At 47.7% G+C, this 72089-nt stretch overlaps 1 long non-coding RNA gene across 4 annotated transcripts; it reads right to left on the bottom strand.

The window, feature by feature from the left end:
* Window positions 1–16062: 16062 nt before the first annotated feature.
* LOC125947436 (uncharacterized) lies at window positions 16063–64565 on the bottom strand. 4 transcript variants are annotated; one of them, XR_007468298.1, is made up of 5 exons: window positions 62615–63798; window positions 41775–47781; window positions 26081–28488; window positions 20890–21653; window positions 16063–16503 (listed from the first exon to the last, which is right to left on the bottom strand). It is a non-coding gene; the product is annotated as an uncharacterized LOC125947436 (long non-coding RNA). The 4 variants fall into 4 exon arrangements; XR_007468299.1 differs by lacking the exon at window positions 16063–16503 and adding an exon at window positions 64415–64565 and having other exon boundaries at window positions 20066–21653; window positions 62615–62705; XR_007468296.1 differs by lacking the exon at window positions 16063–16503 and having other exon boundaries at window positions 20066–21653.
* Between the last annotated feature and the right edge of the window lie 7524 nt (window positions 64566–72089).

The following is a 72089-nucleotide window of genomic DNA, read 5'->3' as shown; positions in this document are numbered from 1 at the left end:
GTACCCGGCGGCAGCACTTTCCTCCCACAGCCGCGGCGGATGCTCTTCAACAAGGCCGTCTGTGGTTGGACAAGAGGCGCCCACAGACAACTCCCGAAATCTCTATCTCGAGAGCCGAGCACCAGGTCAGGGAACATCTCTACCCATTAGAACAAACCGGTGGGTTTCCGGCGGCACCGGGATTTGAACTCGGTACTTCTCACATACGAGGCGGATGCCTAGCGGTTTTTTGTGCTCACGAGGATTTCGACAGGAATTCAGAGCGCAGGCTCCTTTCCCAAGCGTATCACCCCTGAAGGAGGCCGAACGCCCATTTGAAGCAGTGGGTGCCCGGCGGCGGTGGGAATCGAACCCACAACCTCCCGCAGCCGAGGCGGGCGCTCTACCACTAGAGCATCGGCCACGTATGAGGGAGGTACCGAGTTCAAAACCCGCTGCTGCCGGGAACCCACCGGCTTTTTCTAATCGGTAGAGATATTCCCTGGCCTGGTGCTCGGCTCTCGAGAGGATTCACATTTCGAAAGAGGGCCCAATAGAGATTTCAGGAGTTGTCTCTGGGCGCCTGTTGTCCAACCACAGACGGCCTTGTTGAGCATCCGCCGCGGCTGTGGGAGGTAAGTGCTGCCGCCTGGTATACCTACCGGTAAAATAGGTACAAGCGCGCCCCCGGCCTGGTTCGGCCATTATGGGACCTCAACGCTTAGAAAGGTGTGTTTGTCCTCAACCGGAAGGCGTCCCCACCTCAATAGGTGCTTGGGGCGCCACATGGGAAACGGCCGCCATGGGAGCGGCCCAAACATCATTTTTTTTTTGTGCTCGTGATGGTTTCGACGGGAATTCATGGCACAGGCTCCTTTCCCAAGCTCATCACCCCTGAAGGAAACCGAACGCCAAGCCGGGGTACGCTTGTGCCCATTTGAACCAGTGGGTGCCCGGAGGCGGTAGGAATTGAACCCACAACCTCCCGCAGCCGAGGCGGGCGCTCTACCACTTGGCCATGGCTTGTTTCGTCATTGCAATCTATAATCTAACATTTTGGGAGCGAGAGGACGCGCAATTTGTGTCTTCTGATGTTTGCTGTATGATTTTGCGACATGGCTTCTGCGACTGCTCTCTCTCTCTCTCTTTCTTTCACTCCTTCTTTCTCTCTCCCTATCGCTCTGATTTTCTTTTTCTCTCGCCCATAGCAAGTTGTGTTGCCATCGTCGGTAGAAACATAGACTTGAAAGGGTCATAGCTTACGGTAGCCGGTCACTGTCGAAAGCGGAATCGAATTATTCAACGACGGAAATGGAATGTCTTGCCATAATATGGGCTACGACGAAATTTCGCCCTCACCTATATGGCAGGTCGTTTAAAGTCGTAAGCGACCATCACGCACTGTGTTCGCTGGCCAATTTAAAGGGCCCTTCAAGATGCCTAGCACGGTGGAGCCTCTGACTGCAAGAATTCCACATCACCGTGAGATACAAGTCCGGAATGCCGGCAGCCTCTCCCGCATTCCTGTTGACCCGCCGCCGACCAGGGCGACGACTCTATCCTAGGGACAATAGGTGTCGACAACTTCGCCGAACAGCCGCGAGCAGACCCGCAGCTAAGAAGCCTTGTAGAGTTCTTGGAAGGGAAGTTCGACTTTGTCCCAAGGATATTTGGGCGCGGATTTTATTCGTTTTCATTGCAAAACGACGTCCTCGTAAAGGAAAACTTCTCGCCAGTCCGCACTGCAGCCAGAGGTTCCGCACGCCCTACATTATGATCGACCTATTGTCAGGGCATTCAGGGTTTTCGCGTAAAGTCGCGAGGATTCAGGAGAAGTGTTACTGGCCACGCTTGAACGCCGACGTCGCCCATTATATCAAGACGTGCCGAGACCGCCAGCGACGCAAGACACCACCGACAAGGCCAGCGGGATTGCTACAGCCGATCGAGCCTCCTTGCCGATCGTTTCAGTAGATCGGGATGGACTTGTGGGGGCCCTTTCCAACATCAACATCAGGAAAGAAGTGGGTCGTCGTGGCCACCGACTACCTCTCGAGCCCCCTCCGGCGATCCGTAGCCCCCCCCCCCCCCCCCCACCCCCGCCCCTAAAGTGGCATTACCGGAGTTCTGTTACCCACATAATAGAGAGTTTTAGTATAGCGGAAAACGCTTACGTTCGCGTTAGCGTGCGACGCAACGCTAACGCAAGGAAAGGTTGCACTGCGCGGTACAAGGTAGTGTTTTAGAATAGCGGAACGGAGCAAAACGCTAACGCTAACGCAAATAAAGTCCCTATATATAAAAAGTAGCGACACTCTCCTCCTCCGCCTTCCCTCCTCCTCGTTTCTCCTCGCTTTCGCGCTCCTTTTTAGACCGTTGCGCCGCCTACACCGCTTGAAACACGTGCACTTGTTTATCTTTCACCGCTGATCAGATTCGACGATCGCCGACTGTGTTCGTCGCTATCGTCGTGCTCCTCGCCAGTCGGTAGACGCTTCTCGGGCGAAAATGGCGATGGAGCGTGATCGTAAACAAACGCAGCCAGCGCCCGGGGGCTCGACGGTCCACGTGATGCCATTAGGCCAATACCGACGCGGCGTCGGCATTCTTCAAAGCGTGACGCTAACTTTTTATATATAGGGACTTTAAACGCAAATAGGGTGCCTCGATGTCCTCCTCGCCCGAGCGGCGGGCGAGGAGGACATCGAGGCACCCTAAACGCAAATACACTTGGGCGCCATCTCGAGGCGGATACAGCAAACATGAGCAAACCCTCTCGTTAAGCCTACTCCGCCGCTAATCGAGAACGTATATCGAAAACAACGCCCATTTGTCACCTGTACGCCGCTGTCGAAGCACCATCACACAAATCTAAAGCAAACACGACCATTAGTGAGGAATGAATGAGCCGAACAGTGCAGGCCGACGAGTCGATAGATCCGAAGTGGACGGCTCTCGCTTCAACAGACATCGCCATCTTGCCCTACGTACGGAATCCCTTGCGTGCGTTAGCGTTGAACGCTATATTCCGGAAATAGCGTACGTACGTAAGAGTTCTGGCTACGTTTACGTTCTGCGCAGGCGCAGTTTGCAGCACGCAACGCTAACGCTAAATCCTTGCGTTTGCTGTTTTCCGCTATACTAAAGCTCCCTAATTTGAGGATTCTTTTCCGTTGCCTCTACCCTTTCACTTTTGTTGTGGCTAAAAGCTTACAGCATCATTGTTGGCGCGGACGTGCACGGCTTTTCATTTATACTGTAAAGCCATTTATTGCACGCAAGCGTTAGGGCTGACCGTCCGATCAGTTCAGGGAACCGCGAGCTCGAGCGGCGTAGTCCGAGCGATGTGCTGGAGAGACTGGCCCACTAGACAGCGCTGGTAAGGATGCCCCACTGCATCGTCCCTCTTCTTCACTACAATTACCCCGGGGACAAAAAAGGGAGCCGTCCGGCGACCTAACAGTTCGTCACTCTTAGGGGATCATAATACGGCTTGAGGCGCTCGACGTTGACAATGTCGCGTCCGCGACGGCGCATGTCCGAAGATGGTTCAACGGGCTCAATCACATAGTTGACGGGTGATGCACGCTCGACGATGCGTAGGGACCTTCATACTTGGGCATTAACTTGGAAGACAGACCAGGTGCAGCGGAAGGAACTGAGAGCCACACAAGCGCTCCAGGAAGAAAGGTGGGCGCAGAGGTGGTGTCACTGCGAGTGTTCTTCTGGCGCTCTTGGTCATTGGAGGTAAAGGCCCGGGCGAGGTCGCGGCACTCGTCGGCATGTCTCACCGTATCAGAAATGGGCGCACATTCAGATGCGTCGGGCCGGTATGGTAGCATTGTGTCGATGGTGTGCGATGGGTGCCGGCCGTACAATAAGAAATATGGCGAAAAACCAGTAGTGCTCTGCGTAGCGGTGTTGTACGCGTAGGTGACGAAGGGTAGAATGGCATCCCAGTTCGTGTGGTCGGAGACGTACATTGAGAGCATGTCGCCGAGCGTACGGTTGAATCGTTCCGCGAGTCCATTGGTTTGAGGATGGCACGCCGTTGTTGTGCGATGAACGTGGCACTCTGAGAACAGCTTCAAGTATTTCCGAGAGGAAGACACGTCCGCGGTCACTGAGCAGCTCCTGGGGTGGCCCATGACGTAGAATGAACCGATGAAGCAGGAAGGAGGCAACGTCGCGCGCAGTCGCTGCCGGAAGCGCCGCAGTTTCAGCGTATCACGTAAGGTGGTCAACTGCCACAATAGCCCAGCGGTTTCCAGCCGATGTCATGGGAAGGGGCCCGTACAAATCTATACCGACGCGCCCAAAGGGCCGGGTGGGGGGCAAGGTAAAGGTTGCAGCCCAGCTGGCGAGAGGCGGGGTGAAGATTTCGGGCGCTGGCAATCGGGACAAGAGCGTACGAACTTTTGAACATAGCTGTACATCCCTCGCCAGTAGTACCGCTGTTGAAGGCGCTGGTAAGTCTTGAAAACGCCAGAGTGGGCACACTGGGGATCGGCGTGGAAAGCTGCGCAAATATCGGAACGCAGGCTGCGAGGCACTACTAAGTACCACCGGCGGCCGTCGGAGCTGTAATTGCGCCGGTGAAGCAGGTCGTCGCGAATGGCGAAATGGTGAGCTTGACGGCGCAACGCGCGCGTTGACCTGGTCGATGGATCAGAGAGCCAGCCTATAAGCGACGCAATCCAGGGGAGGGGTCCTTGCGCTGCTCAGAAGCGATGGTGCGAAATTCGATGGAAGACACAGTCAACCGAGATATATTGTCAGCCAAGGAAAAACGCGAGAGGGCATCGGCGTCCGAGTGGTGTCGTCCGCTGCGGGGGAGTACGCGGATGTCGTAGTCTTGCAGACAAAGTGCCCAACGTGCAAGACGGCCTGACGTATCTTTCAATGACGCCAGCCAACATAGTATGTGGTGGTCCGTGATGACATCAAATGGGCGGCCATACAAATATGGCCGGAACTTAGTAAGAGCCCAGATGATCACGAGACATTCTTTTTCTGTCGCGGTGTAATTATGCTCGGCTTTCGCAAGCGTTCGGCTGGCATAAGCGACGACATACTCACGGAACCCTTGCTTGCGTTGCGCGAGGACAGCGCCAAGGCCAACACCGCTGGCATCTGTGTGTACCTATGTAGGGGCCGTCGGATCGTAGTGGCGCAAAATTTGGGGGGGGGGGGGGGGGGTCAGCAAACGACGAAGACTCGTGAAAGCCTCGTCACACTCTGATGACCACGAGGTGAGGAGCCCGTTGCCCCCTGGGAGCTTCGTCAGGGGCGATACGATGGCGGCGAAATTCCGCACGAAGCGTCTGAATTACGAGCATAGACCGATGAAACTGCGCAATTCTTTGATGGACGTTGGCTTGGGGAATTCGGCAACGGCGCGAAGTTTGTCGGGGTCGGGGAGAATTCCGTCCTTGGAAACGACATAGCCAAGAATCGTGAGTTGCCGTGCAGCAAATCGGCACTTCTTTAAGTTTAATTGTAGGCCGGCGTTCGATAAACACGTCAAAACACGCCGGAGGCGTTCGAGGTGCGTGCGGAAGTCGGGCGCGAAAACTACGATGTCAAGATAGCACAAACATGTGTGCCACTTTAAGCCTCGCAGAACTGTGTCCATCATGCGCTAGAATGTCGCGGGCGCATTACAGAGTCCAAAAGGCATGACGTTAAACTTGTACAAGCCGTCGGGCGTGATAAAGGCTGTTTTCGGCCGATTGACTTCTTCCATAGGCACTTCCAATACCCGGAGCGCAAATCCAGAGATGAAAAGAATTCGGCTCCTTGCAGGCAGCCAATTGCGTCGTCTATGCGTGGCAGGGGATAGACGTCCTTGGGAGTGATCTTGTTGAGCCAGCGATAATCGATGCAAAACCTTACGGAGCCGTCCTTCTTTGTAACAAGGACGACAGGATAAGCCCATGGACTTTTCGAGGGTCCAATTACTTCGCGCTGAAGCATGTCGTCGACTTGCTCGTTAATCACACGACGTTCGCTGGCAGAAACGCGATACGGGCGTTGTCGCAATGGTGGGTGAGAGCCAGTGTCGATATGATGCGTTACAGTGGAAGTCCGACCCAGGGAAGCTTGCCCCACGTCGAAAGACGAACGAAATTCTTCCAAGAGGGACAGCAGCTGGGAACGCTGGTGCGCTGTAAGGGTTCCAGCGATGGAGGAACCAAATACATCTCTGGGCAATGCGTCAGATGTAGATACAGCACTGAGCGTACAGTAGGTGGTGCAATTTGGGTAGTCAGGCACGTCGATAACTTGCACGTCGTCGATGGCTTCCACGGTACCAACACATTCTCCTCGGAGCAGCATGACAGGGTATGGGCACAGGTTGCAAACGAAAATTGTGCTAGTGCCCTTGACGATGTGTACGGTCACAAAAGGTAGCAACAGGCCCTTCCTTGCGAGGAAACGGCCAGACGGGGAAAGTAATGCAATGGCGTCCGAGATGCCGCTGCAGTGCATGGACAAGATCATTGAGGCATTGGGAGCAACCTGAGTGTCGGCATCGACGATCAGTTTCCTGGAAAGCGACGGAGCGTCAGTGGACGTCAAATCGAGCAGCGGCAATAGTTCTATTTCAGCTCGTGCGCAATCGATAACGGCATTGTGGCGCGTGAGAAAATCCCAGCCGAGGATGACATCGTGAGAGCAGGAGGAAAGGACGAAGAATTCTATGGCGTAGACAACGTCCTGAATTTCTACACGAGCAGTGCAAGACGCCAAGGGTCGAATATGCTGAGCACTGGCTGTGCGAAGGGATAGTCCGGACAGGGGCGTCGTGACTTTCCGAAGTAGGCGGCAAAGTGTAGCGTCCATAACACATACGGCTGCGCCTGTGTCCACGAGTGCAGACGCGCGGACACCGTCGACAAACACGTCTATCACATTGGAAGGGCTGCAATGAGGACTTGTGCACTTCGACGTTGTCGCAGCCCTTGCCTCTTGGATTGCGACTGTTAGTTTTCCTCATCCCGAGGGGCGGCACGAGGCCGCATCGGCGATAACGCGCGCCGGCATGGAGATGGGGAACGGCGGGTGTTCGGCAGCGGGCGTTATATTGGTGACACACCGAGAGGTGAGTCGTAAGATGGACGGGGCGAACGGTTTGGCATGGATGATGCGACGCTGGGCGGCTGCACACGATTACAGAAACGGGCCACGTGACCGGCGTAGCCGCAGGCAAAGCATATCGGCCGGTTGTCAGACGTAGGCTGTGGCTGGTCCCGCCCACGTCGGAGCACGCCCGGAATGGAGCGGCTGGTGATAGGACTGTATAGCGGGCTGCACTGGTGGCCTAGCCACGACGTCGGCAAAAGTGAGGGGCACATGCGCAGAGAGTGGATGGGGCCTCGCGACGACTTCAGCGTAGCTGAGCGGTGCTGGTGCCGGGGCCTGTTGGGGTGGAGCCACGACCTCAATGTAGCTCAGTGGCATAGACGCAGGAACATGGTGACGTTGGTCGGGCAATACCTCAGCGATTTCTTGCTCGATGGCACGGCGGAGCGGAGGCACGATAGTCGAAGCAGGCTGTGGCACATGCGGCGGCTGAGCAAATGGTACCAAGGTGAGTTGGCGGGCTACTTCCTCCCGAACGAATGCCTTCATTTCCACAAGCAGTGCGGTCTGGTCGAAGGTGGTAGCCAGACCAGCGATGTGTTCGTCGCGTGATGAAGACCGACGAGTCAACGAGCGCTGCCTGCGTAGCTTCTCGTAACTGTGGCATAACGTAACGATCTCAGTGACGGATTGTGGATTCTTAGCGAGCAGCATTTTGAAAGCGGCGTCCTCGATTCCTTTCATAACGTTTCGGATTCTGTCTGATTCCGACATCGTCGCGTCCACGCGCGTACACAAGTCCAGAATATCTTCGATGTAGATAGTGAAAGACTCTCCCGGCTGTTGGGCTCGTTCTCGCAAGCGGGATTCCGCTCGCACTTTGCGCGCAGCAGGACGACCAAACACAGCTACTAGTGAGGTTCTGAACGCGGACCATGTCGGAATTTCCGTCTCGTGGTTGTTGTACCAGAGGCTTGCCACGCCAGCGAGGTAAAAGAGCACGTTGCTTAGTTTCGCGGCATCGTCCCATTTATTGATGACGCTTACTCGCTCGTACGTGGACAGCCAGTCCTCCACGTCGTTGTCGTCTGTGCCGCTGAAAACAGGAGGATCCTTGTGGCGAGGTAGACCAGAGCACACGACGGAGGGTGCAGGAGGCGTTTGCTGGGTCGTCAGCTGAGATGCGTCCTGAGACATGGTTGAAGAGAGGGTACTGGATCGAAGCTCCAGGATGTGTTCGAGCGTAGCACTCTCCACCACTTGTAAAGGGCTGACCGTCCGATCAGTTCAGGGAACCGCGAGCGCGAGCGGCGTAGTCCGAGCGATGCGCTGGAGAGACAGCCCCACTAGAAAGCGCTGGTAAGGATGCCCCACTGCATCATCCCTCTTCTTCACTACAATACTTTCGCTTTATTTCGGCAAATCCTGACAATAGGAGAACAAGCGCCTTAGAAGTGCCAGCGGCGGCTACCTCATCCGTGTTTTACTCACTTCAACATTTTTTTGTTAAATTTCCGCTGAGAACACCATGCACAAACACAATATATTTAAATATATACACATGACAAAATTTATTATATTTTTTAAAGAGGAGGTAGCCAACTAAATGGATAGCCTATGCCTAGAGAATGAATATGTTGATGTATGTTCACCTCACTTCAAATTACTTTGCGTGCTTTTTTGACCCATGAAAAAAACCTGCAGACTTCAGTGACCCCTTCGGCAGAGTCTTCTGTCAACAGCGTGTGAAAAGCACGTGAGTGATACGTGTCTCAATATTGATTCTCTTTCCAGTAAGCAATGCTAACGACTGGCGACAAAAAAAAAAAAGCTCTTCTAATTATTTACAACATTTACGCATTAGGGATGTAAACATCGCCTCTTGCATGCAGAGGCCATAAATAAGGGTGTTTCAGCAAACACTTTCAAAAAATTTTTAAAGGTTGCGTGTGGCAGATGGCACAATTCTAGTTCATGAGCTGGTCTACTCGAAGAGGCGGAGATTACTTGCATAAGAAATGAAAATGCATAGTTGACTAATTAACAAAAATCCATTAATTAGTTTTTTTGCTAATTACCTGATGGCCCATATTGCAATTTACAAATTGTAGCCATGGAGTTGGCAAGGCAGATCCACTTGGAACGAATTCTCGGGATGACACCAGTTTCGAGATTTTAATTCCCGAACTTCACAGAGAAATGCATTGGCGTTCCAGTTACTTGCTTAACAAAACGTCGCTTTATGCATTGAAGCCCAAAAGTAAATTACTCACAAAAGCAAATTTACTCTTGCTGCGTCGTCTCGCTGCAAGAGTAAATTTTCTGGTATTGTACAAGAGGAGTTTACTAAAGCAGCTCAAATAGTTTTTCTCTTCAACGTTCCTTTAAGCTCTCAATATAAACTTCGTGAATTATTTATTCCTCCCAGTACATGCATTTCATGTTTTCGAGCACTTCCAGTCATACTGACAGCTTCGCTGCATTAGCTTGAAGAGCAATTGTAGAAGTATTAATTTTATATAGCTAGAAACTGTCCATGCTATTAGAAATGAAGCTTAATTTGCAAAGTTTCTCTTTAACATACTTTTGCTTCCACTATCAGCATTCGCAGAAATTAAGTGAAAATAAGAATGAATAAAAAGCGGAGCACGCCCACACCAACAATACTGTCACGTTGTAGTGACGGTAAAAATACAATAGCATTTCAAAAGCATTTCTTTTTAGCATGTCACCGGTTCATTATTCAAATTAAATAAAAATATATTTAGACGAACCCTTCCAAAACCTTGGCTTGAATTTGACTCTTCCGGTAATTCTTTCCTTTGGGGCTACGGTACTGGGTTACAGCCACATTAACGTTTGTGAAGCCCTCTGCAACTTTCTGCGTGACACAAAAAGAATTGCATGCTGAAATTGTTCTGTTTTATACCTGTGCTCAAATAATTTTTAGTGATATTTAGATATTTAGGCCTTCATATCTGTAACAGTTAACATCCATATTTCACATTTACAAGACACCTATTTCATTTTGCCTTATTTTCCTAAAAAACGATAATAGCAGTCTTTTCACTGCCCGATTCATGGCCGATCCCCCAGATTGGGCTGTGCCATCTCACTAAGGAACAAGAACAAGGTCATCCCTTAGCTTTTAATCCCCTTCCCCTCCTTTATGCAAATTAACATTTAAACGGTTGTATGCACGCCAGCAAGAATCTCTGCCTTGTAATAAAAAGCTTTTCTCTTTCTGAAAGAAAAGCCAAACTAGCCTAGAATACCTTGTTTGCAAAACCAACCAAATCTTTGCCAATCTGCGCAGTGGATATGCACCATCAGAGAAGGAAAACGAAATGAAAGTGATCAGCCATGGCTATGTTGACGATCTACCAGTTGAAATGGCTTTAAAGATTTCGTCCTATCTTACTCAATGATGTCTGCCGATCATAACTCAAGTCTCAACATGGTGGAAGATGCTTGCTTTTGACCCCAGCCTTTGGAAGGAAGTGTGCATTGTTGTGTCGTGTTCAACACAGCCAGGGAAGCCGGTGCCGGGCACGCTGGCAAGGACGTCCAACAGACAGAAGTTCCGAGAGGGAATGAATGCCGGCGCCCGGTCCGCAATTTTTTTATTGGGGCAGAACACACAGTACACCAATCAGCAACGTCCACGCTGACATACACCACAGTGGCTTGACCACATGTTGAGACTCCGCCAAACGACCCAATTCAACCCTTTGGTAGATTGAATTGTGACCCAAGAGGGCACCACACAACATCGTCCTCCCATAAAAAACATTGTCCATTGCATCCACACTTTTCACTCAAAACATGCGTGAACAGAAACATTCATTGTACATGTACTTTGGTACGACGGTTATAACACTCGGCCAAACCGGCTGAAACCTCAGTTTGACATGACATGAATAATGACCCATGCATATGTAACGTTATGCATTGTACACTGAATATAAGAGTTGAAAAGACACATTCATCAAAACATTAAAAGAAAATTAAAAAAAGAAAAGAGTAAATATCACCTCCATGCATTGCACATTGGATATAAAACTTCACACGACACATTCATCAAGAAAATCACAGCAATACATTATACATTGAATAAACATCTTCAAGAGAGCCAAGAAAATAATAAAAAAATCTAAAAGAAACACATTTTATAAAAACCCAGCATTGCAAGAAGTATTCATTGCACGCTTCGTTAAAAACACTTGACTACTTTGTAGGCCCCGTCCGAGAGCTGCATTCGATAACCTTTAGCCCATGCGGGAGACTTCCGCTGGCGCGCTAGGCGTACAGGACGGTTATCCTTACTCCATGGTACGCAGCCGGAAATGGCTGTCATTGAAGCTCTGGCAGTGTTCTGCTCAGGGGAACTAAAGTAGACTTATGTTCCAAGACAGGTAGACAATTTACATTCATTTGTGTGGACGCTTTCGGCCGACCTTGAAGACCCGTTACCTTCCCCCTCCTTGCGCAAAGTAGTTTCCGAGGGCTCTGTAAGTTTAGGTGCATTATTTTCAGGGTCTGACGAAATTTCATCCTTTTGCGTATCTTGGTAAGATGCTACAGCTGGCACAGGTGTGACAGGCTGTTCAGCTGAGAGTGGGCAGCCGAAATTGTGTTGGAATCATTCATGTGTGCTGTTATGTACGTGCAACGCCATATGAAAGAGGCGGCGCCGACAGCGTCTGTGACTGCACGGTTGATCACCCGAGGGACAGCGTCCTGACTGCGTTCTTGGGGACACGGCATTTCATCGCAACATGGTGTCAGAAGCTGGTCCAGAATCTTTCCTCTGAACAACGCAGCTACGAGCAACGATGTCAGAGGAGCCATCAATGCACCTGTATGGGCTACAGCAACCGCCGCTGCTGGACTTTGACCGCATGTCAGAGTGGCCAGCATGGATCGAGCACTTCGACGATTACCGGTTTGCAACTGGACTCCATAAACGCTCCAGGGAAGCCCAGGTTTGCACGCTACTCTACACAATGGGACGGAAAGCTCATGAGGTCTTCAGTACGTTCGGGCTGTCAGAGGAAGAGGCTAAAGACTATGAAGCCGTAAAGAAAAAATTCGATGGGCACTTTGTGAAAGAACACAACATTGTGTACGAGAGCGCCTGCTTCCACAGGCACACTCAAAAGCCACGAGGAGAGCACGTAGACCAGTTCGTCACTGCGCTACATGTCTTGGCGGACCGTTGTGACTTCGGCAGCCTGAAGGAACGGACGATCCAAGACAGACTTGTTGTCAAGCTCCGCGACGCAAAGCTCTTAGAAGCTCTACAATTAGATTCACAGCTCACGCTTGCTCCAGTGCTAAAGGAGAGCGTCAAACAGCAGCAGTGTACTCTATGGGGAGACGACGGCCAGTCATCAGAACTTCGAGACCAAGGCCCCAACGTGGATGCCGTGGCTCAACAGAGACTCCGGCAGCACGGCCAGGTGCGTCCGCAGGTTAAACCACCGCCAGCACAGTCAACGGGGGAGGAACGCTGAAGCTCCTGCAGCGGCGACGCCCACCCCAGGACTGCGTGCCCGGCTAAAGCTGCCAAGTGTCACCACTGCGGCAACAAAGGACACTTTGCGAAAGCCTGTCTGAAGAAAGGGACTACTTCCGCCGAACGAAAGGTAGACGTTTCCGCCGTTAATCAGGAAACAGGAGAGCCTTTCGTCGGAGCAGTAAGCGCTAATGGGAAAGCACGATTTGTTGAGGAACGCATAAATTCTGTGCCCATTCTTGTTAGACTCGGGCGCAGAAGTGTCCGTGTTACCTTCAACGTTTCCGGGATTACCAACCCGACTAGCGAGAGCGGATGTAGTTTTGCAGGGTGCCGGACGCAGTAAACCGAACGTGCCATGCAAATTTGCAGCCGAGATATAATGGAAAGGAAAAATGTCCTATCAAACATTTTACGTCGTCAATCCATTGCGCGAAGTCCTTCTAGGATTGCCAGCACTAGAAATCTTGGGAATCGTTAAATTTGCTGATGCAGTCTCGTCAGGAAACTTGCAGTATGAGGCGCATTTTCCAGATATGTTTCATAGTCTGGGCACGATGCCTGGCCAGTATACAATCAGGCTACAACCCGGTGTTATCCCATGTGCCATAAACGCTCCACGCAGAGTACGAATTGCCCTCAGGGGGCCACTGAAACGTGAAATACAGAGAATGGAGCGTATGGGCATAATTAGAAAGGTGGATAACCCCACTCAGTCTTATGCACTTAGTCGTACCTGTCCTATACGATAGATATTGCATTTGAAACATATGAACAATACTGAATTAGAATATTGTAGGACAGTAGCCGAGCTGTTCAGAGAGAAATGCGCAAAGGTCGGCGGCCTGTATCCCCCGCAGACAGTAAAGCAACTAATCCGTTCTGAATATGATCCGTTCTGAGTGAAAAACGTCTGCCCCATAAACATGTCATTTTTCACATGTAAAAACAGGCTAATGCTTCACGCTCCTTAACTGAATATTTTCTTTCGGTGGGAAATGGAACACGTGACGCAAAAGTAACTGTGTGGAGGTGTGAACCTTCCATTTGCTGTAGGATAGCTCCTAAGCCGACGTCAGAGGCGTCGGTGGTGACTACGACAGGTAGTTCCGGATTGCTTTAAGCTGATCAAAACTGTTTTGAGCTTCAACTGACCAATGAAATACTTGACCTTGTTGGAGCATGTTCCGCAACGGTTCCACTAATTCAGCATAGTGATGCAGGAACTTAGTGTAGTATCCTGTTAACTGCAGGAATGACTGCAGCGATTTAATATCTTTAGGGGGGGGGGTGCGTTAATTATTACATTGACCTCTAATTCCATGGGTGAGAGACTTTGCGCCGATATGTTGTGCCCCAAAAAAGTTAATTCCTGTACTAAAAAAACACATTTCTGATTCAGCTTCATCCCTGTTTTAAAATGTGAGATCACACTTCTCTCAAGTTGTGATCATGATGTGATCACACCACAATGTCATCTAAATAGCACACTACGCCCAGACACCCCTTCATTACATTTGCCATGAGCTTTCGAAATGTAGCTGGGACAAAAGCTAGTCCAAAACAGAGTCTCTTAAATCTAAATAGTCCTTCATGAGATAAGAACGTGGTCAACTCACGACTTGTCTCTGTAAGTGCCACTTGATGGTATGCTGAGGCCAAGTCCAGTTTGGAGAACCATGTGGCTCCGGCCAGGAGCTGTAAAATTTCTTCTATAAAGTGGGTAACTGGACGATGGCTTTTTGGGCTCCCGTAAGTCCACACACAGCTGCAGCGAGCCATCTTTCTTCACCACTACCAGTGGAGACACTCACTCCGATATGTCGACCCGTTCGATGATGTCTTTGTGTTCCAGGCGCTCGAGCTCATCGGAGACTTGTCTGAATGCCAGTAGAAGGCGTCTGAGCTTGGCACTGACGGGAATATCTGCTCGGCGGTTGGTCTGATAAACGTCGTCCTTGACGAAGCCAAGTTCTCTTGAAAACAAACTTTTGAATCCTGGAGGAGTATTTTCGAGCATCTCAAATGGCTGAGCAGTGGCTTGAATACAAGTAAGGGCAGACCTGACAATGTTGATTTGCAGTTTCTGTATGTCAGCTATTTCAACAGTAGCTAGCTAGTGCCCCTACTTTGAACACCATGATCTGCCGTCCGAGACGAGCCTTGTTGTGGGGTGGTGGTGAGAGTGTGTGCGTGCGATCGTGCGAGGACGAGGCTGTGCGAATGTGAGCGTGAGAGACCATTTGCGTGTTCGACGGACGCCGTGTGTGAGTTCCCGTGCGACAAACTTGAGACCCTGCGTTGCTTCCTGTACAGACAGACAGACAATGAACTTTAATTGAGGTCCTGAGGGACTAGCCTGCGGAGACCCGCTGAGGCCCCCGGCTCGCCGCTGGCTGCTCCCATGTCGGAATCGGGAGGCCAAGCCTCTCCGCTCTTTCACAGGCCCTCTGGACGGCCAAATTCTTTTTTTTTTTAATTATTAAAATCATTTTCATTCAACCAAGCACCCTGTGATTTCTGAGACCCGGATATTTTCAACCCCTTAGAAGTGGGATAACTAGGCCTAACGAACTGAGCGACACCATGAACAGAAAGGAAGTTCAGAGTGGAAGTGCCCCAGCCGACAGCGACAACGAGTGTGGTGTTACTGGTAAGACTGTGCGTGAGGTGGTTTCTCCCATTGGTGCCATCCAAAGTGATGGTGCTACCGTGCACGAACTGTTGAACACACTTATGGAGAAGGCCCATATGCTAACGACTATGCTGGAACGCTTGACTCCGTCACCGACGTCACGAGCCGTGTCCGCGGGGACGCCCGGTGGAATCGCTGCGATCCAGGTAATGCCTGACCTAAGCAACAATATAACAAGCTTTGACGGTTGCGAGGACGCATCCTCAGTGAAGCATTGGATTGAAAATCTCCGTACAACTGCGATGCTGCACAGCTGGCCTGAGTTTTTCATGCTTGAAAAGCAAAGTCCCGTTTGACTGGACCGACGAGAGACTGGCTGTGTTCGAGGAGATTCGAAATCAAAACTTGGAGGGACGTTGAGCGTTTTGTAGCGAACCTTTGTGAGTCAGAGTTTGCGCCATCTCACTCAGGAACCGGAACAAGGACATCCCTTAGCTTTTAATCCCCTTCCCCTCCTTTGTGCAAAGTAACATTTCAGCGGTTGTTTGCACGCCAGCAAAAATCTCTGCCTTGTAATAAAAAGCTTCTCTCTCTGGAAGAGAGGCAACTCAAGCCTAAAATACCTTGTTGCAAAACCATCCAAATCTTCGCCAATCTGCACTGTGGATATGCGCCATCAGAAAAGGAAAACGAAACGAAAGTGATCAGCCATGGATACGTTTGACGATCTACCAGTTGAGCTGGCTTTAAAGATTTTGACATATCTTCCTCAACGATGTCTGCCGATCACAGCCCAAGTCCCAAAAAAAATGCAAGACAATTGCTTTTGACCCCAGCCTTTGGAACGAAGTGTGCAACAATTTGAATTCTGCAAGGAACATGCACCACGTGGGGGGCATTCTGTACAGGGCTACAATGATACGTAAGTTGGACATCTTGACGGGCCCTCTTGATCTCGAGATTATTGCTTTAGCCTCGATCTGGTTCAACATGTTGAAGAGAATAGCGATATCTGGCCGTGCATTGTCACAAGCTAGCATGTGGTCATACAACGGACTGCGAATCGCTCTGTACCGTCGTGCTGCATCACAGGGATACAGCACTGCTAGGTGACATTCGCTCCTTGGAGCGCCTCGAGTGCCTTAAAGAGCTGATAGCTTCCTTCGAAGTGGGCTTCGATCACGACATTTTTCGTCAGCTATACATCAGTTGTCCCCACATCGAACTTCTACACTTCAACTCGTACCTGATATCTCGCAAAGACAGCTGGGAGAGCCTGAAACACCTGCGACGTCTTGTGAGCCTTTTCATTGAGCTTGCCCATCAGCTCGCCGTGATGTTTCTAACCGAGCATGCATCCACCTGGAAGCATGCACTTCCAGCAAAACAGAACCAACACCATCGTTATAAACAGACTAAAGTCGACGGTCAAGCAAGTCATGCACATGCTCCAAAGAATAATATCAAAAACAAGGGGCATGGGGGAGGAGGAAGCGCTGCGCCTCGTACAAGCCTTCGTTGTCTCTAGAGTCACTTACTCCGTACCGTACGCACTCTTGACTTCCACCGACATCAAGAAAATTGACACCCTCTTGCGGAAAGCCTACAAGCGGGCTCTGGGCTTACCAATCAGTACATATACCGACAAGCTGCTGAAGCTAGGGGTCCACAATACCACTGAAGATCTCATAGAGGCTCACCTGACCAATCATCGGGTACGACTTTCCACCACGACGACGGGACGAACTATTCTCAGTAGAATGGGCATTAATTCGCCGCTGCAGCATCAACCCCAAACGACGGCCTTGCTACCCAAGTGCGTACGGAGCCAGATCCTGGTTCAGCCACTACCAAGAAACATGCATCCTATCCACAACGCAGGAAGAAGGGCTGCAAGGGCTAAAGTCATCACCAAACAGTATGGCAACCATCCACTAGTCGCTTAGACTGACGCGGCCCTGTACCCCGGCAAGAGAGCTTCCACATCCACCGTAACCGTAAGTCAAGAGTACCTGACAAGCGTCTCCATCCGCAATGACAACCCCGTCGTTGCCGAGGAAGTGGCCATCGCCTTGGCGATCGCACAGACGACCGCAGACACCGTCATAACAGACTCCAAACTAGCATGCCGCAATTTCTCTTACAGCAGAATTCACCGAACCTCCTGGCAAATACTCCAGAGGGACCCCCCCAAGAGACGAATAAAGATTTTGTGGGCGCCAGCGCGTCATGACATCCCAGGCAACTAGATGGAGCATCTCACGGCTCGAGGTTTCACTAACCGAGCCCCTGGCACAACGGAGGAGCCAGGGTGACCACACCCTCTAGTCTCTTATCAGGAAATCACTATGCACTATAGGTTGCAACGAAGAATATTTTCGACCCCGCATAAAAAAATAACAAAAGGTAATGACCGCATTCTTAGAGCACTGCAAACATTCTCCCACCCATCTAGAAACTACCACTTCACCCCCTATATGTCCCCTCCACTTTGCCACTTTTGTGGAGCACAGGGCACCCTCTACCACATGGTAGGGGGCTGTACAGAGTCACCCCTTAGAGAATCACCCAATCCATACCACACACCTGAGCTTTGGGAGAGTGCCCTAGCCAGCTCCACCCTCGCAAGCCAGCGCCAGCTGGTAGCGAGGGTCGTGGAGGCAGCAAAAGCCTATGGTTTCCTTGAAAGGGGAGACCACCCCGAAGACAACTCTTAAAATAATCTCTTAATAAAGATATTTTTCTCACTCTTTCTAACCGGGCACCAATGATCCTCTGGCCCAAGCCCTCGGAGGACTGTGGGAGACTCTCCCTGCGCCGCACCCATCAAGGAAGTCTACCTCCAGCTCCGTCTCGACAAGCGCCTCTACCCTCCCCCTCATCCATCACTCACTGTGCCAGAGGCTCGCCTTCTGCGGCACATCTCAATGAATGCTGGTTACCCCCTCCCGTCTGTTTATTGCTATTGATTCGACCCCAGCTGCTCCAACTGCCCCTCTACATATGCGGACCTGTCTCATTGCCTTTTCTACTGCCCAGCTGTTCAGCAATCAGATTCCTATCCTCCCCTTTCCCTTTCCATCACCACCTGGCTCGACGCTGAAGGGGAAGAAGAACAGCGTAGACTTGCCGCCCAGGCGGTTGATATGCTCGGCCTGTAATTTTTGCCTCAATATATGACTGCTACTACTACTACTATAAGCCGGATTTCTAACGATGCATTTCTGCATGCCTCTAGGAATTGTGGCAATCTAAATTATATCCACATTGTCGATGACGCCCCACCTCTCAGGGTTTCGGAAGCTGGAGTTCATCTCCGTGTACAACAACTGTGGTACGGGTTGGTTTGACGCCAGATTCACACCACGAGAGATACCAAACTTCAAAGTTCCACGCCTCCACATGCAAGGTGAGCACTTTGTGCTTCTCCCCGAAAACTTTCATGACAAGCTTGAGTGTATCGCCTTTAGCACACCAATGCTTATACAGTAGCTGCCATAAACACTATTTCTAGATGCAAAGGCCTGTAGCGAATCTCCATTGATAATCTCTGCGGCCAGAGACTCTCATTGTCCATGTTGATCAAGTTCACCAACCTCGTGCGAGCCCATCTGGACGTCGTTGAAATCGACAACTCGACGAGTCGAGCAATGGCAGCACGCGTCTCTAGCTCCGCGCGTATTGCTTGTCGCACTCAGCGCAGGATACTGTGATTAGTGAGGTGTGGAATTTCAAGGAGTTCCTCGCTCTAAAAAGACGCCTTTAAGCGCAGCACATCTGCGACATTGAGCAACAATGCGGGCGGATCATAGGTGCCAAGACCCCTTGGCCAGCGAGTGGAAGTATAACGTCCAGGAAAATCAATACTTCGTTCCCGCTTATCAGAAAGACGCTAAAGCACCTCCCACTACATCTCTCAGAGCATTAAACACAATCTACCCACCTGAAGTGCTGGATGCTCTTAACATTTCCGAGAACAAGTAATAAGGCAATGCAATTCAGAAAGGGCCCCGTATGCTTATTCGTACTCGACGCTGGCAACCCAGCTGCATCATTTGTGTTGAAATCAAAACTTACAAATCTCTTTCTCCCCATATGTATATTTCAGTCATCTTTCAAATACAAATGCAGGTTGTTGGTTCCATCACTTGGCGAGTCCGTTATGGTCCGAGATGTTTGAACGTTGCAAGTCCCATCTGACCAACGTCGGCTTTCATCACTGCAGTGCAATTAAGAAAATATGCTACTACAATTAACTTCACCAATTATTGCTGTCAACACCCACTTTCCCGCATCTCAATTTTCCTTGGAACAACAAATGATGCTTCACAAGAAAATTTGAAGTAACGATTACGAGACTACGGTGCCGGGTGTCCCCAACTGAACTTTCTCCTTCAGAGGTCTGGTCTGGCTATATCACCTTTATGTCCTTTATGTAATGACAGTGAATCTCTGCAACATTCCTTTTTAGCTTTCCACCAGTTCATTATTCAAATAAAAATATTTTTAGACGAACCCTTCCAAAACCTTGGCTTGAATTCGACTAGTCCGGTAATTCATTCCTTTGAGGCTACCGTACTGGGTTACAGCCACATAAAACGTTTGTGAAGCCCTCTGCAACTTTCCGCGTGAGACAAAAAGAATTGCATAAAGAATTTTTTTTCTTATACCTGTGCTTACATAACTTTTACTGCAATATTTAAATATTTAGGCCTTCATGTCTGTAAAAGTTAACGTTATATTTCACATATACAAGACAGCTATTTCATTTTGCCTTATTTGCCTAAAAAACGATCATAGCAGTCTTTTCAATGCCTGATTCATGGCCGATCCCCCAGAGTTTGCGCCATCTCACTCAGGAACCGGAACAAGGACATCCCTTAGCTTTTTATCCCCTTCCCCTCCTTTGTGCAAAGTAACATTTCAGCGGTTGTTTGCACACCAGCTAAAATCTCTGCCTTGTAATAAAAAGCTTCTCTCTTTGGAAGAGAGGCCAGACTAGCCTAAAATAGCTTGTTTGCAAAACCATCCATATCTTCTCCAATCTGCACTGTGGATATGCGCCATCAGAAAAGGAAAAGGAAACGAAAGTGATCAGCCATGGATACGTTTGACGATCTACCAGTTGAGCTGGCTTTAAAGATTTTGACATATCTTCCTCAACGATGTCTGCCGATCATAGCCCAAGTCCCAACATAATGGAAGACAATTGCTTTTGACCCCAGCCTTTGGAACGAAGTGTGCCTCAATTTGAATTCTGCAAGGAACATGCACCACGTGGGCGACATTCTGGACAGGGCTACAATGATACGTAAGTTGGACATCTCGACGGGCCCTCTTGATCTCGAGATTATTGCTTTAGCCTCGATCCGGTTCAACATGTTGAAGAGAATAGCAATACCTGGCCGTGCATTGTCACAAGCTAGCATGTGGTCATACAACGGACTGCGAATCGCTCTGTACCGTCGTGCTGCATGACAGGAATACAGCACTGCTAGGTGACATTCGCTCCTTGGAGTGCCTCGAGTGCCTTAAAGAGCTGATAGCTTCCTTCGAAGTGGGCTTCGATGACATTTTTCGTCAGCTATACATCAGTTGTCCCCACATCGAACTCCTACACTTCAACTCGTACCTGATATCTCGCAAAGACAGCTGGGAGAGCCTGAAACACCTGCGACGTCTTGTGAGCCTTTTCATTGAGCTTGCGCATCAGCTCGCCCGTGACGTTTCTAACCGAGCATGCATCCACCTGGAAGGACAGGTAATCTCCCCCTCCCCCAGCATCAAGGTGCTCGGGATGCACTTCCAGCAAAACAGAACCAACACCATCGTTATAAACAGACTAAAGTCGACGGTCAAGCAAGTCATGCACATGCTCCAAAGAATAATATCAAAAACAAGGGGCATGGGGGAGGAGGAAGCGCTGCGCCTCGTACAAGCCTTCGTTGTCTCTAGAGTCACTTACTCCGTACCGTACGCACTCTTGACTTCCACCGACATCAAGAAAATTGACACCCTCTTGCGGAAAGCCTACAAGCGGGCTCTGGGCTTACCAATCAGTACATATACCGACAAGCTGCTGAAGCTAGGGCTCCACAATACCACTGAAGATCTCATAGAGGCTCACCTGACCAATCATCGGGTACGACTTTCCACCACGACGACGGGACGAACTATTCTCAGTAGACTGGGCATTAATTCGCCGCTGCAGCATCAACCCCAAACGACGGCCTTGCTACCCAAGTGCGTACGGAGCCAGATCCTGGTTCAGCCACTACCAACATGCATCCTATCCACAACGCAGGAAGAAGGGCTGCAAGGGCTAAAGTCATCACCAAACAGTATGGCAACCATCCACTAGTCGCTTAGACTGACGCGGCCCTGTACCCCGGCAAGAGAGCCTCCACATCCACCGTAACCGTAAGTCAAGAGTACCTGACAAGCGTCTCCATCCGCAATGACAACCCCGTCGTTGCCGAGGAAGTGGCCATCGCCTTGGAAATCGCACAGACGACCGCAGACACCGTCATAACAGACTCCCAACTAGCATGCCGCAATTTCTCTTACAGCAGAATTCACCGAACCTCCTGGCAAATACTCCAGAGGGACCCCCCCAAGAGACGAATAAAGATTTTGTGGGCGCCAGCGCGTCATGACATCCCAGGCAACTAGATGGAGCATCTCACGGCTCGAGGTTTCACTAACCGAGCCCCTGGCACAACGGAGGAGCCAGGGTGACCACACCCTCTAGTCTCTTATCAGGAAATCACTATGCACTATAGGTTGCAACGAAGAATATTTCCGACCCAGCATAAAAAAATAACAAAAGGTAATGACCGCATTCTTAGAGCACTGCAAACATTCTCCCACCCATCTAGAAACTACCACTTCACCCCCTATATGTCCCCTCCACTTTGCCACTTTTGTGGAGCACAGGGCACCCTCTACCACATGGTAGGGGGCTGTACAGAGTCACCCCTTAGAGAATCACCCAATCCATACCACACACCTGAGCTTTGGGAGAGTGCCCTAGCCAGCTCCACCCTCGCAAGCCAGCGCCAGCTGGTAGCGAGGGTCGTGGAGGCAGCAAAAGCCTATGGTTTCCTTGAAAGGGGAGACCACCCCGAAGACAACTCTTAAAATAATCTCTTAATAAAGATGTTTATTCTCACTCTCTCTAACCGGGCACCAATGATCCCCTGGCCCAAGCCCTCGGAGGACTGTGGGAGACTCTCCCTGCGCCGCACCCATCAAGGAAGTCTACCTCCAGCTCCGTCTCGACAAGCGCCTCTACCCTCCCCCTCATCCATCACTCACTGTGCCAGAGGCTCGCCTTCTGCGGCACATCTCAATGAATGCTGGTTACCCCCTCCCGTCTGTTTATTGCTATTGATTCGACCCCAGCTGCTCCAACTGCCCCTCTACATATGCGGACCTATCTCATTGCCTTTTCTACTGCCCAGCTGTTCAGCAATCAGATTCCTATCCTCCCCTTTCCCTTTCCATCACCACCTGGCTCGACGCTGAAGGGGAAGAAGAACAGCGTAGACTTGCCGCCCAGGCGGTTGATATGCTCGGCCTGTAATTTTTGCCTCAATATATGACTGCTACTACTACTACTATAAGCCGGATTTCTAACGATGCATTTCTGCATGCCTCTAGGAATTGTGGCAATCTAAATTATATCCACATTGTCGATGACGCCCCACCTCTCAGGGTTTCGGAAGCTGGAGTTCATCTCCGTGTACAACAACTGTGGTACGGGTTGGTTTGACGCCAGATTCACACCACGAGAGATACCAAACTTCAAAGTTCCACGCCTCCACATGCAAGGTGAGCACTTTGTGCTTCTCCCCGAAAACTTTCATGACAAGCTTGAGTGTATCGCCTTTAGCACACCAATGCTTATACAGTAGCTGCCATAAACACTATTTCTAGATGCAAAGGCCTGTAGCGAATCTCCATTGATAATCTCTGCGGCCAGAGACTCTCATTGTCCATGTTGATCAAGTTCACCAACCTCGTGCGAGCCCATCTGGACGTCGTTGAAATCGACAACTCGACGAGTCGAGCAATGGCAGCACGCGTCTCTAGCTCCGCGCGTATTGCTTGTCGCACTCAGCGCAGGATACTGTGATTAGTGAGGTGTGGAATTTCAAGGAGTTCCTCGCTCTAAAAAGACGCCTTTAAGCGCAGCACATCTGCGACATTGAGCAACAATGCGGGCGGATCATAGGTGCCAAGACCCCTTGGCCAGCGAGTGGAAGTATAACGTCCAGGAAAATCAATACTTCGTTCCCGCTTATCAGAAAGACGCTAAAGCACCTCCCACTACATCTCTCAGAGCATTAAACACAATCTACCCACCTGAAGTGCTGGATGCTCTTAACATTTCCGAGAACAAGTAATAAGGCAATGCAATTCAGAAAGGGCCCCGTATGCTTATTCGTACTCGACGCTGGCAACCCAGCTGCATCATTTGTGTTGAAATCAAAACTTACAAATCTCTTTCTCCCCATATGTATATTTCAGTCATCTTTCAAATACAAATGCAGGTTGTTGGTTCCATCACTTGGCGAGTCCGTTATGGTCCGAGATGTTTGAACGTTGCAAGTCCCATCTGACCAACGTCGGCTTTCATCACTGCAGTGCAATTAAGAAAATATGCTACTACAATTAACTTCACCAATTATTGCTGTCAACACCCACTTTCCCGCATCTCAATTTTCCTTGGAACAACAAATGATGCTTCACAAGAAAATTTGAAGTAACGATTACGAGACTACGGTGCCGGGTGTCCCCAACTGAACTTTCTCCTTCAGAGGTCTGGTCTGGCTATATAACCTTTATGTCCTTTATGTAATGACAGTGAATCTCTGCAACATTCCTTTTTAGCTTTCCACCAGTTCATTATTCAAATAAAAATATTTTTAGACGAACCCTTCCAAAACCTTGGCTTGAATTCGACTAGTCCGGTAATTCATTCCTTTGAGGCTACCGTACTGGGTTACAGCCACATAAAACGTTTGTGAAGCCCTCTGCAACTTTCTGCGTGAGACAAAAAGAATTGCATAAAGAATTTTTTTTCTTATACCTGTGCTTACATAACTTTTACTGCAATATTTAAATATTTAGGCCTTCATGTCTGTAAAAGTTAACGTTATATTTCACATATACAAGACAGCTATTTCATTTTGCCTTATTTGCCTAAAAAACGATCATAGCAGTCTTTTCAGTGCCTGATTCATGGCCGATCCCCCAGAGTTTGCGCCATCTCACTCAGGAACCGGAACAAGGACATCCCTTAGCTTTTAATCCCCTTCCCCTCCTTTGTGCAAAGTAACATTTCAGCGGTTGTTTGCACGCCAGCAAAAATCTCTGCCTTGTAATAAAAAGCTTCTCTCTTGGAAGAGAGGCCAGACTAGCCTAAAATAGCTTGTTTGCAAAACCATCCATATCTTCTCCAATCTGCACTGTGGATATGCGCCATCAGAAAAGGAAAAGGAAACGAAAGTGATCAGCCATGGATACGTTTGACGATCTACCAGTTGAGCTGGCTTTAAAGATTTTGACATATCTTCCTCAACGATGTCTGCCGATCATAGCCCAAGTCCCAACATAATGGAAGACAATTGCTTTTGACCCCAGCCTTTGGAACGAAGTGTGCCTCAATTTGAATTCTGCAAGGAACATGCACCACGTGGGCGACATTCTGGACAGGGCTACAATGATACGTAAGTTGGACATCTCGACGGGCCCTCTTGATCTCGAGATTATTGCTTTAGCCTCGATCCGGTTCAACATGTTGAAGAGAATAGCAATACCTGGCCGTGCATTGTCACAAGCTAGCATGTGGTCATACAACGGACTGCGAATCGCTCTGTACCGTCGTGCTGCATGACAGGAATACAGCACTGCTAGGTGACATTCGCTCCTTGGAGTGCCTCGAGTGCCTTAAAGAGCTGATAGCTTCCTTCGAAGTGGGCTTCGATGACATTTTTCGTCAGCTATACATCAGTTGTCCCCACATCGAACTCCTACACTTCAACTCGTACCTGATATCTCGCAAAGACAGCTGGGAGAGCCTGAAACACCTGCGACGTCTTGTGAGCCTTTTCATTGAGCTTGCGCATCAGCTCGCCCGTGACGTTTCTAACCGAGCATGCATCCACCTGGAAGGACAGGTAATCTCCCCCTCCCCCAGCATCAAGGTGCTCGGGATGCACTTCCAGCAAAACAGAACCAACACCATCGTTATAAACAGACTAAAGTCGACGGTCAAGCAAGTCATGCACATGCTCCAAAGAATAATATCAAAAACAAGGGGCATGGGGGAGGAGGAAGCGCTGCGCCTCGTACAAGCCTTCGTTGTCTCTAGAGTCACTTACTCCGTACCGTACGCACTCTTGACTTCCACCGACATCAAGAAAATTGACACCCTCTTGCGGAAAGCCTACAAGCGGGCTCTGGGCTTACCAATCAGTACATATACCGACAAGCTGCTGAAGCTAGGGCTCCACAATACCACTGAAGATCTCATAGAGGCTCACCTGACCAATCATCGGGTACGACTTTCCACCACGACGATGGGACGAACTATTCTCAGTAGACTGGGCATTAATTCGCCGCTGCAGCATCAACCCCAAACGACGGCCTTGCTACCCAAGTGCGTACGGAGCCAGATCCTGGTTCAGCCACTACCAAGAAACATGCATCCTATCCACAACGCAGGAAGAAGGGCTGCAAGGGCTAAAGTCATCACCAAACAGTATGGCAACCATCCACTAGTCGCTTAGACTGACGCGGCCCTGTACCCCGGCAAGAGAGCCTCCACATCCACTGTAACCGTAAGTCAAGAGTACCTGACAAGCGTCTCCATCCGCAATGACAACCCCGTCGTTGGCGAGGAAGTGGCCATCGCCTTGGCGATCGCACAGACGACCGCAGACACCGTCATAACAGACTCCCAACAAGCATGCTGCAATTTCTCTTACAGCAGAATTCACCAAACCTCCTGGCAAATACTCCAGAGGGACCCCCCCAAGAGACGAATAAAGATTTTGTGGGCTCCAGCGCGTCATGACATCCCAGGCAACTAGATGGAGCATCTCACGGCTCGAGGTTTCACTAACCGAGCCCCTGGCACAACGGAGGAGCCAGGGTGACCACACCCTCTAGTCTCTTATCAGGAAATCACTATGCACTATAGGTTGCAACGAAGAATATTTCCGACCCCGCATAAAAAAATAACAAAAGGTAATGACCGCATTCTTAGAGCACTGCAAACATTCTCCCACCCATCTAGAAACTACCACTTCACCCCTATATGTCCCCTCCACTTTGCCACTTTTGTGGAGCACAGGGCACCCTCTACCACATGGTAGGGGGCTGTACAGAGTCACCCCTTAGAGAATCACCCAATCCATACCACACACCTGAGCTTTGGGAGAGTGCCCTAGCCAGCTCCACCCTCGCAAGCCAGCGCCAGCTGGTAGCGAGGGTCGTGGAGGCAGCAAAAGCCTATGGTTTCCTTGAAAGGGGAGACCACCCCGAAGACAACTCTTAAAATAATCTCTTAATAAAGATGTTTATTCTCACTCTCTCTAACCGGGCACCAATGATCCCCTGGCCCAAGCCCTCGGAGGACTGTGGGAGACTCTCCCTGCGCCGCACCCATCAAGGAAGTCTACCTCCAGCTCCGTCTCGACAAGCGCCTCTACCCTCCCCCTCATCCATCACTCACTGTGCCAGAGGCTCGCCTTCTGCGGCACATCTCAATGAATGCTGGTTACCCCCTCCCGTCTGTTTATTGCTATTGATTCGACCCCAGCTGCTCCAACTGCCCCTCTACATATGCGGACCTATCTCATTGCCTTTTCTACTGCCCAGCTGTTCAGCAATCAGATTCCTATCCTCCCCTTTCCCTTTCCATCACCACCTGGCTCGACGCTGAAGGGGAAGAAGAACAGCGTAGACTTGCCGCCCAGGCGGTTGATATGCTCGGCCTGTAATTGTTGCCTCAATATATGACTGCTACTACTACTACTATAAGCCGGATTTCTAACGATGCATTTCTGCATGCCTCTAGGAATTGTGGCAATCTAAATTATATCCACATTGTCGATGACGCCCCACCTCTCAGGGTTTCGGAAGCTGGAGTTCATCTCCGTGTACAACAACTGTGGTACGGGTTGGTTTGACGCCAGATTCACACCACGAGAGATACCAAACTTCAAAGTTCCACGCCTCCACATGCAAGGTGAGCACTTTGTGCTTCTCCCCGAAAACTTTCATGACAAGCTTGAGTGTATCGCCTTTAGCACACCAATGCTTATACAGTAGCTGCCATAAACACTATTTCTAGATGCAAAGGCCTGTAGCGAATCTCCATTGATAATCTCTGCGGCCAGAGACTCTCATTGTCCATGTTGATCAAGTTCACCAACCTCGTGCGAGCCCATCTGGACGTCGTTGAAATCGACAACTCGACGAGTCGAGCAATGGCAGCACGCGTCTCTAGCTCCGCGCGTATTGCTTGTCGCACTCAGCGCAGGATACTGTGATTAGTGAGGTGTGGAATTTCAAGGAGTTCCTCGCTCTAAAAAGACGCCTTTAAGCGCAGCACATCTGCGACATTGAGCAACAATGCGGGCGGATCATAGGTGCCAAGACCCCTTGGCCAGCGAGTGGAAGTATAACGTCCAGGAAAATCAATACTTCGTTCCCGCTTATCAGAAAGACGCTAAAGCACCTCCCACTACATCTCTCAGAGCATTAAACACAATCTACCCACCTGAAGTGCTGGATGCTCTTAACATTTCCGAGAACAAGTAATAAGGCAATGCAATTCAGAAAGGGCCCCGTATGCTTATTCGTACTCGACGCTGGCAACCCAGCTGCATCATTTGTGTTGAAATCAAAACTTACAAATCTCTTTCTCCCCATATGTATATTTCAGTCATCTTTCAAATACAAATGCAGGTTGTTGGTTCCATCACTTGGCGAGTCCGTTATGGTCCGAGATGTTTGAACGTTGCAAGTCCCATCTGACCAACGTCGGCTTTCATCACTGCAGTGCAATTAAGAAAATATGCTACTACAATTAACTTCACCAATTATTGCTGTCAACACCCACTTTCCCGCATCTCAATTTTCCTTGGAACAACAAATGATGCTTCACAAGAAAATTTGAAGTAACGATTACGAGACTACGGTGCCGGGTGTCCCCAACTGAACTTTCTCCTTCAGAGGTCTGGTCTGGCTATATCACCTTTATGTCCTTTATGTAATGACAGTCAATCTCTGCAACATTCCTTTTTAGCTTTCCACCAGTTCATTATTCAAATAAAAATATTTTTAGACGAACCCTTCCAAAACCTTGGCTTGAATTCGACTAGTCCGGTAATTCATTCCTTTGAGGCTACCGTACTGGGTTACAGCCACATAAACGTTTGTGAAGCCCTCTGCAACTTTCTGCGTGAGACAAAAAGAATTGCATAAAGAATTTTTTTTCTTATACCTGTGCTTACATAACTTTTACTGCAATATTTAAATATTTAGGCCTTCATGTCTGTAAAAGTTAACGTTATATTTCACATATACAAGACAGCTATTTCATTTTGCCTTATTTGCCTAAAAAACGATCATAGCAGTCTTTTCAGTGCCTGATTCATGGCCGATCCACCAGAGTTTGCGCCATCTCACTCAGGAACCGGAACAAGGACATCCCTTAGCTTTTAATCCCCTTCCCCTCCTTTGTGCAAAGTAACATTTCAGCGGTTGTTTGCACGCCAGCTAAAATCTCTGCCTTGTAATAAAAAGCTTCTCTCTTGGAAGAGAGGCCAGACTAGCCTAAAATAGCTTGTTTGCAAAACCATCCATATCTTCTCCAATCTGCACTGTGGATATGCGCCATCAGAAAAGAAAAAGGAAACGAAAGTGATCAGCCATGGATACGTTTGACGATCTACCAGTTGAGCTGGCTTTAAAGATTTTGACATATCTTCCTCAACGATGTCTGCCGATCATAGCCCAAGTCCCAACATAATGGAAGACAATTGCTTTTGACCCCAGCCTTTGGAACGAAGTGTGCCTCAATTTGAATTCTGCAAGGAACATGCACCACGTGGGCGACATTCTGGACAGGGCTACAATGATACGTAAGTTGGACATCTCGACGGGCCCTCTTGATCTCGAGATTATTGCTTTAGCCTCGATCCGGTTCAACATGTTGAAGAGAATAGCGATACCTGGCCGTGCATTGTCACAAGCTAGCATGTGGTCATACAACGGACTGCAAATCGCTCTGTACCGTCGTGCTGCATGACAGGAATACAGCACTGCTAGGTGACATTCGCTCCTTGGAGCGCCTCGAGTGCCTTAAAGAGCTGATAGCTTCCTTCGAAGTGGGCTTCGATGACGACATTTTTCGTCAGCTATACATCAGTTGTCCCCACATCGAACTTCTACACTTCAACTCGTACCTGATATCTCGCAAAGACAGCTGGGAGAGCCTGAAACACCTGCGACGTCTTGTGAGTCTTTTCATTGAGCTTGCGCATCAGCTCGCCCGTGACGTTTCTAACCGAGCATGCATCCACCTGGAAGGACAGGTAATCTCCCCCTCCCCCAGCATCAAGGTGCTCGGGATGCACTTCCAGCAAAACAGAACCAACACCATCGTTATAAACAGACTAAAATCGACGGTCAAGCAAGTCATGCACATGCTCCAAAGAATAATATCAAAAACAAGGGGCATGGGGGAGGAGGAAGCGCTGCGCCTCGTACAAGCCTTCGTTGTCTCTAGAGTCACTTACTCCGTACCGTACGCACTCTTGACTTCCACCGACATCAAGAAAATTGACACCCTCTTGCGGAAAGCCTACAAGCGGGCTCTGGGCTTACCAATCAGTACATATACCGACAAGCTGCTGAAGCTAGGGCTCCACAATACCACTGAAGATCTCATAGAGGCTCACCTGACCAATCATCGGGTACGACTTTCCACCACGACGACGGGACGAACTATTCTCAGTAGACTGGGCATTAATTCGCCGCTGCAGCATCAACCCCAAACGACGGCCTTGCTACCCAAGTGCGTACGGAGCCAGATCCTGGTTCAGCCACTACCAAGAAACATGCATCCTATCCACAACGCAGGAAGAAGGGCTGCAAGGGCTAAAGTCATCACCAAACAGTATGGCAACCATCCACTAGTCGCTTAGACTGACGCGGCCCTGTACCCCGGCAAGAGAGCCTCCACATCCACCGTAACCGTAAGTCAAGAGTACCTGACAAGCGTCTCCATCCGCAATGACAACCCCGTCGTTGCCGAGGAAGTGGCCATCGCCTTGGAAATCGCACAGACGACCGCAGACACCGTCATAACAGACTCCCAACTAGCATGCCGCAATTTCTCTTACAGCAGAATTCACCGAACCTCCTGGCAAATACTCCAGAGGGACCCCCCCAAGAGACGAATAAAGATTTTGTGGGCGCCAGCGCGTCATGACATCCCAGGCAACTAGATGGAGCATCTCACGGCTCGAGGTTTCACTAACCGAGCCCCTGGCACAACGGAGGAGCCAGGGTGACCACACCCTCTAGTCTCTTATCAGGAAATCACTATGCACTATAGGTTGCAACGAAGAATATTTCCGACTCCGCATAAAAAAATAACAAAAGGTAATGACCGCATTCTTAGAGCACTGCAAACATTCTCCCACCCATCTAGAAACTACCACTTCACCCCCTATATGTCCCCTCCACTTTGCCACTTTTGTGGAGCACAGGGCACCCTCTACCACATGGTAGGGGGCTGTACAGAGTCACCCCTTAGAGAATCACCCAATCCATACCACACACCTGAGCTTTGGGAGAGTGCCCTAGCCAGCTCCACCCTCGCAAGCCAGCGCCAGCTGGTAGCGAGGGTCGTGGAGGCAGCAAAAGCCTATGGTTTCCTTGAAAGGGGAGACCACCCCGAAGACAACTCTTAAAATAATCTCTTAATAAAGATGTTTATTCTCACTCTCTCTAACCGGGCACCAATGATCCCCTGGCCCAAGCCCTCGGAGGACTGTGGGAGACTCTCCCTGCGCCACACCCATCAAGGAAGTCTACCTCCAGCTCCGTCTCGACAAGCGCCTCTACCCTCCCCCTCATCCATCACTCACTGTGCCAGAGGCTCGCCTTCTGCGGCACATCTCAATGAATGCTGGTTACCCCCTCCCGTCTGTTTATTGCTATTGATTCGACCCCAGCTGCTCCAACTGCCCCTCTACATATGCGGACCTATCTCATTGCCTTTTCTACTGCCCAGCTGTTCAGCAATCAGATTCCTATCCTCCCCTTTCCCTTTCCATCACCACCTGGCTCGACGCTGAAGGGGAAGAAGAACAGCGTAGACTTGCCGCCCAGGCGGTTGATATGCTCGGCCTGTAATTGTTGCCTCAATATATGACTGCTACTACTACTACTATAAGCCGGATTTCTAACGATGCATTTCTGCATGCCTCTAGGAATTGTGGCAATCTAAATTATATCCACATTGTCGATGACGCCCCACCTCTCAGGGTTTCGGAAGCTGGAGTTCATCTCCGTGTACAACAACTGTGGTACGGGTTGGTTTGACGCCAGATTCACACCACGAGAGATACCAAACTTCAAAGTTCCACGCCTCCACATGCAAGGTGAGCACTTTGTGCTTCTCCCCGAAAACTTTCATGACAAGCTTGAGTGTATCGCCTTTAGCACACCAATGCTTATACAGTAGCTGCCATAAACACTATTTCTAGATGCAAAGGCCTGTAGCGAATCTCCATTGATAATCTCTGCGGCCAGAGACTCTCATTGTCCATGTTGATCAAGTTCACCAACCTCGTGCGAGCCCATCTGGACGTCGTTGAAATCGACAACTCGACGAGTCGAGCAATGGCAGCACGCGTCTCTAGCTCCGCGCGTATTGCTTGTCGCACTCAGCGCAGGATACTGTGATTAGTGAGGTGTGGAATTTCAAGGAGTTCCTCGCTCTAAAAAGACGCCTTTAAGCGCAGCACATCTGCGACATTGAGCAACAATGCGGGCGGATCATAGGTGCCAAGACCCCTTGGCCAGCGAGTGGAAGTATAACGTCCAGGAAAATCAATACTTCGTTCCCGCTTATCAGAAAGACGCTAAAGCACCTCCCACTACATCTCTCAGAGCATTAAACACAATCTACCCACCTGAAGTGCTGGATGCTCTTAACATTTCCGAGAACAAGTAATAAGGCAATGCAATTCAGAAAGGGCCCCGTATGCTTATTCGTACTCGACGCTGGCAACCCAGCTGCATCATTTGTGTTGAAATCAAAACTTACAAATCTCTTTCTCCCCATATGTATATTTCAGTCATCTTTCAAATACAAATGCAGGTTGTTGGTTCCATCACTTGGCGAGTCCGTTATGGTCCGAGATGTTTGAACGTTGCAAGTCCCATCTGACCAACGTCGGCTTTCATCACTGCAGTGCAATTAAGAAAATATGCTACTACAATTAACTTCACCAATTATTGCTGTCAACACCCACTTTCCCGCATCTCAATTTTCCTTGGAACAACAAATGATGCTTCACAAGAAAATTTGAAGTAACGATTACGAGACTACGGTGCCGGGTGTCCCCAACTGAACTTTCTCCTTCAGAGGTCTGGTCTGGCTATATCACCTTTATGTCCTTTATGTAATGACAGTGAATCTCTGCAACATTCCTTTTTAGCTTTCCACCAGTTCATTATTCAAATAAAAATATTTTAGACGAACCCTTCCAAAACCTTGGCTTGAATTCGACTAGTCCGGTAATTCATTCCTTTGAGGCTACCGTACTGGGTTACAGCCACATAAAACGTTTGTGAAGCCCTCTGCAACTTTCTGCGTGAGACAAAAAGAATTGCATAAAGAATTTTTTTTCTTATACCTGTGCTTACATAACTTTTACTGCAATATTTAAATATTTAGGCCTTCATGTCTGTAAAAGTTAACGTTATATTTCACATATACAAGACAGCTATTTCATTTTGCCTTATTTGCCTAAAAAACGATCATAGCAGTCTTTTCAGTGCCTGATTCATGGCCGATCCCCCAGAGTTTGCGCCATCTCACTCAGGAACCGGAACAAGGACATCCCTTAGCTTTTAATCCCCTTCCCCTCCTTTGTGCAAAGTAACATTTCAGCGGTTGTTTGCACGCCAGCTAAAATCTCTGCCTTGTAATAAAAAGCTTCTCTCTTTGGAAGAGAGGCCAGACTAGCCTAAAATAGCTTGTTTGCAAAACCATCCATATCTTCTCCAATCTGCACTGTGGATATGCGCCATCAGAAAAGGAAAAGGAAACGAAAGTGATCAGCCATGGATACGTTTGACGATCTACCAGTTGAGCTGGCTTTAAAGATTTTGACATATCTTCCTCAACGATGTCTGCCGATCATAGCCCAAGTCCCAACATAATGGAAGACAATTGCTTTTGACCCCAGCCTTTGGAACGAAGTGTGCCTCAATTTGAATTCTGCAAGGAACATGCACCACGTGGGCGACATTCTGGACAGGGCTACAATGATACGTAAGTTGGACATCTCGACGGGCCCTCTTGATCTCGAGATTATTGCTTTAGCCTCGATCCGGTTCAACATGTTGAAGAGAATAGCGATACCTGGCCGTGCATTGTCACAAGCTAGCATGTGGTCATACAACGGACTGCAAATCGCTCTGTACCGTCGTGCTGCATGACAGGAATACAGCACTGCTAGGTGACATTCGCTCCTTGGAGCGCCTCGAGTGCCTTAAAGAGCTGATAGCTTCCTTCGAAGTGGGCTTCGATGACGACATTTTTCGTCAGCTATACATCAGTTGTCCCCACATCGAACTTCTACACTTCAACTCGTACCTGATATCTCGCAAAGACAGCTGGGAGAGCCTGAAGCACCTGCGACGTCTTGTGAGTCTTTTCATTGAGCTTGCGCATCAGCTCGCCCGTGACGTTTCTAACCGAGCATGCATCCACCTGGAAGGACAGGTAATCTCCCCCTCCCCCAGCATCAAGGTGCTCGGGATGCACTTCCAGCAAAACAGAACCAACACCATCGTTATAAACAGACTAAAGTCGACGGTCAAGCAAGTCATGCACATGCTCCAAAGAATAATATCAAAAACAAGGGGCATGGGGGAGGAGGAAGCGCTGCGCCTCGTACAAGCCTTCGTTGTCTCTAGAGTCACTTACTCCGTACCGTACGCACTCTTGACTTCCACCGACATCAAGAAAATTGACACCCTCTTGCGGAAAGCCTACAAGCGGGCTCTGGGCTTACCAATCAGTACATATACCGACAAGCTGCTGAAGCTAGGGCTCCACAATACCACTGAAGATCTCATAGAGGCTCACCTGACCAATCATCGGGTACGACTTTCCACCACGACGACGGGACGAACTATTCTCAGTAGACTGGGCATTAATTCGCCGCTGCAGCATCAACCCCAAACGACGGCCTTGCTACCCAAGTGCGTACGGAGCCAGATCCTGGTTCAGCCACTACCAAGAAACATGCATCCTATCCACAACGCAGGAAGAAGGGCTGCAAGGGCTAAAGTCATCACCAAACAGTATGGCAACCATCCACTAGTCGCTTAGACTGACGCGGCCCTGTACCCCGGCAAGAGAGCCTCCACATCCACCGTAACCGTAAGTCAAGAGTACCTGACAAGCGTCTCCATCCGCAATGACAACCCCGTCGTTGCCGAGGAAGTGGCCATCGCCTTGGAAATCGCACAGACGACCGCAGACACCGTCATAACAGACTCCCAACTAGCATGCCGCAATTTCTCTTACAGCAGAATTCACCGAACCTCCTGGCAAATACTCCAGAGGGACCCCCCCAAGAGACGAATAAAGATTTTGTGGGCGCCAGCGCGTCATGACATCCCAGGCAACTAGATGGAGCATCTCACGGCTCGAGGTTTCACTAACCGAGCCCCTGGCACAACGGAGGAGCCAGGGTGACCACACCCTCTAGTCTCTTATCAGGAAATCACTATGCACTATAGGTTGCAACGAAGAATATTTCCGACCCAGCATAAAAAAATAACAAAAGGTAATGACCGCATTCTTAGAGCACTGCAAACATTCTCCCACCCATCTAGAAACTACCACTTCACCCCCTATATGTCCCCTCCACTTTGCCACTTTTGTGGAGCACAGGGCACCCTCTACCACATGGTAGGGGGCTGTACAGAGTCACCCCTTAGAGAATCACCCAATCCATACCACACACCTGAGCTTTGGGAGAGTGCCCTAGCCAGCTCCACCCTCGCAAGCCAGCGCCAGCTGGTAGCGAGGGTCGTGGAGGCAGCAAAAGCCTATGGTTTCCTTGAAAGGGGAGACCACCCCGAAGACAACTCTTAAAATAATCTCTTAATAAAGATGTTTATTCTCACTCTCTCTAACCGGGCACCAATGATCCCCTGGCCCAAGCCCTCGGAGGACTGTGGGAGACTCTCCCTGCGCCGCACCCATCAAGGAAGTCTACCTCCAGCTCCGTCTCGACAAGCGCCTCTACCCTCCCCTCATCCATCACTCACTGTGCCAGAGGCTCGCCTTCTGCGGCACATCTCAATGAATGCTGGTTACCCCCTCCCGTCTGTTTATTGCTATTGATTCGACCCCAGCTGCTCCAACTGCCCCTCTACATATGCGGACCTATCTCATTGCCTTTTCTACTGCCCAGCTGTTCAGCAATCAGATTCCTATCCTCCCCTTTCCCTTTCCATCACCACCTGGCTCGACGCTGAAGGGGAAGAAGAACAGCGTAGACTTGCCGCCCAGGCGGTTGATATGCTCGGCCTGTAATTGTTGCCTCAATATATGACTGCTACTACTACTACTATAAGCCGGATTTCTAACGATGCATTTCTGCATGCCTCTAGGAATTGTGGCAATCTAAATTATATCCACATTGTCGATGACGCCCCACCTCTCAGGGTTTCGGAAGCTGGAGTTCATCTCCGTGTACAACAACTGTGGTACGGGTTGGTTTGACGCCAGATTCACACCACGAGAGATACCAAACTTCAAAGTTCCACGCCTCCACATGCAAGGTGAGCACTTTGTGCTTCTCCCCGAAAACTTTCATGACAAGCTTGAGTGTATCGCCTTTAGCACACCAATGCTTATACAGTAGCTGCCATAAACACTATTTCTAGATGCAAAGGCCTGTAGCGAATCTCCATTGATAATCTCTGCGGCCAGAGACTCTCATTGTCCATGTTGATCAAGTTCACCAACCTCGTGCGAGCCCATCTGGACGTCGTTGAAATCGACAACTCGACGAGTCGAGCAATGGCAGCACGCGTCTCTAGCTCCGCGCGTATTGCTTGTCGCACTCAGCGCAGGATACTGTGATTAGTGAGGTGTGGAATTTCAAGGAGTTCCTCGCTCTAAAAAGACGCCTTTAAGCGCAGCACATCTGCGACATTGAGCAACAATGCGGGCGGATCATAGGTGCCAAGACCCCTTGGCCAGCGAGTGGAAGTATAACGTCCAGGAAAATCAATACTTCGTTCCCGCTTATCAGAAAGACGCTAAAGCACCTCCCACTACATCTCTCAGAGCATTAAACACAATCTACCCACCTGAAGTGCTGGATGCTCTTAACATTTCCGAGAACAAGTAATAAGGCAATGCAATTCAGAAAGGGCCCCGTATGCTTATTCGTACTCGACGCTGGCAACCCAGCTGCATCATTTGTGTTGAAATCAAAACTTACAAATCTCTTTCTCCCCATATGTATATTTCAGTCATCTTTCAAATACAAATGCAGGTTGTTGGTTCCATCACTTGGCGAGTCCGTTATGGTCCGAGATGTTTGAACGTTGCAAGTCCCATCTGACCAACGTCGGCTTTCATCACTGCAGTGCAATTAAGAAAATATGCTACTACAATTAACTTCACCAATTATTGCTGTCAACACCCACTTTCCCGCATCTCAATTTTCCTTGGAACAACAAATGATGCTTCACAAGAAAATTTGAAGTAACGATTACGAGACTACGGTGCCGGGTGTCCCCAACTGAACTTTCTCCTTCAGAGGTCTGGTCTGGCTATATAACCTTTATGTCCTTTATGTAATGACAGTGAATCTCTGCAACATTCCTTTTTAGCTTTCCACCAGTTCATTATTCAAATAAAAATATTTTTAGACGAACCCTTCCAAAACCTTGGCTTGAATTCGACTAGTCCGGTAATTCATTCCTTTGAGGCTACCGTACTGGGTTACAGCCACATAAAACGTTTGTGAAGCCCTCTGCAACTTTCTGCGTGAGACAAAAAGAATTGCATAAAGAATTTTTTTTCTTATACCTGTGCTTACATAACTTTTACTGCAATATTTAAATATTTAGGCCTTCATGTCTGTAAAAGTTAACGTTATATTTCACATATACAAGACAGCTATTTCATTTTGCCTTATTTGCCTAAAAAACAATCATAGCAGTCTTTTCAGTGCCTGATTCATGGCCGATCCCCCAGAGTTTGCGCCATCTCACTCAGGAACCGGAACAAGGACATCCCTTAGCTTTTAATCCCCTTCCCCTCCTTTGTGCAAAGTAACATTTCAGCGGTTGTTTGCACGCCAGCTAAAATCTCTGCCTTGTAATAAAAAGCTTCTCTCTTTGGAAGAGAGGCCAGACTAGCCTAAAATAGCTTGTTTGCAAAACCATCCATATCTTCTCCAATCTGCACTGTGGATATGCGCCATCAGAAAAGGAAAAGGAAACGAAAGTGATCAGCCATGGATACGTTTGACGATCTACCAGTTGAGCTGGCTTTAAAGATTTTGACATATCTTCCTCAACGATGTCTGCCGATCATAGCCCAAGTCCCAACATAATGGAAGACAATTGCTTTTGACCCCAGCCTTTGGAACGAAGTGTGCCTCAATTTGAATTCTGCAAGGAACATGCACCACGTGGGCGACATTCTGGACAGGGCTACAATGATACGTAAGTTGGACATCTCGACGGGCCCTCTTGATCTCGAGATTATTGCTTTAGCCTCGATCCGGTTCAACATGTTGAAGAGAATAGCAATACCTGGCCGTGCATTGTCACAAGCTAGCATGTGGTCATACAACGGACTGCGAATCGCTCTGTACCGTCGTGCTGCATGACAGGAATACAGCACTGCTAGGTGACATTCGCTCCTTGGAGTGCCTCGAGTGCCTTAAAGAGCTGATAGCTTCCTTCGAAGTGGGCTTCGATGACATTTTTCGTCAGCTATACATCAGTTGTCCCCACATCGAACTCCTACACTTCAACTCGTACCTGATATCTCGCAAAGACAGCTGGGAGAGCCTGAAACACCTGCGACGTCTTGTGAGCCTTTTCATTGAGCTTGCGCATCAGCTCGCCCGTGACGTTTCTAACCGAGCATGCATCCACCTGGAAGGACAGGTAATCTCCCCCTCCCCCAGCATCAAGGTGCTCGGGATGCACTTCCAGCAAAACAGAACCAACACCATCGTTATAAACAGACTAAAGTCGACGGTCAAGCAAGTCATGCACATGCTCCAAAGAATAATATCAAAAACAAGGGGCATGGGGGAGGAGGAAGCGCTGCGCCTCGTACAAGCCTTCGTTGTCTCTAGAGTCACTTACTCCGTACCGTACGCACTCTTGACTTCCACCGACATCAAGAAAATTGACACCCTCTTGCGGAAAGCCTACAAGCGGGCTCTGGGCTTACCAATCAGTACATATACCGACAAGCTGCTGAAGCTAGGGCTCCACAATACCACTGAAGATCTCATAGAGGCTCACCTGACCAATCATCGGGTACGACTTTCCACCACGACGACGGGACGAACTATTCTCAGTAGACTGGGCATTAATTCGCCGCTGCAGCATCAACCCCAAACGACGACCTTGCTACCCAAGTGCGTACGGAGCCAGATCCTGGTTCAGCCACTACCAAGAAACATGCATCCTATCCACAACGCAGGAAGAAGGGCTGCAAGGGCTAAAGTCATCACCAAACAGTATGGCAACCATCCACTAGTCGCTTAGACTGACGCGGCCCTGTACCCCGGCAAGAGAGCCTCCACATCCACCGTAACCGTAAGTCAAGAGTACCTGACAAGCGTCTCCATCCGCAATGACAACCCCGTCGTTGCCGAGGAAGTGGCCATCGCCTTGGCGATCGCACAGACGACCGCAGACACCGTCATAACAGACTCCCAACAAGCATGCCGCAATTTCTCTTACAGCAGAATTCACCGAACCTCCTGGCAAATACTCCAGAGGGACCCCCCCAAGAGACGAATAAAGATTGTGTGGGCGCCAGCGCGTCATGACATCCCAGGCAACTAGATGGAGCATCTCACGGCTCGAGGTTTCACTAACCGAGCCCCTGGCACAACGGAGGAGCCAGGGTGACCACACCCTCTAGTCTCTTATCAGGAAATCACTATGCACTATAGGTTGCAACGAAGAATATTTCCGACCCAGCATAAAAAAGTAACAAAAGGTAATGACCGCATTCTTAGAGCACTGCAAACATTCTCCCACCCATCTAGAAACTACCACTTCACCCCCTATATGTCCCCTCCACTTTGCCACTTTTGTGGAGCACAGGGCACCCTCTACCACATGGTAGGGGGCTGTACAGAGTCACCCCTTAGAGAATCACCCAATCCATACCACACACCTGAGCTTTGGGAGAGTGCCCTAGCCAGCTCCACCCTCGCAAGCCAGCGCCAGCTGGTAGCGAGGGTCGTGGAGGCAGCAAAAGCCTATGGTTTCCTTGAAAGGGGAGACCACCCCGAAGACAACTCTTAAAATAATCTCTTAATAAAGATGTTTATTCTCACTCTCTCTAACCGGGCACCAATGATCCCCTGGCCCAAGCCCTCGGAGGACTGTGGGAGACTCTCCCTGCGCCGCACCCATCAAGGAAGTCTACCTCCAGCTCCGTCTCGACAAGCGCCTCTACCCTCCCCCTCATCCATCACTCACTGTGCCAGAGGCTCGCCTTCTGCGGCACATCTCAATGAATGCTGGTTACCCCCTCCCGTCTGTTTATTGCTATTGATTCGACCCCAGCTGCTCCAACTGCCCCTCTACATATGCGGACCTATCTCATTGCCTTTTCTACTGCCCAGCTGTTCAGCAATCAGATTCCTATCCTCCCCTTTCCCTTTCCATCACCACCTGGCTCGACGCTGAAGGGGAAGAAGAACAGCGTAGACTTGCCGCCCAGGCGGTTGATATGCTCGGCCTGTAATTTTTGCCTCAATATATGACTGCTACTACTACTACTATAAGCCGGATTTCTAACGATGCATTTCTGCATGCCTCTAGGAATTGTGGCAATCTAAATTATATCCACATTGTCGATGACGCCCCACCTCTCAGGGTTTCGGAAGCTGGAGTTCATCTCCGTGTACAACAACTGTGGTACGGGTTGGTTTGACGCCAGATTCACACCACGAGAGATACCAAACTTCAAAGTTCCACGCCTCCACATGCAAGGTGAGCACTTTGTGCTTCTCCCCGAAAACTTTCATGACAAGCTTGAGTGTATCGCCTTTAGCACACCAATGCTTATACAGTAGCTGCCATAAACACTATTTCTAGATGCAAAGGCCTGTAGCGAATCTCCATTGATAATCTCTGCGGCCAGAGACTCTCATTGTCCATGTTGATCAAGTTCACCAACCTCGTGCGAGCCCATCTGGACGTCGTTGAAATCGACAACTCGACGAGTCGAGCAATGGCAGCACGCGTCTCTAGCTCCGCGCGTATTGCTTGTCGCACTCAGCGCAGGATACTGTGATTAGTGAGGTGTGGAATTTCAAGGAGTTCCTCGCTCTAAAAAGACGCCTTTAAGCGCAGCACATCTGCGACATTGAGCAACAATGCGGGCGGATCATAGGTGCCAAGACCCCTTGGCCAGCGAGTGGAAGTATAACGTCCAGGAAAATCAATACTTCGTTCCCGCTTATCAGAAAGACGCTAAAGCACCTCCCACTACATCTCTCAGAGCATTAAACACAATCTACCCACCTGAAGTGCTGGATGCTCTTAACATTTCCGAGAACAAGTAATAAGGCAATGCAATTCAGAAAGGGCCCCGTATGCTTATTCGTACTCGACGCTGGCAACCCAGCTGCATCATTTGTGTTGAAATCAAAACTTACAAATCTCTTTCTCCCCATATGTATATTTCAGTCATCTTTCAAATACAAATGCAGGTTGTTGGTTCCATCACTTGGCGAGTCCGTTATGGTCCGAGATGTTTGAACGTTGCAAGTCCCATCTGACCAACGTCGGCTTTCATCACTGCAGTGCAATTAAGAAAATATGCTACTACAATTAACTTCACCAATTATTGCTGTCAACACCCACTTTCCCGCATCTCAATTTTCCTTGGAACAACAAATGATGCTTCACAAGAAAATTTGAAGTAACGATTACGAGACTACGGTGCCGGGTGTCCCCAACTGAACTTTCTCCTTCAGAGGTCTGGTCTGGCTATATAACCTTTATGTCCTTTATGTAATGACAGTGAATCTCTGCAACATTCCTTTTTAGCTTTCCACCAGTTCATTATTCAAATAAAAATATTTTTAGACGAACCCTTCCAAAACCTTGGCTTGAATTCGACTAGTCCGGTAATTCATTCCTTTGGGGCTAACATACTGGGTTAAAGCGACATGAACGTTTGTGAAGCCCTCTGCAACTTTCTGCGTGAGACAAAAAGAATTTCATGCTAAAATTGCTGTTTTATACCTGTGCTCAAATAATTTTTAGTGATATTTAGATATTTAAGCCTTCATATCTGTAACAGTTAACATTATATTTCACATTTACAAGACAGCTATTTCATTTCGCCTTATTCTCCTAAAAAACGATAATAACAGTCTTTTCACTGCCCGATTCATGGCCAATCCCACAGAGTGGGTTGCGCCATCTCACTAAGGAACTGGAACAAGGTCATCCCTCAGCTTTTAATCCCCTTCCCCTCCTTTGTGCAAAGTAACATTTCAGCGGTTGTTTGCACGCCAGCTAAAATCTCTGCCTTGTAATAAAAAGCTTCTCTCGCTGGAAGAGAGGCCAGACTAGCCTAAAATACCTTGTTTGCAAAACCATCCAAATCTTCGCCAATCTGCACTGTGGATATGCGCCATCAGAAAAGGAAAACGAAACGAAAGTGATCAGCCATGGATACGTTTAACGATCTACCAGCTGAGCTGGCTTTAAAGATTGTGTCCCATCTTCCTCAACGATGTCTGCCGATCATAGCCCAAGTCCCAACATGGTGGAAGACAATTGCTTTTGACCCCAGCCTTTGGAAGGAAGTGTGCCTCAACTTGAATTCTGCAAGGAACATGCAACACGTGTGCGACATTCTGGACAGGGCTACAATGATACGTAAGTTGGACATTTCGACGGGACCTCTTGATCTCGAGAGTATTGCTTTAGCCTCGATCCGGTTCAACATGTTGAAGAGAATAGCGATACCTGGCCGTGCATTGTCACAAGCTAGCATGTGGTCATACAACGGACTGCGAATCGCTCTGTACCGTCGTGCGGCATGGCAGGGATACAGCACTGCTAGGTGACATTCGCTCCTTGGAGCGCCTCGAGTGCCTTAAAGAGCTGATAGCTTCCTTCGAAGTGGGCTTCGACGACCGAATTTTTCTACAGCTATTTTTCAGTTGTCCCCACATCGAACTTCTACACTTCAACTCGTACCTGATATCCCGGAAAGACAGCTGGGAGGGCCTGAAACACCTGCGACATCTTGTCAGCCTTTATATAAGCTGGATTTCTACCGATGGCTTGCTGCATGCCTCTAGAAATTGTGGCAATCTAAATTATCTTTGCATTGTTGACGTTTGGAACGTGAATGAAGTGGGCGCATCCCAAGCGCTTCACCGAAGTAACATAATATGTTGCCATGACTTCTCTGAATCTGCCGAAAAATTGGTGCACAACGTTGCCTACATGCTGCAATGCCCTCTTGTTTGATGACTGGACAACTTTGGGCCATAATGTTATGGCAGCATTGAACAGCACATTCACGACATTGGCATAATGTCAATTCAACATCCTGAGGACGTAATCTGGATGTTGCCTAATGTCACTTCAGCTTTCAAGCAAGGTATGTTTGTGACATTCAAGCAACACTCAAATGATATTGCAGAACATTCAAAGCCAGACACAGCAGTGCTGTCAGCATGACACAGCTGATAGCACTGCAAACCCTTAAATTTATATTTGCTTGACATATGAGCACGGAACACCACCAAAGCAGAAGAAAAGCACAATCAAGTGCTTTACAAAACAAATATGGAAGAAATCCAGACATATATTACACGAACGTGTGTAGAGTGGCAACAGACAAATTCATAATAGTGGCCCTCAATCAGTCCACAGCGATATCGGCCTTCATTCAGACCCTTTCGACCTGCACCGCGGAGGTAGCAGCCAAAACGCTGGCCCTTCGAGATGCAGAGGCAAAAGAACAAGCTGCATTGGTCATGACAGACTCCCAGGCAGCATGCTGTTGATTCATGAGTACCGTCCCACACAAAATCCACAGAATGCTAGGCACCGCCACAGAATTGCGCCACGCGATAGTGTGGTGCTCGGAGCCCTCTTGACTCGAGGGAAACAAGGGTGGTGTGAACTGCTCAAGAAATAAGCACCCGAGCACTAGTTGGTCCTTTCGAGGAATTCCCCATTCACCCGCACATCATCTTCAAAAGCCAAAGAAAGGAGACAAAAATACAACCGCCCACACCTCGATCTTGTGGGAGAACAAGCCAGGGACTGGCACTGTATACAAACAAACACTTATCCACACCTCCAAATACTCAGTAAGATACACCCTGCACTCTATGAAGATACATGTCCTTGGCGGAGGGAGCGGTCAACTCTTGCCCATGTAACGTGGACATGTAAACTACAGCCTCCCAATTCCAATTCGCCCCTTAAGGCGCAAGTGCCAGGTAACAGGCAGTGGGAGGGTTGGCTTGCTAGTGAACATCTAGAGAGCCAGAGAGCTCTTCTCGATCAAGCCTAGCGATCCACAGAGACCAGTAGAGCCCTGAACTGAGGGACCCACCCACCGCCAAAAACCACAAAGAGAAATAAAGTTTATACTACTACTTGACAGTTTATGCATTTTAGTAGTTTTCTCGTTGCGGTTTCATGTTACGTGCATGAAAATGTGAAACAAAAATTGGTGAAAAACTTAATTCTTTTATGTATATTTCTTGTGTATCTTACCATCTGTACGAGCAGCTGATGAGTTTTGCACTATATAGTACCAACTCGCTCTAATCTAGAATCTTTAAAGTGTTTCACGTGTTGGTTTGCCTGATTGTTGTCTTGCTGTTGTCCATAGCACAGCATATAGATGCTGACTGCAAGTACAAGTGCATAATGCAAAAGCTGCAAAGTGATTCATAACAACTTTTTCATTATGGCTATAACAGCAAGACAGCAGTATGCACGTCCAGTGCGCAGAGGTTCTCGTATAAAGGTTCTCACAGAAAGTCTCAAAATCATCCACAAATGTTCATTTTCCATAAACATATCATTTAAGCTGAGGCTGCAGAAAAATCAGTTTCTATCCTTCTGACTTACTGCTCTAGAAATCATGTGTCGGTAGCTGCATGTGCTCCCAAGAAATTGCATAATAGTCAACGTCAGCTGCTAAGAACAACCACTAGTATTAAAGAATTTCTTGTGAAGGAGGAACATGTGGTGGTTTAATATGCACCCATGGATATGCATTCATCATCATCTTCATCATCAGCCTATATTTATGTCCACTGCAGGACAAAGGCCTCTCCCTGCGATTACCCCTATCTTGCGCTAGCCGATTCCAACTTGCGCCTGCATATTTCCTAAGCCAGGTTTGTCTAGGACATATTCACTATTGTTATTCACTGATATTGGGGCCCAGAACCACATTTTATCGAAGTGGAGAAATACATTTTAAGTGAAAACAGGCTATTTCAGAATCACTTTGCCACAAAAATTACTTCAATGCGTTCAGCAGAAGCGGAGTTATTGGCAATCAAACACGGCATCTGCTGTGCTCCCCTTCCTTCTAGCAATGCCTTGCACTGCGAAGGCTACGGCGTAGTGGGGCGGGGCCACAACAACGTCATCGAGGCGCGCAGTTGAAATTTTATTTTGCACTTCTGATTTTGGTGCCTACAAAGCACTAAACGTAACCCAAATGCGGTTGTCCGCAGCGATCCGCAGTGAGCTTAGCCACTGGACTTGTGGCGGCACCTCGCGGTGGCCGCGGTGTAGCCGACCGTTGCGACCAATAGCAGCCGTGTATTGGAGTGTGCTTTATTATGAAATAAAGCACACAGAAAAGAGCAAGGATCATGGGGTCTGTTGAAACAAGAGCGTTCGAGAGAAAGGCGACTTCGCGTTCTGCTTGCAAGCTCCACGGACCGTGTATGACAGCAGAACTTGGCTGAGATGTTCACAACAGCGTATGCTACCCGCGGACTATGTTATTTCACCAAGCCCGAGGGGTGGTTCAGGGCCCCTTTAAGGGGCCCAATGCATATTCATATTCACCCTAAAACTAGGTGGGGTGAATATGGATTGGTTCCCCTTAAATAATATCAGTTGTACTGGAGATTATCGGTGCCGGCACGGTGAAGTGTGAAAGAAGAAGTCGACGAACTAGTAGTGCGCGCTCGATCGGTGCCCAGCTGAGACTGCTCCGTCTTGTACTTCGGTCAGACGCCCTGTGGACTCACAAGAACAACCTGTGACGGTAGTAGACATCGGTCACGGAGGAGGTCGGTTGAGAGCGGCAGCGTAAGTCAGAGGGTGCAGTCACAGGCGGCGATGGAGAGGGAGGTGGGAGCGCCTCAGAAACTTGCGCTTGGATCACACGACGGAGCGACGGTTCTAGCGTGGAAGCAGGCTCAGCAGCACACGCCACAAGAGATAGCTGGCAAGCCACTTCTTCCCGAATGTATTGCTGAATCTGCGGCAGCAAGCCGGAGTGATCAGCGCTAAGGCATCCAGGCTCCAAGGCCGAGAGGTCAGCGGATTGCAAACCGGTGTGACGGGTGGAAAGGCGCTGCTTGCGCAGCTCGTTGAAGCTTTGACAGAGCTCAATTACTAGTGCAACTGTCGAAGGATTCTTGGCCATGAGCATATGGAAGGCATCGTCTATGCCTTTCATAATATGCCTTATCTTATCGACTTTGGTCATGGACGCATTCACGCGCTTACAGAGGTCGATGACGTCCTCAATGTAGTTCGTGAAGGTTTCACTGCTTTGTTGAGCGCGACCACGCAAACGGTGTTCAGCACGGAGTCTGCGCACAGTGGGACGGCCGAAGACCGAAGTGAGGGTCTCGGTGAAAGCTGACCAGGTTGTAAACTCGGCTTCGTGGTTTCTAAACCACAGATTTGCCACATCAGTCAGATAAAAGATGGCGTTGGTCAGCTTGTCGTGGTCAGCCCACTTGTTACGTGCGCTAACGCGGTCATACTCCGCAAGACAGTCCTCCACGTCGTGATCGTCGGTGCCGCTGAAGATGGCAGGGTCGCGCTGACGTACCGCACCAGAACACACGGCAGCCGGGGGGGCGGGAGCGGATTGCGAAGGGCCGGCGTCGTCGGTCATTGTGGCCGCAGATGGCAACGTACGGCTGCGGAGCTCCAGGTCGGGGAAGACGTTAACCCAGCACCTCCACCAAATGGCACGGGATGTTCTTGTAAGTCCACAGGGCGTCTGACCGAAATACAAGAAGACGGAGCAGTCTCAGCTGGACACGGATCGAGGGCGCACTACTAGTTTGTCGACTTCCTCTTTCATACTTCACCGTGCCAGCACCGATAATCTCCAGTACACAGTGAATAATAATAGTGAATATGTTCTAAACAAACCTGGTTATAATGTCAAACCATGCATTTATCTGCTTATATCATCCTGGCAAACAAATAATTCCACTTAGATAACACTAACTTTTCTTAGAAAAACAATGTGAACAGCACTGATAGCACACTTAAACAAATATATTTTACATTAAGCATCAAGGTTTTGTATCGCATATTAGTACACTCTACTAACAACTACAACACAATATACTATGTTGCCTTCACATTTAGGTCAGACATCGAAATTTTTTGCTTTTTGTCACATTCTCCTATTTCAATGGCAGAACACAATTTATACTTCCTAATAACAGCACAAATACTGTCCTTCACTTTGTAATGCACAAAAACACAGCACAGTACCACTGAGGTTATATACTATGTCCTCCCAAGCATCCGGCCCGCCTTTTTGCCTAAGCATGCAGACATGGCAGCATGTCTGAAGTAGTCAACACAGCACAGGGGGTAGACTAACAAAAGGAAGTCATTCAAGCACTGACAGCCAGCCTTAACTTTCACAGAGGATGGCCAGCAGCACAAGTGATGCACACATGCCTCCCTCGATAGCTCCACTTGCATCCAGAGATCTCACTGGTTTCCCAGTCAATAATGCGGTAACCTGCAGAGACATGACAAATTACATCAAACTATGAAGTGCCATGAGAAAAACTGAAGTAAGCCACGTTTACTGTGAAAACAGGCTATAAAAGTGCTTACAAACAACGTACGCTTCGCATAACTGTGAAACACAAACACTAGTGACTTTACGCAGGAGAATGTTACAAGAAACGTCAAAAGCAAATTTCCGTAAAACCTAACAATTATGCCATAAGTTTGGACACAAGAGCAAGGAAAGCACAACAAAGAAAACCCATAACTTCTACTTTTATTGCGCTAAGCAGCTAAGACCTGGGTATCAATGTATTCCTTTAACATAGTTTCCTTGCAACATCACGGTAGCTTGTTACATCCCATTCAGTGTTGGAAAATAACAAAAAATAACATGTCCCCAAATTAATGTGAGTTCACACCAAGAAACCTACAGCTATGAAGTGGATGCCCTACCACTATACCAAAACCACATTTAATCCGTGATGAAGGTAAGTTCCAATGAGTCGGTGATAAATTTGAGTAATGTGACTGTTTGGACTTGTTGGTACAACAGATATAGACAATGACAGACGTGTGCTAACTTCCAACAAAAAGCTTTATTTTCGGCGACCTGTGTTTATAGCTGTCACTCATCACATTGCGCATGGGCAATTCACCTCCAAAGCCAAGTCGCAAAATCTTTTAAGCCTCAATTATTTCACGTGATAGTTGATCACCGTTTCTGCTGAAAACAGTGACAACCATTGTGGTCACTGCATCTGAGAGACGTAAAAAGTGACGGTCATACCCTACATGCATAAGCTGTCTCACAATTTCAAGAAAACTGCAGATGGTTCTAAAGTTGTGTAATCAAAGGAAATGTTGCAGCGCACTGCACAAGCGTAACAAGCATAAACATTTGTTCGTCACCTGTGTTAGCAATGTGCTCTTTATTGTATCCCTCTTTATTGTGGTAAACAGTACATAGGTCAAACGGTACGCTGTATCAATGACCGCTTGAGAGAACACTCATACAATGTCAAGAAAAAAAACGTGCATGATGGTTGGCTTGCATGTCATTGCAGCTTGTGTGGCTGTGAACCATTGTTTGCTCAGTGTACTGATGTCAGCGGAAGCAGCGATCCACTATCATGTGAAATTAATAGAGGCTTAAAAGATTTCCCGACTTGGCTCTGGGTGTGTCAGCACACCGTCTGTACACTTGTCAAAGAGTTAAACCTCCTAAGAGTGTGAATTGCACATGTGCAATGTGATGAGCGACGGCCATAAACACGGGTCGCCGAAAATAAAGCTTTTTGTTAAAAGTTAGTGCACGTCTGTCGTCTCTTCTGTCGTTGTCTATACTTACACTTCAATTCACCGATAAATTTGTATGTACATAGAAACTACTGGCTTGAAAGACTATATATAGGGAAATGGGGTAAATAGAGGAGAAAGGAAGAATTCACAGGCAATGGTCCATCCATGCCTAGCATATGAAGTCCCAGAAGGGCTGTAGCATTGTGTGGGCCGTTCTTATTGGGTAATGTCCACTATTTGAAGTCCTAATGTGCAGCTTCAGATATTTCTACACCATGTCTTTGTAGCCCGGGGAACTCCCACAACATGTTTTACCATCGGTTGTGGTGAAAACATTTATTAGGTATTGGTCCAAGCATACAGGAGGTATGCTTGGACCAGCCCATAATGGACTGGTCCTTACAAGTACTAGGTGGAGGTCCCTAGTTCAAGTGCCTGAGTGGCACGTCGAGCAGGTAACTGGTGTTGTAGCACCTGCATCTTAGTTCGGCGAGCCCTCAGTTTTGTGGACTTTCGTGATGTAGTTCTGTGGTTCCTCACAAGGTGTTATGGCGTACGCATTTCTTGAAAAGATGCAGCGCATAGCCGGTGCGCCTTATTAGCGAGAATTAGTGAGAAAAAAGCACAGCAAAAGGCAGTTTTATGTTGGCTAGCTTGACAACAATATAACAAAAAAAAGAAGTACAGTTGTCAACTCTCAGTAATTTGACCTCGGTTAATTTGACTTTTTACTTTCGAACGTACTGCAATGTCCCAACAAGAAACCACATATTGCTACGGAACAGTGGCGTAGCCAGGAATTTTGTTCGGGGGGGGGCTCACGTTGCCGCGAGGCCTCCTCCTTATAGAATGTGTCGAGGGATCAAATACATGAATAATAACTGTATTGCCACTGACAATGCATATTAGATGCTGCAATGCAATTCTTGAGCGCTACGCACTGTCAAGACATGTAAAATATGTACTTTTTTCATAAAAGAATATATTCGTGTGTCCCAAAAATTGCGGCAGCAATAACCGATATCAATGCTTCCATGTTTTTTGTCTATTTAATAAGTACAAAAATATCACGCGAACTTTAGAACTGTATCAGTTCGAAACCAGCAAAGCAGTGCATGCACCTGATATAAAAAACGTAAAGGCCATGAAATGTTCAAGTTGAGGTCAAATATTTTGATGAATCTTTGTCATTCAAGAACCTTGTTTACATTTTTGTACATATGCAACGGCCAGAGAAAAACCTCAATGACGCTATCCTTCGTTCCGATGTATTGCGCAGGAGCAGCTGTTACCGTTCGTGTATTGTGAGTAATTGCATGGAAATTATAGTCGCAACAAAGAGCACACATAAAAAGCAGGAGTTCTGCAAAATATACATTAGAAATGCGAGGATACAGTGGAATGCACAGATGCGAAGATACAGCTTGGTGGTAATCCGGATGGTACAATCATAGAAAAGTCCTTTGAGATTGTCCTGTGCTTTTCGAACCGTTGGTGTAACTGTGCTAATATGTGGTCCATGAATGGAGTCAACACAGTTCTGCAGAAATATTCCTCAGCATTTTCTGATGCAACGCTCCCACAATCCTGCTGTCGGACACCAGTTCGTCGGCTGAGGATTTCCACATCCAGTTTTTTTGCCAGTTCCTGTACTTGTGCAAATATTTTTGAGAATGAAGCAGTCACATTCTTGCGGTCATTTTCGATCGCCTGCTGTACCACATCTATGTCGTCAATGGCGGCGCTCATGTCGATGTTCCTGGTCGGCAGGTTCTTTGCCAGAGGCACAGTCACCGCTAACACATGCTCCGCCGCATGCAGGCTCACAAGGAATGCCGGTGAAAAAAGTGCTTAAGCTAGACTATTTGTTTGAACTGAACTTTCGGCACTGCCATTTAATTTGATCTCCTCTAGAGCCGTGATCACCGGTTCAAACAGATTCACAAATGAAAGAACTGCATCATGTCTTTCCACCCAGCGCGTTTCACATAATCCCAAAAGTCGCTGCCTGGTGGACTCAGGACACATCCAAATTAACATTTCTCGTAAAACGTGTGAGCGGTTAGGAGATTTGCAGAAAAAGTTCGGTGTTGTCTTCAGCGTTCCAAAACAGTTTCGGATATCTGTGATGGAGCACGCTACACAGAGAACTAGGCTGAGGGAGTGGCTGGTGCAATGTGTGTATAGTGCGGCTGGATATTTCTGGCGAACGGCAGCTTGCACTCCATTCGTTTTACCAGCCATCGAGCTGGCACCATCATAACCTTGGCCACGAAGGTGATACATGTTTATTCCAAGGTCTAGCAGAAATTGCATAATGGTGTCGGCGAGGGCCCTGCCATTTTGGTCCTGAATTGGCACCAAAACCTAAAAAACACTTCTTCGATGTTGTTGACATCCTTGTTTAGGTACCTTGCACAAACAGAAAGCTGTTTGATTCCAGCAATATCTGTCGTTTCGTCAGCAAGTACGGAGAAGCAGCCTGCAGCGTTTACTTTTGCAACTAGAATTTCTTTGATAATTTAACCAAGAATTTATATAATTTGGTTTTATACATCTCGAGTTGCCCCAGTATGAGGCATTACTGGGGCAACTTTCCAAATGGTTCTTCAGATCTATGTCAGCTCATCATGCGAAGAAGCGCTCTGATAATACCAGTATTTTCAGCGGGGGCTTTGCTTAAATCCATAGGACCATTGCCCCTATGACCACGGAGAACCAGACCTTGTCGCCCGCAAAAAAGAGCTGTTGCAATAATAGACCGTCAACTTTCTTCTGGTTTCTCTTATTTTACTTTTCCTGCCCTGGTACAGCTGATCGATCACATTCGACGCTTCCTGAAAATGTTTGGAGAAAATTATCTGCTGCCAGCTGACAGTCACGGCGATATTTATTATTTAGTATTTTCGTGCGTGTGGAAGATTTCGAGTGCGTGCTTCTATTTCTGGAACGGCTTCAACGCGAGGGCTCCAGTGGGCGCATGTTGGCCCAAGTTAATAACATTAAACCAAAAAAATTAAATTGAAACTTTAAATTGAAAATCTTAAGCATGCCTTCGGAAATGTCAGTGCACCTTTCGCGTCAAGAGTTCATGAGCACTTTATACCCACAAAACTTCAGAATTGAAATCCATGCGCTCCGCAGATTCTGCGGCCGCCGCGCAATGCCGCGGCGCGCCTGCTCGCCATCGAAAAGCCCTTGAAACTTTGAGCTCGGATGGGGCTCACTGCGTTATGTGACTCCAGGAGCATGGGCGTTTCACGAAATCCAGCCCGAGTTAGCAATGTTCACAGCGAAATGTCTTTTCGAGCTTGAAAAAGACATTGTAAACAAAATCCAGAATGATTCCCGGCGCCGGTTGTTGTTTTGGTCACCGGTGGTTGTTTTGGTCGCCGGTGCATGACAGCACGAAAAAATTTCGTGGGGGGGGGCTGAAGCCCGGTCAGCCCCCCCTGGCTACGGAACAGAAACACACTTACTCAAATATAAAAGCATGTCGCTTTGGTGAATTTGGCCCCGACAGTGTCCTCTCATGCGAGCAGCGGCTCATAAGACTTGAAAAACAAGAAATTCAAAAGACAGCGCTACTGCTTCCCTTGGTTTGAAGCTGTTTTACTTTGCTTTTACATTACTTTTATTTTTCAAAACTTCCAGAAGTAAAAATTTTCCTTGCAGTTTAACACTGAGGCAGTGTTTAAACATGTCAGCGCTTGTTGATGCATGCCGGTTGAGTTGTGCATCAAGAGCAAGCAGGAAAACATTATAGACCACCTCGGGTGATAAAAATACCTGTTTTTATTCTGCCACTGTTAATTCAATCTTTCGGATAATTCAACCAAATCTCAAGCTCCCACAATGGTTGAATTATGGGAGTCGACTGTACCTCTTACTGCGTATCAACAACACACTCGGTTGCATTGATGGTGCTACGTATATATTACCCGACACTCAGGATGCTGGCAGATCTCGGAGGCGACACTCAGCAGAGGCAGCTATGCGCAACTGGCGTGTGTAGACAAGAAGTGCAAAGATGAATACTTTTTATGGTTACACACGTGTATTTTTCGTTTATTCACCTTAAGAATAGCAACTACAGTATTACTGAGAACATTCAGCCAATATGCTCAACTGTTGGTGGGCATGGCTGCTAGAGATGTAGCTGCATGATGACATTATGAACAAGAGAGCAGGCAATATCTCACTGTTTTTGACAACAGATTTTAAATTTACTGCAGATTGTAGTGGAATAATATTTCGCTCATATGTTCAAAGGAGCCTCTTCTACTGATCGGCAAGATTTTCTTCCTATGTTCAAAAAGGGTTTTGCGGTTCCTTTAAGGGCACCAAATTTAAAACAAATCTGCCAAGTTTGCACAAACATCTTTCAATGGCAAGACTGCTGCTGATATGTTTATAACTATAACGATTTCACTGTACTGCCCTAAACTCTACATCATCCTAACAACACCAGCGTCAGTTTCACTCTATCTTTCAGAAAAGATTGGTGCGCTAAGGTGGTTTAAGTAAAAATATTTCACAAAGTGCATTGACAGGCCTGCTTCTTGGTGTTCCATTCTCTCTCTTATCTCATCTTTATTTTTGTTGCGAGCTATATATCTTTATTGAAGTTGGCCCCTGCGACATGCACGGCACATTTCAGTACTACCACTTGCACAGCCAAATGGCTGTTGTGCTTCAGTATTTGGCGTGCGCAGCAGGAGCCTGCAAGACAAAATTAGCCGACACATTCCGAAGATTTGAGGACTTAAATGTGTTCCCCACTTCAAAGAATCATTTTCAATGTTGCTACGTCTTTTAATCTTTCACATTTCGAGGATTGTGTTAGTAGCCAGGAGGTTTGGTGAGAGCTTATTTTTTGTGTCCCTCTCTTTTTCCTTAAAATTCCTATGCACACTCCTTCCTCAGATACTTCGAAGTGCACACTAGTGAGCACCGCCAGGGACGACTGCCACACGGAGTATTTTAGACAGAGGTGTAAAAGGCAGTGTAGCTCTACTAGTCAGTTTTTCCATATCTGCCTGCAATCAAAAGCAGGTTAGAAGGCATGATAATAAAAGGCCAAAATAACTGCTAAAATTAAATTACTCATCACTTTTATCGCTAAGCAGGAGGACCTTGAGCTGCGTACATAAAGCAGGATGGTTAGCGTGACTGTGCTGATGTTGCTATGAGTGAACATAGCATTGTAGTTCCTTGCAACAGTAAATTTTATCATCATGGCACTGAATGTCACGGATGCACACGACTGAACTGCATTTCGTAGTGTGTACTGCATAGCCTTTGCCTTGAAGAAGTCAACTGGGCAATTCACAACAAAGTAAGCTCCCCCCTGCATATCACTTCCAAACACAACAACTGACCCCCGACATTTGCCCCCTTCGTCGAGGCAAATCACCCTGGGCCACGATTGCCACTGGAGGCCTTGAGCTGGCCACCTAACGAAGCCGAACAAAGTAAATAATTTTCACTTTGCATATATGAGGGACACAGCTGCAGCCCTACTAAATTCATCAGGTAATTCTCAAAGGAGTTTCTTACTGTTAATGCGGTGATGTGAACAAAGCACTCCCATTTACAGCATTTAACAGTAGCATGAGCCCACATAAACAAGTATGCTGTTCACTGATAGGATGCCAGGAGAGACACCATTCTTTTTTTTTTTTTTTTGCTTAGTATGTTTGCATATCACTTTGTCATAATGATGCCTCTTAGGGTAAATGAACAGACTACAGAGTACGTTTGGAGGCGCAGTTACTCTTATAGAACGCTGTTCAGCTGTTGATTAAGACATGCTCAGCTATGCACCACAAAACTATGTACTAAGCTAAAGAAAAAAAAAAGGAAAAAAATCAAAACAAAACCATACTTAGCAGCAAACAGCATGTTTTCCTTTCCGAATATAAGCACTGCTTCATTCCTTTTCGTAAACCTATACTAGTGATGAACTTCCTTGAGAACTACCTGATGCTGCAGCCTCGAGATGCATGAAAAAAAAGTCCAACCCCATGTTCCCACAGTGGCTAGTAAGGCTGCAGCCATGCTCCTCATGCATATGTAATGAAAAGCACTCACCTTATGAATCCATTTATTCAAGGCAATAGCTACATAGCACATACTGTGGGGATGCCATTGAGTTGTGGACACCCTCCATATTCCATGTTATGACAAAAAAATTACCAGTTCAACAGGACTGTAAGGCGTGCTAGGGTTGCGGCTTGCGCTAATTGGCTCATGGCGCAAAAGTGGGGGAACAGCGCAAAACTGAGGGGAACACAAGAGGAAGAAAGGACGAACACGGTGCTGATTTACAACTGATTTTATTTTTTGACATGTGGCCATATATATATACACCTTGACAGTCAAAAAATATAAGGAAAATAATACCAATTTAACATGATACACTTATTCCTATCTCTTGTCAACCTACATCATTGACCGGTGCCACAAGAATGTGCTATCAAGTTCTTTTTGGGAGAGGGTCAGAGAAGGCATACTAACACAATTTTCTTTTAAGCGTGCTATTTCTGCGGCTTCCATTATTTCTCTATACTCCATTTCACAAGCTGTTATCAGCACTGTGGAAGCTACATGAATTCTTAGCCAATAGGAAGGCTGAATGCCCCTCAAGATGTGCTCATCCGCGGCGCCTCATCTGCTCAGCGTCTGCTTGCCATCCTGCTACATGCTCTATGGTTGGTTGATTGATGCAAAAAATGTTTTGACGCCGTAACCATAAGCCACGTTTACATGCATGCGACAACAGGGCTTCGCTTTACCTGTACGCTTACCCTGCAGTTACCTCACAGCCTCCTTAGCATGTAATAAGGACGAACGCCATCATAAATGTTCACCTGCAGCAAAGCGTCCGCTCGGTGTCTGTACTTGGCGTTTGCTCGCTACCGTCATCCAGTACCATGCTAGAACGGGGTAGCAAATTAATGATGCAGTGAACAATTAGGCCTTTATAGCGTTCCACATTGTCAATGCATCCCCAGTGCTAATGCTGTGGCGCCATCTGCTAACTGGAAATCAAATCAGTTTTAATGCACGGCGCCGTGTCTGCAGTCCTAGCAGCGTGAAAACAAACAGCCAATCTCAATAATTACGACAAAACATGCCTAATGCTTTGACCTCAGCATGAGACGAGACTTAGCGATGATGAATTTAGCCACTTGTATCCTGCTGGCAGGGCGGCACACCAGTAACAAGCGCTAATTCGGATCGAAGCGGGTGGTCGGCGCTGTATGGGTGCTGCCACGTTGCTATAGGTGATCATGGTTAGGGTGGCTACGGTATTACGGTTACCAGCGGTAACTGCCACAGTAATTCTTGGTATACGCCGTGCATGCACAAAGGTCCTAACATGTCATGTATCCCTGTACCGTATCACAGTGGTGCCACTGACGAACTGAGATTTGGAACAATTTTTGGAGCAGCAAAATCTTAAATTTTGGAGCAGTTTGGAACATCCACATACAGATTTCGGAGCACTTTGGAGCTAATAAATCGCAGCTGATGGACACGCCCTAGGCTATTTCAAACACTTAAAGTTGACAAGCGTTATTCCAGAAAGTATTTGCTTGCTGTAAAACAATGTTGCTTTGCCTCTAAATACATGAGTTTCCCTTTAATTTAAATGAAGACAACAGTGTGCTGTAATTAGTTTATTTCAAGTTGAGTGAAGATGCTCAGATGTTGCCTTTTATATCGTATGATTTTTTCATTGACAGCTGACACTTTGTTATGTTTTCAGCAAGGTCTAGCATCAGTCAGAAACACCTGGCCAGACTCAATGTCATCAATGCTTTTCTGAGCCAGGCCTGCCGTGAGGAGCCCCTCGTAACGCTCAGTCATTGCTTCAGACGAAACCAGGTACTCTTCAATGGTCTGTTTTTCCTCGAGAAGCTGAAGCCTCTGTTCAGCAACTGGCCAATTCTCAACAGGTGTCGACCGATTATTTCGACACCAGCAATTCAAACAAGCTCGATTATTCGGACTACTTTGAGGCACCATCACTTGCCCATCAATTTAAAGTATAAGTACGACCGAAATTTCGGGCACCTTAAGGTACTAAATTCTATATAATTCGGGGTCCGCCTGCACGACTGTGTGCCAATTTGACCGCCCAGTTGAGCGGAAATACCAATATTTTGGCGTTGATACGTCGCTGGCATCGCCGCAGCATGGTGGTCGGCCATGTTGCTGACACCTCCTGGAAACCGAAACTAGCAAAGCCTAGTTAATCCAGCACCGACCACACCCAAACCGTCAAGCGAACTCCGGCAAGCCATTCGGGAGTGCATTCGGGTTGGCTCCGCGTGTCCAGCGTTTATTCATTGACGTGTTAACTAGCAACACGGTCGCGGTGATTCAAGTTGTTTAAGCGGCGCCGACTACACCCTTCATGTCTCCGCCAACGAGGACAGTGACTGTTTCAAAAAAACAAAAACAAAAAAAAGCCCGCCGTCATTCGGCTATGATAGTGCGGTCGACTCCTGCGTGGCGATTTTGTAGCGATGCATTCCGCTCGATTCTATATGCCGCCCTTATCGTCCATCGTTCTCTGCCTGCTGATACTATGTAACAAAGGCAAAGCGCTGCTCTTATACCACTGACGAAGCGCAAGGAGTGCCAGCGGAAAAGGCATCGCTACAAAATCGCGGTCCTGTTGCCAAAGGTTGAAGATTCGGTGCATGCATTAATTGTACTTTCGTCATTTTGTGGCGACAGCATAACAATGGTAGAGATAGGGACTGACCAGATCGTAGGCAAGCGTACATGAGCGCAAGACCCGCATTGACAAACTTCTCCTTTATTTTTGGACGATCCCTTTCCGGGATGCTTTCACTTTCGCGACATTTCGCGCGACTAGCACTGGACACGCCAACGGGTGATAGCATTTCTGGGACACTACCAAGTATGCCGACGCTGACGCTAGTGACGCGAAAGTGAACGTATCCCCGAAAGTGGTCAACCGAGAATAATGTCTTTTTTAGCCACTGGCGGAATAAATTCAGTTATTTTCTGGTGAATTTGGATATTTCCGACTCCCAGTTATTTGGACTTTTAGGCGGTCCCCATAAGCCCGAATTATCGGTTGCCGTTCGGTTTATGAAGCCGTTTAGTCATGCATGCTACGCACGTCTGCGGGCCACTGCGGCCACACACGTAATGCGCAGGCGCTAATTTGGCGCACTTTGGCGCAAAATCGTTTATTTTTATCAGGATGGCGCAGGAAATCTCGTATGGTGCAATCTGGCGCATTTGGCACAGGAGTGGGAGCACCGGCATCAAGTAGCGAGGAAAAATAAAACTCTAGTGTAGCCAATAATCAGCCAGTTAGGCCCGGAACTATATACTGCTGCACAAGGATATTGCCTGTGTATGTCTCGTACCTTTGGCAGTGCCGACAACAGTTTGTGAGATGGAGTATAGTTCTTTTTTTTCTCTGTTTTTTTGCTGTAACGTTTGTTCCTGAAAAGATTGGAGCGCAACCACAATCCCCGGTGGCCACTAATGGGTTTGTGTATGTTGTAGTTAAGCTCTTTTTATTCTCTTATGTATGCATCTTCCTTCCACAGGACAGCGGGACCGAATAGACAACACCTTCAATACAGTTTACAAAGCGGTTTTCATATAAACTGTATTGAAGGTGGTGTCTACTCGGTCCTGCTGTCCTGTGGCAGGAAATACATAGGACAAACAGGAAGATGCTTAAATGAGAGATTAAAAGAGCATCAACGTACACAAAGCGATTAGTGGCCACCGAGGTATCCACTGCAGGGATTGTGGTTGGGCTCCAATCTTTTCAGGAACAAACGTTACAGAAAAAGACAGAGGAAAAAGAACTAGAGAAATAATGGAAACCACAGAAATAACACGCCTAAAAGCAAATTGTGTTGGTACGCCTTCTTTGACCCTCCCAAAAAGAACTAGATTTTTGACTCGTAGATAATACAGCACATGCTTCTGGCATAGGTCAATGATGTAGGCTGATGAGAGATAGGGATAAGCGTATAATGTTAGTATTATTTTCCTTCTTATATTTTTTTACTGTCGAGGTATATATATATATATATATATATATGGCCACATGTAAAAAAAAATTTAGTTGTAAGTCAGCGCCATGTTTATCCTTTCTTCGTTTTGCGTTACGCCAATTTTTTCGCTGTTCCCCTACTTTTATTGCAAGGCGATGATAACGAATAGCAATATCGGCACTGTCATACTAGCCATGCTGCTCTATGTACGCAACTCAAGGTACCGTCGCAAGAGATCACAAATTAAAATGTTGCCATCAGAGCCAAAGCTGAACCGGCATCGGATCTCTTCACTGCCGAACAAACCAAACGGATAAACTTGCTCTTAATAATTAAGTACACGAGGTTGCTGTGGGCCCAGGCCAATAGAGTGAATGTGCCCAACTCGACAAGCAGCGGCAGGCATTGATCACCTGCAGGTAAAATAGAATTTGCCTTAGAATAATTTTCGCGCATGATTAACAAGAGGAAGGCTTAGTTTTGTCCCCATGTGAATGAGCTAGCCAGCAGCACAAGGCCAGTTTGAATGCTCAATACAGCGCAGCGCCAACTTAGAGACCTGAAGTACCTTTCTTACCACTTGGTTAATTTGCCTGCCTGTAAATGGCTTCGTGCAAGCAGCCCCTGGTGGAGCGGGCTACGGCTGCTCTTTCATAAAACAAGTAATCTGGAAGCGCTGCCTAGAGTGTTACTTGTTGGCCAGCATGTAAGGTCAAATATGCAACCAACTGTCAGCATGCTTGCTTCACGTCTACTGCAGTAGTCCCAACCTTCCTTCAGAAGTTGAAACAGAAAACTAAAACAAGCTCTGAAAAACATCCCGTCAACTACAAAAAGACAGTGGCAGCCAACATGAAAAGAGTGGCGGCGAGTTTGTCAGCAAGTTGCATCTTTTACTCCTGCAATGTTTGCATTTTCAATTGAACAGCCGAAATAGGCAAGGATTTAAAAAGAAACGAACAGCACCCTTCATTGATGTGCCAGTGTGGAGCACGAGTTACCATTGTTCTCTCGTAAGGCCCATTTTGAACATGCTGCTCACTGTGCATGAATTATCACTAAGAGAGCAGGTGTAAAACCTTATCAAATACTGATGGCCCAATACAGTGACTCGCATTAGTGTAAATTGGTGTGAACAGAGATGCAATTAACGAGGAAACTTCTTATTGTTCTAAAATAACAAATATTGGGCAAAAATGACACGTTTCTTTACCACTGAGGTTGCCTAATAAGATGTGATTCTGTGATTTGCATGTGGTGCTTTTGTCAGCATTTCATGCATTTGCAGCGCTTTAAAAATAAAGGAAAAATGAAGAGAAGAGGAAAGATGCAAGGACAGGTAGGACGCTGGTCTAACACATGAAAAGGTGCATCATAACACATGAAAAGGTGCGGGTATACAGAGACACTCACTGATCATGCGCCAACAGACGGCGGAACATGAATTGTAGAGCATGCTTCAAGCCACTTATCAAGGATGCATGGCAGACAGGTTTTGATACAGGTAATCGCTTCTTTCATTGACAGTGTGGTAGAAGCTGTCCTGACACATTTATTGTTTTCTTTTTGAATGCAAAATGCTTCAAGAATCAGAAGGCACTTTTCGTACCTGCCTAGAACGTGTGCTGCTAAATATAGGTGTGCAGTGCCATCGTTTACAATGATCCACCAAGTGACCGGATCCCACTAGTGCCCGGACTTGCACACAGTGCTCTCTCAATCTGTCGTTAAAGCAATGACCAGTTTGGCCAGTGTAGCATTTGCCACATGACAAGGGATGTAGCAAATATCCCTAGCACTACACGCAATGAAATAGGTAGCCTGCTTCTTTGTGCAGGCAAGACCTTTGTGCCCTCGGTCACATGCGAGCCTGCTTTTAGGGCACTGAAAACAGCACAGGGACACCAAACCTGGCGGCCATGCTTTTCAAGCAATGCCACAGGTGGTGCACATAACAAGGCACAACAACCGGTTGTTTATTCAGCCGAATCTGGGCACCTTTTGCTTTTGATCCTGTGCGCTTAATTAACCTCTTTGAGGAGGCCTTCTAGCACAAAGGTGATCATCTGTTGGGGTAAACCCGCCTTGCCAAGATGTTGGGCTTGCCCTTGCAAGCTCCTTGCCAGCCAGTGTTTGTACGACTTATTGGGGGCTGAGCACAAGCAGTTGGCAGCTATTGTAATTTAAGAATTAAATTTAAGAGAGATCTGCACCAGGTCTAAATTTCATTCATGAGATGCCTGTTGACGATTGCTTGCAGTTCCTTGATCTCAGTATTTCCCTTGGAGAACACGTTTGCTATCAACTGAAATCAAGAAAGGGCATCTTAAATTACAATTCAGCTTGCTTAAAGGTGGTTAAGCGTGGCATAGCTACCAACTGCTTGCACTCGGCTCTCAATAAGTCGTGTGAACACTGGCTGGCAATGAGCTTGCAACAGCATGCCCAACGCCTTGGCCCCCAAAGGCAGGTTTACCCCAACAGATAATCACCTCTGTGCTAGAAGGACTCCTCAAAGAGGTTAATTAAGCGCACAGGATCAAAAGCAAAAGGTGCCCAGACTCGGCCGAATAAACAACCGGTTGTTGTGCCTTATATGCACCACCTGTCGCACTGCTTGAAAAGCATGGCCACCAGATGTGGTGTCCCTGTGCTGTTTTCAGTGCCGAAAAAGCTGGCTTGCATGTACCAAGCAGTCAACGACCGAGGGCACAAAGGTCCTGCCTGCACGAAAAAGCACACTGCCCCTTCGTTGCATGTAGTACTAGGGTCGTTTACTACATCCTGCTGTCATGTGGCAAATGCTACATATGCCCGACTGGTTGTTGCATTAACGACAGATTGAAAGCACTGTGTGCAAGTCCGGGCACTAGCGGGATCCAGTCACTTAGCTGACCATTGTAAGCGGTGCCACCTGCACACCAATATTTAACAGCACATGTGCTCTAGGCAGGTACAAGGATGAAAAGTGTCGTCTGACTCTTGAAGCAGTTTTCTTTCAAAAAGAAAGTGATAAATGTGTCAGCACAGCTTTTATCGCACTGTCAATGAAGGAACGCGTTCAGCTCTATCAAAACCTGTCTGCCATGCGTCTTTGATGAGTGCCTTCAAGCATGCGCTACAATTCATGTTCCACCATCTGTTGGCGCATGATCAGTGAATGTTTCTGTATATCCACACCTTTTCATGCACTATAATCAGTTGAAAACCAGCGTTCTACCTGTCCTTGTGTCTTTCCTCTTCTCTTAATTTTTCCCATTTCCTTAAAGTGCTGGAAATGCCTGAAATGTTTATTTTTCAACTAGCCCTGGTGGCCGCTGTAACTACTGCTTTTTGTCAGAATTTTCTTCATGGACAACATGCATGCATCCCCTCACTCCCACGAATCATTCTGGAGCAGCACTTGATTTTGGCTTTCTGTGATGTTTGCATGCATGTGTTCTGTTTTTACTGTTTGAATGCTTTAGAGAAAATGCTCACCCAAGAACAAGTACCCCAAAAGTTGCATTTCAACCAGCTCATCCACTTCCACTGTATCTGCAAGTCAGGCTACACTCCTCCTGGTTTGTTTCTGCAGATGCAAGAAGCAAAATGAAAAAATGCAACCCACAGGTAACTGGTCCAATATTTACGAAACTCTTATTTATCAACAAACTACAAAGTAGTAATCAAGCAAGTCATGCATTAAGGTCAAAATATAATTCCAAAAAGTATGTGTTCAACAAATCACTACTCAAAACGCCTAATGAGTATCTGCCAATTAGTGCCGCACACAGTGGTTACTGTCAAATACTTATTAGAATATACAGAACTTTCTGTACGACCAAGATTGAATAATGACAGAGAAGCCATGAAAAAAACTAAAGCTGCTCGCATAAATGTAACAGTCAAAAAAAGGTTTATATAAATAGAGTTAGTCAAAGCTTGACTGCTTAATAGGACCGTGGATACAAGGACTTTCTTTTATTTTTTACTTTAACCCATCCTTCCGAATAAACGTAATGTCACTAGTTAATGCTTCTTTTGTGTAGTCTCTCTTTCGTCCTTGCTTATTTTTGTGCTGAATTTTCGCCAAGGCATTATCATTTGTTGGAACATCTGTCATGTCACATCCTTTTCCCTCTTTGTGACAGCCACCTGCTGTTCCAACTTTCACATTTTAATTTCGCTAGCAGCTACTACAGCAGTGATGAATAATTATGTTGTCACCCTGCAGTCATTATGATCATAGAAATATGCAGGGATTTTACTAGAGGGGGCTAAACTACACTGCCCAGCACCTGTTCATCCCAATTTAGTTTCCGTTTCGCAAGCTATTCACCCTGGGACATCTAAATCATATTCAATGAGAAATAAAAAAAACACCATAGCATATAATATTTACTATTTATTCAGTAATCGTTTACCGCACTTCTACTTTGTAATGCCCTCTTGCTGTTGGGCAATGTTTTGTCCACTGCTTACTTAAAACGGCCTGTTATTATACATCAAGCACTATGATGCAAACTGGTGCAAGGTAACAATATTAATGGCACTCTCTTTTTGTGCAAGAAAATCCACAAGGTGTTGATTGTCGTGCAGTCATAAATATGCTCGTTAAAGCACAATCGAAGACATGACACAGACGTACCATGGTTCTACAAATAAAAAACGTCCATAAAAATCTGGCATTGTGCTTTTCATGACTGTGCACTCGGTTTGTGCATTCCTCCCCTCCAAGCAGGCCAGGGGGGCCAAGTCCCCCGAGACCACCCTGTACGTACCTCTACGATTACAATGATGACTCAGAGCAACAAAAAGCTACTTAACGACAGAAGTGTGCACTAAGTTTGCAAACGCTCATGTTATGTAAGCCGATGTCAGACGGGCACGCACTATCGCGATCAAGCCGCATCGAGAACGAATTCTTTATCTCGGTCGTCAAATGTTCACTACTACACTGGATCGAGCTGGCCGAGTTCTACCGCGCAGGGTGCCAACGAGCAGGTCCTAACGAATTTGCTTAATCTACAGCTAAAATTATAGCGCACACATCAGACATTGCGACCGACCGCGACGCGGGGATCGTGATTAACTGGATCTGGAGCTCGCTCGCGATCGAAGGTGTTCGTGCAGCAACAGTCTATTCTCATCGAGCTCAATCGGTATCGGGTGCGATTGCGAATTGAAAGTTCCCGTGTGATACCGGTACTTCGCAATTCGGGCGGTGCGCGTATAAAAATTGCTTCGTTCGTGTCTGCGAAGAGACAGTGCACAAAACGAGCGGTAGAATGTACTCACCTTATGACGAGGAAGTATAGAACACATGAGCTGTGATGCTGCGATCACCATGGCCGGTATTTTGTAGTGATGCCTTTTCGGTAATAATGCCTTTTCGCGCTTTGTCAGTGGTCAGAGCGACGGTCCGCTCGCGTTATCAACGGGATCAGCCGGCCGTGAGCGGTCGGTGTTAAGACTAGTATTGGTCGCTACAAAATCACGGCCCATGTGATCACCCGGCTCTGAGCTCTCATCGCGCGCGAAGATATTCGAAAACTTCACAACATCCGGCTTCCATAATCGCTTCCGACGCTTGCAGTATACTAAAGCAAAGCCTTTGAGATTCGCTATTATTATTCGGAGGAGAACTGTGTGTTCAATGGATGTGGGCATTACCAAATCTCGGAGGTCATCTCTCTCTTTGGAACGGCGTTTTCATTCGACAGCAAATTTGCGGGGGCGCATAAAATAAATTAAACAACACAAAAAAAAACAAGTTATGCTATTGGTCAATAAATGTTTTGCTATGTCGCCGATACACAGTATTAAGAAAAAGGCTTCTAGAAATTCCGCTTGCTAAACTAGGGTAGAGTGACCTAGAATATTCTAGGTCGCTCTACCCTATGACTAGGGTTAATCTTCAGAAATAATACTACTAGGGTGGCTAGAAGGGGAGGTGTGAATACCGGCGGCGCAAGCGTGACCCCTCAGCGCACCGATGCCGCAGGGCGGCGCTGTTGACCGAGGCGCGGTCAACAGCGCCGAACAGGACGGTTGTGGCCGAGTGGAGCTCAGCGCAGCAGGAGCAGTGAATAAGTTCAATTTTTGTTTATTCTTATTTGGTTGATAGAAGTGTTAGGGTACCCGAGCTATCTATATATATTGTTTTTCATGCTTTTTTAGTTTCTTGGCTAGTTTGGTAGGACGTTAGTAGGTAGCGAATAGTTCAACTTGTTTAATTTTTTTTTTTTTTTTTTTTTTTTTTTTTTTGGAAGCGGGTTGTGGCGCACGTGTTGCATGGTGAAAGCAGTGTAAAGCGGCAGTTTTAAACCGCGTTAGGGAAGCTAGCGGAGGTAGCCGGATAGCGAGTTTGCCGTACGGCTTACCGTGGAGCCTTGATCAGGTATTTTATTGGGCTTTCTCGTTAGGTGGACGGGTGGACAATGGCGCGGCAGGCTAGGAAGGACAGGGGTGATGACGAGCTGGTGCAGTGCGAGGAGTGCAAACGTTGGTGTTATTTGGACGAGACGCACTTCGCCAGTTTAGCCGACGCTGAGGAGGCTAGCTTCGCGTGCAGGTCGTGTGAAGGATTTAAGGGAGCTGTGCGGCGGATGGAAGGGAAATGGGCAGCCAGTGTGGAAGAGCTCAAAGGGGAGCTGAAGGTGGAGCGAGAGCGGCGAATTGAGCTCGAAACTCGGATCGGCGAGTTGCTTCACAGGGAGGGGGCCGAGGCCGTCCTGGTAAAGCGAATAGCTGGCGAGCTACAAGAAGAACGGGAAAAGCGGGCCGTGCTGGAAGAGCGGGTGGAGGCGCTAATGGCACAGGCGGCGCGTAATCCCGGGTCAGCTCAGGCGGGCGGCGGGGACAGCGCGGAGACTCAGGCAGAGGCATGCCATGAGAGCAGGGAGGGACGCCTAGGGGCCGTTGAACAGCAGGCGAGAGCCGGCGGCAACACGGCGGTTCCACAACTCTACAGTGAGGTAGTGCGGCAGGCTTCGGGTGGGAAGGGACGAACGGCAGGGAGCACATCGTCACGTGTCAGTGGCGCAGGGCGGGTGGAGAACCAGCTAGCGCGAACTGGAGGACGAAAATCGCAGGCGGGAGGCAAACGTGTAGAGCGAAGGGTCCTAGTGGTGGGGGACTCCAACGTAGCTAGGGTTAAGGAGGGCGTCCTTACAACAGTGAAGGCAGACGGGCGGGTGAGGGTGGAGGCCCAGTCAGGGAAGTGCATGGTTGACGCAATGGCAGAAGCTCAGAAGGTGGTATCGGACAACCTCGAGCATGAACATCTGGTCGTTATCCATGCTGGTCTCAACGATGTGCTGAAGGGAAGGAGCCAGAACCTAAACGGACAGTTAGAGGTTGGGTTGCGTAAACTCAGAGAAACCTCTACGAAAGTGCATGTGACCATATGCACAATCCCACATGTCCGGGGCCAGGCTAGCGCGATGGAATGGAGGGTGCGTGAGGCTAACCGGGTCATTAGGGGTCTGAGCAGACCACTTGGGTACGGTGTAATGGAGGTAAACCGGGAAGTGTACGAGTCTGGCTCCCAGCCTTTTGCACAGGATGGCATTCACTACAGTGGTGCCACGGGCGGGAGCGTAGGTAGTAGGATAGGGCGCCAAGCTACGGCTTTTTTGGGGGGACCCAGAGCCCTAAGACCACCAGTGTAGACGAAGACGGACCCAGAGAGGCTCCAAGATTCAAGAAACGTAGAATCGGTAGAAGAAATAGACGTAAGCACCAGGGGCAAGGTCATTCTGACATAGGTTACATTAACATGCAAGGTGGCAGGAATAGGCTGAAGTGGGAGGAGATAGACGAGCAACTAAGGCAAGAAAAGATGATGGTATACGGGTTTGTGGAGACACATCTTAGGGACATGGAGCAACCTCCCTGTAATCCTGACTATGCATGGGAATATTGCAATAGAACAGAGGGCAGCAGAAAAGGGGGTGGAATTGGTGCATTCATTCATAAAAGTATGAACTGGCAAAGGGTCAAACAGGAATGCAAGGAGCATTTATGGCTAAAAGGGAAAGTTGCAGGAGAGCAGACACTCCTTGGCTTTGTATACCTGTGGACAGGAGCAAATGCCAAAGAGGAAAACAAAAAAATGCTGGAATGCATATCAAGTGACATTAATGAGCTAGGAGAAGGGTGCGAGATTATTATACTAGGAGATATGAACGCACACATAGAAGACATGGACGGGTACACAGACTCAACAGGCAACATGATGCTGGATATGTGTGAAATGCATGACTTAGTTGTATGCAACAGTACTGAGAAGTGTGAAGGGCACATAACATGGGAGGTAGGGAGCCTGCAGTCGACGATAGATTATGCACTAATGTCACATAGGATGCACGATAGGCTAAATGTAATGAGCATAGATGAATATGGCTCCAGAAGTCTAGGTAGTGATCACAAACGTGTTAAGGTGAGTTTTAGAAGGGAAATGAAAGTAGGTAGGAGGCAAGATGAACAACCAGGTGGGATATTTTACTCGGAAAAGCAGCTTGAAATAGCAACCCAGCAAATTGAGGAAGTAATTTCAGAGGATACAAAAACAGAATGGACATATGCAAATTTAACAGGACTATTTGAGCTAGAGCTTACTAAGGTACGAGTCAGGACAAAAGGGAACAGAAGACGTAAACCCAAGAGCTGGTGGGATGAGGAGGTTAAGAAGGCCATAGAGAAACGCCAGGAAGCATCCAGGGAACACAGATATTCAAAGCAGAGGGGTGAACCAGAAGCTGATGTAGGCAGAAAATGGAACAACTTCTTAAGCTGTAGAAGGGAAGCATCCAATTTGATCCATGAGAAGATCAGAAGAAAGGGGAGCCAATGGTTGTCAGAAGTAAACAAAAAGGATAGAAAAGCAGCGAAGAAATTTTGGAAACATCTCAACTCCTTGAGTAATAAGACTAGCCTAGAGCAGAGGTTTATAGTTACAGCTCAAGGTGTTCGACTAGAGGGAGATGAGGCAATGGAGCATATAAGAACAATGATGACAGAAAAATTTAAAGAACGAAACATAGCATGTGCTCAATCAGGTGAGGATGGACTAGTCAGTGCAGTGGCTCCACTGGCACAAAGCGAGTGGGAAAGGGCAGAGAAGAGGGTTCCTAGTAGCACGTCGACAGGTCCTGATGGCATCCCAATTATGTTGATAAAGACATTGGGCCCAAAATCTAAGAAAGCATTAAGAGAGGCAGTGAGCAAAATGATAATGGACGGTAAAGCCCCTGACGGGTGGAGACTGAGCAGGATGAGCATGATATATAAGGGAAAGGGGGACAAAGCCGACATAAACAACTACCGTCCCATAACAGTGACGTCAGTGGTTTACAGGGTGGTGATGCAGATCATAAAGGACAGACTGCAGGCGTGGGTGGAGAGCGAGGAGGTGCTGGGGGAACTACAAAATGGGTTCCGAAAACAAAGAAGGTTAGAAGATAATCTGTTCTCATTGACACAGTGTATTGAAATAGCAGAAAAGGAACACAGGCCCCTATGGCTTGCCTTTCTGGATATCAAGGGAGCCTATGACAGTGTAATCCAAAAGGATTTGTGGGACATACTGGGCACTCTAGAGGTGGAAGATGGAGTAAGAAATCTTTTAAAAGATTTCTATAAAAGTAACAGGGTGCTTATAAAATGGGAAAACAAGGTATCTGGGCCTATAGCGATACAGCAGGGGCTTAGGCAGGGGTGCCCTCTGTCACCTCTGTTGTTCATGCTGTATTTACAAGGATTAGAGAAAAAATTAGAGAGGAGCGGACTTGGCTTCAACCTTTCCTATTCCAAGCAGGGAGAATGGATTAAACAGTCATTACCAGGACTGATGTATGCAGATGACATTGTACTTATGGCTGACAGCAAGGAAGACTTGCAGAGATTAATGGACATCTGTGGTAAAGAGGGAGATAGCTTAGGTTTGAAGTTTAGTAAAGAAAAATCGGCAGTCATGACTTTTAATGATAATCAGGGCAGCGAGCATAGGATACAGGAGGTTACGCTGGAGGTGGTGGATAAGTACAAATATCTTGGAGTGTGGATAAACAATGGGGCTGAGTACCTAACGGAACATGAAAAATATGTGACGGCTAAAGGTAGCAGAAATGCAGCTGTGATGAAAAATAGGGCACTGTGGAATTACAATAGGTACGAAGTGGTGAGAGGGATTTGGAAAGGGGTGATGGTCCCTAGTTTGACTTTCGGCAATGCGGTCCTGTGCATGAGATCAGAGGTTCGAGCAAGGTTGGAAGTTAAGCAGCGAGGGGTAGGTAGACTGGCTCTGGGAGCACACGGAAATACACCAAATCAGGGGGTACAGGGTGACATGGGATGGACGTCATTCGAGGGCAGGGAAGCCAGCAGCAAGATAGAATTTGAGGAGCGATTGAGAGAGATGGCAGAAAAGCGGTGGGCAAGGAGAGTTTTCAGTTATTTGTACATGAGGAATGTTGATACAAAATGGAGGAAGCTGACCAGAAAACTGTCAATCAAATATTTGGACTGCAGGAGGGGTGCAAACCAGGAAACAGCGGTTAAGAAAAAGGTTAAGGAAACAGAGAGGGGTCTGTGGAAAACAGGGATGCAGACGAAATCAGCACTGAGCACATACCGAACTTTCAAGCAAGAAATTGCCAAAGAAAATATCTACGATAATTCTAGGGGAAGCTCTTTGTTGTTTGAAGCCAGGACGGGAGTATTGCGGACTAAGATGTACCGAGTCAAGTACCAAGGTATAGACACGTTGTGCTGTGCGTGTGGAGAAGAAGAGGAAACGGCTGAACACCTCATACTTTTCTGTAAAGGGCTTAACCCTATAGTGCAAGGCAACGGGGCTGATTTTTTCAAAGCATTGGGGTTTAGGGACAGTGAAGGCAAAATAGACTTTAAGCGGGTAGAAATAACCAAACAGAGGTTATCTGATTGGTGGATAAAATTAAGGCAGGGGTGAAATTTCACCCACCACAAAGTACAAATTATCTTAATAGTCATGGCTAGGTGGCGTATGTCACCGCCCGATTTAAAGGGTTCAGCCTCATCCATCCATCCATCCATCCATCGGGAAGGCACGCAACCGAAATGCGCGCATCGCCAGCCTCGGGTATCGCGCGTTGTCTGCGAGCGTCATGGAATATACGTCTTTATCCATGAAATCAACGTTTTATCAGCCCACATCACTAATCACTACTCCTGTGAGATTTTACGGGCCCAGTTCGCATTGCGTCGATAGATTCAAACGCGTTTTTTTTTCTTTTTTTTTTTTTCTCCTCCGGATCAGGATCATAGGGGCTGGGGGCTCTGGAATAATTTCGACCACTTCGGGTTCTTTAACGCGCACTCACACCTTACGGCACACAGGTGCCTTGCATTTCGACTCCCTCAAAATGCGACCGTCGTAGTCGAGGTCAGCAGTAATCACCCTATGCGTGCCGTACGTACGACGTGTAAACTGCAGATTACTTCTCGACGTACAAACCACTTTGTGTCAGCGCTTGAAGACGTGTAGCATGTCCTTTCGACGCTCAAATAAGCAATTTACTATGATTTCAGACAGCAACAGATCTGGTCATAAAATAGTTTATTTAAGTGAGGAAAACAACTATGGGAAAATTTGATCTACAACACGCAATATTTCAGTGCTTTTAGTTTATTCTCAGTGCCCTGCTGAATGACACCTTTAAGCAAAAAATGAATCTTTGTTACGCAATAAAAACGTACAACTGATGCTGTCAGGGCAACAGAATACTCTAGGCAACCAATTTTTGGCACATCACCAATTGATCAACTGCATAAACTTTGCCACAGCTTTGGCATGCAAACGAGTGAGTTTGTTTTCAATAAGGGCATTAATTGACCAGCTTGTAGAATGGTTTTGATAGACTGATAGATATAAAAGGCCCCCAAGGTCCCTTCTGTTTGTTCTTTAGATTCCACAACGGTTTCGTTGTGAAGCTGCCCAGCCAAGTAGATGCACAGCTGGCAAGCCCTTCTCCAATGAAGAACACTACCATTTTGGTTAACACAACAGGCGCGGCATTTCGTTCAATGCAAACTCTGCAGTCCAGTAACGAGCAATGTTTTGTTTAAACTTTTGCAGTGACCACAGTTCCAAAGGTCGCTTAAGCTCGATAATGAACAATTCTTCTGCGACTGGACTGGGCATTCCATCCCGCTGTATATTTACAGCCTCCACGTCTGCCGGTGGGCATGTATTCCCCCGTCTTGTCAATAGACAAGCGCCGCTTCTCTTGTAAGATAATAATAATAATAATAATAATAATAATAATAATAATAATAATAATAATAATAATAATAATAATACTTTATTCGTACTCAGAGAGTCGAATATGTAGTCCAGGCATACAGGGTCATAGTAGGCGGAACTGCCTATACCGGAGTGGTTTGCGTGCCGAACCTGGGACCCGTGGAGCGTGTGAGACATCTCTTCTTTTTCTTTCTTTCGTCAGAGTCCTTCTAATGTAGTTTGGCAAGTTCGGAAGTACTGTGGGCACGGCATCTTCTGAGAGGGCAGGAATGTGACATGGTATCAAGACTGCAGTTCCATTAATAAAGTCACGAACGATAGACCTAAGGAAACAGAAAAAAAAGAAAAGAAGAAAAGGCGGTGGTGATCAGATTGAGCTAGCGTGAAAGGCCTCGTGAATTATACTAGGATGGCAATTGGCAATGCCACGACGACGCTGTGCAACACGCTATGTATCGCGAGAAACACCACAAAACAGGCGACGAGACCAAAACTGACGGCGAAGGCACGGAGGCGAGGCGAGGCCGGCAGGCCGGCGCGGCTATGCTTCCCGCGCCGCGAGCGGTAGCGCCGTATTTCCCCTGGTGGCATCGGTGCGCAAGGGGGTCACGCGCGCCTGCAGGAAAGCGCCGCCGGTATTCACACCTCCCCTTCTAGCCACCCTAATACTACGTAAGTTCTTGG

The sequence above is a fragment of the Dermacentor silvarum genome, chromosome 1 (genome assembly GCF_013339745.2).
Source record: "Dermacentor silvarum isolate Dsil-2018 chromosome 1, BIME_Dsil_1.4, whole genome shotgun sequence".
Classification (NCBI taxonomy): Eukaryota; Metazoa; Arthropoda; class Arachnida; order Ixodida; family Ixodidae; genus Dermacentor; species Dermacentor silvarum.
Note: the sequence above shows the minus strand (reverse complement) of the source record. Positions and strands in the feature narration are given on the sequence as shown.